The 64,573-nt window shown below is 38.2% G+C and overlaps 5 protein-coding genes across 13 annotated transcripts; 2 read left to right on the top strand and 3 right to left on the bottom strand.

Moving 5' to 3' along the window:
* Positions 1 to 5,372: 5,372 nt before the first annotated feature.
* LOC112196487 lies at positions 5,373 to 7,874 on the bottom strand. 2 transcript variants are annotated; one of them, XR_005810276.1, is made up of 5 exons: positions 7,752 to 7,874; positions 7,571 to 7,639; positions 7,076 to 7,445; positions 6,072 to 6,294; positions 5,373 to 5,591 (listed from the first exon to the last, which is right to left on the bottom strand). XR_005810276.1 is itself a non-coding variant. In XM_024336846.2 (4 exons), exons 1-3 carry the CDS (start codon positions 7,807 to 7,809, stop codon positions 7,081 to 7,083), a joined length of 492 nt encoding a protein of 163 aa, XP_024192614.1. In that variant the 5' UTR covers positions 7,810 to 7,874; the 3' UTR covers positions 5,373 to 5,591; positions 7,076 to 7,080. The 2 variants fall into 2 exon arrangements, 1 of the variants encoding a protein (XP_024192614.1); XM_024336846.2 differs by lacking the exon at positions 6,072 to 6,294.
* A 13,182-nt stretch (positions 7,875 to 21,056) lies between these two features.
* On the top strand, positions 21,057 to 22,256 carry LOC112197486. The gene is made up of 2 exons (XM_024338192.2): positions 21,057 to 21,666; positions 21,917 to 22,256. Exons 1-2 carry the CDS (start codon positions 21,192 to 21,194, stop codon positions 22,177 to 22,179), a joined length of 738 nt encoding a protein of 245 aa, XP_024193960.1. The 5' UTR covers positions 21,057 to 21,191; the 3' UTR covers positions 22,180 to 22,256.
* A 699-nt stretch (positions 22,257 to 22,955) lies between these two features.
* LOC112197485 lies at positions 22,956 to 33,542 on the bottom strand. 7 transcript variants are annotated; one of them, XM_024338189.2, is made up of 18 exons: positions 32,932 to 33,534; positions 32,602 to 32,660; positions 32,335 to 32,416; positions 32,095 to 32,162; positions 31,773 to 31,842; positions 31,346 to 31,427; positions 30,991 to 31,055; positions 29,223 to 30,227; positions 28,979 to 29,041; positions 28,826 to 28,872; positions 28,126 to 28,171; positions 27,955 to 28,034; positions 26,066 to 26,179; positions 25,694 to 25,775; positions 25,063 to 25,188; positions 24,233 to 24,313; positions 23,424 to 23,549; positions 22,956 to 23,234 (listed from the first exon to the last, which is right to left on the bottom strand). In XM_024338189.2, exons 1-18 carry the CDS (start codon positions 33,244 to 33,246, stop codon positions 23,163 to 23,165), a joined length of 2,583 nt encoding a protein of 860 aa, XP_024193957.1. In that variant the 5' UTR covers positions 33,247 to 33,534; the 3' UTR covers positions 22,956 to 23,162. The 7 variants fall into 7 exon arrangements, 6 of the variants coding, with proteins under 6 accessions (XP_024193957.1, XP_040374257.1, XP_024193959.1 ...); XM_040518323.1 differs by lacking the exon at positions 32,602 to 32,660 and having other exon boundaries at positions 32,250 to 32,416; positions 32,932 to 32,988; XM_024338191.2 differs by lacking the exon at positions 32,932 to 33,534 and having other exon boundaries at positions 32,250 to 32,416; positions 32,602 to 32,661.
* Positions 33,543 to 34,496: 954 nt separating this feature from the next.
* On the bottom strand, positions 34,497 to 38,007 carry LOC112196729 (beta-amylase 1, chloroplastic). Its single transcript, XM_024337136.2, has 4 exons — positions 37,165 to 38,007; positions 36,392 to 36,602; positions 35,730 to 35,840; positions 34,497 to 35,647 (listed from the first exon to the last, which is right to left on the bottom strand). The coding sequence occupies exons 1-4, from the start codon at positions 37,767 to 37,769 to the stop codon at positions 34,841 to 34,843; spliced, it is 1,734 nt and encodes a 577-aa protein (XP_024192904.1). The 5' UTR covers positions 37,770 to 38,007; the 3' UTR covers positions 34,497 to 34,840.
* Positions 38,008 to 45,297: 7,290 nt separating this feature from the next.
* Positions 45,298 to 53,515, top strand: LOC112197055. 2 transcript variants are annotated; one of them, XM_024337584.2, is made up of 15 exons: positions 45,299 to 45,873; positions 46,193 to 46,351; positions 46,479 to 46,595; positions 46,695 to 46,779; positions 47,843 to 47,951; positions 48,058 to 48,125; positions 48,205 to 48,330; positions 48,408 to 49,354; positions 49,835 to 50,038; positions 50,143 to 50,203; positions 50,737 to 50,850; positions 51,811 to 51,924; positions 52,016 to 52,102; positions 52,842 to 52,917; positions 53,210 to 53,515. In XM_024337584.2, exons 1-14 carry the CDS (start codon positions 45,782 to 45,784, stop codon positions 52,866 to 52,868), a joined length of 2,310 nt encoding a protein of 769 aa, XP_024193352.1. In that variant the 5' UTR covers positions 45,299 to 45,781; the 3' UTR covers positions 52,869 to 52,917; positions 53,210 to 53,515. The 2 variants fall into 2 exon arrangements, with proteins under 2 accessions (XP_024193353.1, XP_024193352.1); XM_024337585.2 differs by lacking the exon at positions 52,842 to 52,917 and having other exon boundaries at positions 45,298 to 45,873.
* The last annotated feature ends 11,058 nt before the right edge of the window (positions 53,516 to 64,573 follow it).

The following is a 64,573-nucleotide window of genomic DNA, read 5'->3' as shown; positions in this document are numbered from 1 at the left end:
ATCAGATGATGGTTCGATTCTCTAAAGGGCTTCACTGAAATTTTTTAAAAAACACATACCCCAGAATGTTTTAGGCTACCTCTATCTAGATTTAGCTCTAGAGTTCATGTGTTGTTTTTAGCTGTAAACCAAAACTCTTACCTTAGTTGGGTGCATAACTGGGTAGTACTGTGGGATCATGCAGAAAAAGCAAAAATATTAATGGTCCTGCTTTCCTATATTCTTCTAGGTCCTATGCTTAGGAATGGAATTGATGTATTGGCAATTGCTTTTTTCCTCTCTGTTACTAATGGAATTGTTGGTTTCTGTTTTTTTTTTTTTTTTTACTTGAATCTTATTTGATTATATTGTTGATAGGTGGGATCTGATTTTTGTATAGTTTGTGCTTTAGGTTTTTGGCTTGATTTGATGTGAATTTGGAGATTTTTAGCACTTCTAAAGGTAACTACTGTTCTGATTCTGTTGTTGTTTTGGACTTTTGGGTTTTGTTTTGTTTTGTTTTTTGTTTTGTTTTGGGATTATTGAGTGCTTGAATTTGCAACCAAAAAGGAAAAAGAACAAGGTTTATAAATAGTTCCTTCACTGTTTCATTAGTGGTGGTGATTTTGGGCGAGCAGGCTTTTGGGTGTAGAAAGAATTTGACTTTTTTGTCTCAATTTTCTGCGTTTCACTTTTGGTTCATGACATCTTAACTGTGCTCTGTGAAATACTTCTGCACATGTTTTGCAATGTAGTTTGTGATTGAACTGAATTAATTTGTATACCGATGGACTTGATTGCAGGATATTCATGGAAATGATGTAAACCTAAGTGAGCACAGTGGCAAGGTTCTTCTGATTGTGAATGTTGCTTCAAAATGGTAATTAACTTGCTCTGTTGTGTGGATGAGTTTCTGGATATTTTTCTCTCTTCTTCCATGTAAATCGTTACCGGTTTCATGTTTGTTTCAATTAAGTGCTACAAATTTGAGTTAACTGGATACAGGTGTGGAAATCTATGACACAAATCGTGCGTCTCAAAACATTTACAGATCTGTTTCCCTCTGGGTGTTTGGCGTCTCAAATTCTGATATGTGGGATCTAATTTTTGTATAGTTTGTGCTTTAGGTTTTTGGCCTGATTTGATGTGAATTTGGAGGTTCTGCATATGGAAGAAGTTGACAAAATAAAGAAAAGAGTTCGGGTTTGGTTGCTTTGAACTGTATGGAGCTTTGACGTTTCACTTGGTTTTTGAAGAAAGTCCAGCAACTACAGTTTAGGGTTTAGGGTATGTGAAAGTTTAGAAAGCATGTACTATAGTTCTTGTGTAGTACCCAGCTCCCAGAAAAGGTAAAACCTTTCCTCTCCACACTTATTGAGCTTAGTTGGCTTTCAGAATGCTTTGTCATGTTCATGAAGCATGTATGTTAAACTATACCAGCATAAGCAGCAAGAAAAGGGTCACGGCTAGAATCTCAAAAATGATGGATTAGCTCATGAGTGTCTGACTGTTTGTTGAAGTTTTCTGCAGCAATTTCCATAGCAGCTTCTTTTCTTTTCCGATACGGGAATTAACATCAATGATTGCTCCAATGTTGGTGACATTTTTTTTCATCTTCAGCTTCAGCTGCATAGGAAAGAAAGCCTTTGGTCTCTATTAGCTGTAGAGTGAGAAAACATGACTGCTTTTTGATTGTGTAGCGCAGATACAGAACCTTTACAAACATTACTTGCATATGTATGATTACTGTTTTTTTTTGGTAAACATATTCCAGGATAAACAGTGGAATTTTATGCTTGAATTGGTCTTCCATGAAAGATTGAAAGATTGAAATTGCTAACATGGTTGCAGAAGTCGTTGAGACGAAAGTACCTAGGGAGTCATATCAAAATACTTGGTCTGTTACGAATTTAGGAGAACAGCCCCCATTATTGAGCATTCCCTAACCCGCAGCAACGCGTGGGCGCAAATTCTAGTACTAACCAAACCCCAATAGAAGCACGATCTAGACAGCCGAAGTACACCGAAAGAGCTGACGGCCCCTTAGCATATCCATTCAGCCCGGTTGGCTCGATGAGCCCTCACCACCATCGTCGTTGTTGTTGTCAGGAAAAAGAAGAAAGACTTTCATTTTTGTGAAAGAAGCCAATATTAAGTTGAATTCTATATGGTACTTTGGTGTGCAGTCAATTATAATTGTCCACGAAAACCAGGATGCGTTAACATTGTTTTGTGCGGTGTGAAATGAGCCAAAAGATCTGTTTATCCAAGTTGGAGCTATGGGGGCAACATGGAAGAAACACGAGAAGGATGCAGCACACAGAGGATATAGCAGAGCAAAAGCCATGGTAAGATTTCTTTAGTCAATCAAGTTTATCAAAACTTGACTGAATCCTGTACACGAAGCAAGAGGAAACAACATGTACCATGTCATAGATTGATCAAATAAAATCATTTATCCCTAGTATATGATTGTCAATATAACCATTATTCTATTAGATGTTTCTTCAGGTCTATAAATTAATGCATCTCACAGCCTCTAAATAACTTTTCATCACCTGAATAAAAATAAGGGATTTTGTCCACTTACCCCATTTTTAGGGATTTTTTTCCCACTTACCCCATTAAGTTTTTTTAATTCTCTCTTACCCAATACACTCTAAGGGAGTCTTCCCTAATACCTTTTTTTTTGTTTTTATTTTTTTTTTAATACCATTTTACCCTCACCCCCTTGTTACTTAGAGAGAGAGAGAAAAAAAAAATAGAAGAGAGAGAAACCATGGGAGACTTCGCCGGAGCCGGTCACCGGCTGCCGGAATCCGGTCACCGGCCGCCGGATTCCGGCCAACTTCGCCGGATTCCGGCCAACTTCGCCGGATTCCGGCCAACCTCGCCGGATTCCGGCCAACTTTCGCCGGAATCCTGTCGCCGGATTTCGGTCACCCAATAGACGTCTATTGCCCCCCAATAGACGTCTATTGCCCCCCCAATAGACGTCTATTGCCCCCCAATAGACGACTATCAGCCATGTATTGCCCCCCAATAGACTACCATCAGCCATGTATTGCCCCCCAATAGACATCTATTACCCCCAATAGAAAGGCAATAGACGTCTATTGCCTCCCAATAGACGTATATTGCCCCAATAGTCTATTGTCCCCTAATAGACGTCTATTGTCCCTCAATAGATGTCTATCAGCCATGTATTGCCCTCCAATAGGCGTCTATTGCCCCCCAATAGATGTCTATCAGACATGTATTGCCCTCCAATAGGCGTCTATTGCCCCCCAATAGAACTGTCAGTAGCTGAAATGGGAACTAATATTCCTAAAATTAGACAAATAAAACTTTGATTAAAGAAAAAAACAAAGAGATTATATTAATTTAAAAATGCATATTGCCCCCCAATAGATGTCTACTGCCCCAATAGACATTCAAAAAAAATTTCCCCCGATAGCCCCCAATAGCCCTGTATTACCCTCGGATAAATTTTTTTTCCCTCTCTTTCTGGGCCTTCTGCCCCATTTTACCTTAAAAAAAAATCACAATGCTTGAATTGGATTCCAAATTATCTTTGAAAAGAAAATTTTCCTCAAAGAAACTAATCTTGAACCCTGATCAATACTCTTCGGCTTATCAAAGCAGATCAAAGCTTTGTTGGAAAAAGAAAAAAAAAAAAAGAAAAAAAAAAAAGAGCAGATCAGAGAAACATGAAACGGAAGCATTTGCAGCACCGGCGGTCAAGCCCAGTCCCAGTGCAACGACACCGACTATTCCTCCGCCCACCACCATCAAAACGTCGTCGTCAAGCGCCACGACGACCGCATCTACAACTCCAAGCCCGGCTGGATCAAAAAACGTCGGTCTTCTGTACGGGCGCGAAACTCCGATCCGATCTCTACAAGAACTCGCCGTTAAAGTGAATCCATGCCAGAGATCGAAGAGAGAGAGACGAATCGCCAAAAGGCTAACGGTTCTCGACGACGGCGCTGAAGGGAGAGATCGACGACCGGGCTGACGGGAGAGACAGGAGAAAGATAAAAAGAGAGAGGCGCGGAGGAGAGAGAGATAGAGGAGAGTCAGAGTAGCCGTAATTTTTTAATTAATTGGAGGTCAAAATTGTCATTTAGCACTTGAATTGGGTAGCTGGGAATTAAAAACTCTTGGTGGTGCAAGTGAGAAAACATTAGCCTGATTCTGTGCTTTTGGTCAAGGACCCTAAAAATAAAGCTGGGAAGGCACAACCAAGTCAACAAAGGTATTTAAGTGTACCACTACTAGGAAGCTGTTATCCTCGACTCCTCCAAGTTTCATTGATCCTTGGGTTGAAGAAATCGAGTGATGCTATCAACCTATCGTCACCTTCGTCACAAAAACCTACCCACCGAGGGAGGAAAAAAAAAAAAAAAAACATGAAAGCTTCACTCAACGTTTTGGTCCATTATTTTCCAAACAGACCTTAAAAGGGCAAAGAGTGCTAGATTTAGGCTTGTATTATGTTTCAAAATCAAACAAAGTTGACCACAGACAAGGGAAACAAGCGGAGACTTGGGCTCTTTGGGACTGACTGTTCACTGGATTTATTTGCCCCTCTTTTTCGTCTTGCCACTTTGGGCCTCATTATAACCAAAAGAATTGGGCCAAAATAATTTAAGAATTAAAGGCCTCATACAAAAGACGCGGGAAACTTTTCAAAACTTAAGAATTGCAAAATGCCGCCTTAAGCAATCAATTCTATTATACAGCACAACAAAGCACAACAAACAAAGCAATTATCATCCCAATTCACAATGGACCAACAAAATCCTCTTATTACCAAACCCCAACACTAAATCACCGCAACCCTGACCATTTAACCCAGAAATCGACCAAACGAACACAACCAGATGGCGACAAAGGTAAATGACCTGAATAAGCCACTATCACCGCAACCCTGAGTCCCTGACCATTTAGCCCAGAAATCGACCAAAGGACCGCAAGCAGATGGAGACAAAGGTAAATGAAAGCTGAATGGTGGTGTAAAAGAAACGTAGAAATTAGGGCTGGGCGTGGGACGGGACGGGACGGGACGAAATTCTGGTGATCCCGGTCCCGGACCCGGAAATAAAAATCAGGACGGGACGGGACGGTTATGGCACTTTTTGAGAATTGATCCCGACCATCCCGAACCCGAACGGGACCGGGCCGGGATCGGGACGGGACTGGGACATCCCGAAAGAAAGAAAGAAAGAAAAAAAAAAAAAAAAGGTCTCCTGCAATTTCTGCAATTTCCCTGTTTTGCATTTCTACATTTCCATTAAAGCAAGCTGCAACTAAAGCTAAACAAGAAGAAAAACATGATATAATAAGCTAAACAAAATGGACCAAAGTACCAAAGCAAGCTGCAACTCAAAGAACTGAAAGAAGACCAAATCTGCATAATTTTATAATCCATTACAGTTCACAATCTGACACTTCATTGAAAATGTGCACACAACAGTCACAACTAAATGAATTGAACAAAGTTCAAACATCTATCACATTACTAGCTGCCCCAAGCTTTCCCTTGCCTTTTGCTCTTGGATTTGGAGCTGGACATACATTGGTTTTGCTAGATGCAGTGCTTTCATGCTCTAAAAAAAAAAAGAGTTAGTAAATGCCAATGCATGTAATCAGTAATAATCAACTCCAAAACAGAAGTTTGGATTTTTATTTCAAAACAACACACACATGCTAGAATATTCACTTGTGGACATTAGACTTACAACTGAAATTATAGCTAGAATATTCTGTACAGAAGCAATTGAACGAACACCAGAAGCAACAATATATCTACAGCCTTAATTCAAAATCAAACCCAATTTCTGAATCGAATTCAATTACTCAAAGAACATATCTTTCAGTCTTTCACAATCCAAGGCCAGAAGTAACGATTTCCCCCAAAACAAACGCCATTTTCAACTTTCATTTAGGACCCAAGAAAACCCAAAACCCTCACTTATCAGTTATCACAGCCCAAAACCCAGTTTCCAATTTCGATTCTTTACAAAAACCCAGCTCGATTTCACAAAAAAGCAGACGAATAATAATCAAAGAAGCTGAAAGAGTGGTACCTGATCAGAGAGCAGAGCAGTCTTGCTTCAGATCCGATCGGAACAACAAAGCAAAAGGACGAATTGATGAATGATGAATTGGGGATCTAGGGTTCTAAGCTTGGAACAGTGAGTGTCTGAGTGATACTGTGAGAGACTGAGAGTGTGAGTATAGATCGCGTGAAGGAATGAAGGGATCAGAATTGAGATCGGCCTATCCGGTGTGCTCGAGTTCATGTTAGGACTATAGACTCGAAAATCAACCAATCAAATGCCATATAAATAGAAAAGTAAGAAAAATAGAATAAAATTGAAACGGGACGGGTCGGGACGGGACCAAATAGTTAATTTTCAGGATTTCAAACCGTCCCGTCCAGCCAGTTTTCGGTACGGGACCGGTTCGGGTTCGGGTTTTCGGTTTCAAGTGCCCACCCTACTAGAAATGTAAGTATGATTAAAAGTAAAATAACATGACTTGACATATCACATATGTTACCAACAAACATCAAGTTAAAATCTCACGGCTTAAACAAATCAAATATCTCAAACCACCAAAACAACTGAAAGGCACAAGAGGCTTAACTATAAAGGTTACAGAGACAGGGCATCATCAGAGCACTCAGTCCAAAATCAGGACAGAAGGAAGAAATTCCTCCCATCAAACTCCTCACTAGCATTGTAGCCTAAGAGGGTAAATTATTGATTCCAATTCCCCACTTAGAAAATTTCAGTTTCTACCCCATCCTACCTGAGGATTTCAGTTTCTACCCCATCCGACCTATATTTGTAAAGTAGATGGAGGAAAGGAAGTTACTTCTGGGAAGAAACAACACAGATATATGACGAGTCTGAAATCCTCAGGTTACCTCTAAGCTAAATGGGCAAAATATCCAGAGCTACTACATAATGAGCCGCACTTGACAACATTGACAACATCAGATACTACACATGAGTATAGCAGACATGAACTGCTTTAGCCAAATAAATCAGAAAACCAAATATTGACAAGCTGATAAAAATCTCACCAGTATCATGTAACAAGTGTAGTCCAAGCTTCAGAAACATCATGTATGGCCTCAGTGCCTGGTGGTTGGGCTCCACAAATCCTAGCACCAAGACGAGCCATAGCAAGGAGGAACTTAAGCAAATGAATAAGGAAAAAATAGGCGTGCCAAGCCCAAACCAGCCACCTAACAAGTCCCTTCCCAATCTCCGCCAAGCTGCAGCGCCGCACAAATCTTACAAACTTCCTACCATTCCTCTTCATTCTCTTTGTGTATGATAAAACCAGCCCAAAGGATAAAACCACAACTACACCTCCACGAATCTCAATCAAAATCAACTCACCAACAATGACGGTGTCAAAAAATGAAGCAGCAATCACCACGGTCATCACTGCAACATCATAATAATACTAAATTAAACATGAATGAAATCCAGTAGCAAATTCATATATCCATCACAAACAAACACAATCAGTAAACAGAAAGTTGAAGAGTAAATAAAAACTGAGTAATTACCGAAATTGATGCAAGCTGTGCTATTAAATCCCAAGCATCTCTGCACTTCCTCCATATATGCAGTCATACCTGCAAATTCCACCACGCAAATTCAAGCACCAGAAAAAGCACAAATCGGAGGGAATTCGAACGCCCAAATTCAAGGACCATAAAAGCAAGCACAAACTCAACTACTACTTACCTTTGAAAACCCTTAGCGCAAGAGCTACGACGGACGCAGACGCCGACGCCGACGCCATTAGCGCTTTGAGTTTCGCCGGTGTCGGTTCTGATCAGAAATGAATTGAAACGCAGAGAGAAGAGCTATTTATATACCGTGTGAAGAAAGACGACGCCGTATCGACTACTTGTTTTGTTAAAAGAAAAGAAAAGAAAAGAAAAGAAAAATATATTCTTTTTGCCAATGAGAAAATTGCTTTCTGATGATGTAATTTCTAAAATAAATTTAATCTATTTTTTTATTGAACAAATACTTTTTTTTTCTTTTTTTTTTTTTGAAAAAGGAGGTCAATCTTCATTAATAATAAAACACCCCTGCCATTTTGACAGTTGGCAAGTCTCTGATTTCTCCACCCTCTGTGATGCGTCTCCACTCTTCCCTGAGCTTGGTCTCAGTTTTAGATATGTCTATGTCTCTTTCTCTTTCTATCTTTCCTTGTTCTAGCCCAATTGTTCATCAAATTTCCAGATCTATTATCAAATCTCACATTCTCCTCAATCTCAAACACCTCACCCTCTCATCTTCATCCAAATTTTCTCTTTTTCCACAACCTAATCTTCACATTCAACCCTTGGTGTCTCGACAGAGACCTGTTCACTTAACTTCACACCTGAAGATTGACTAGTGGTGTTGTGATGCATGGTGGTCTCCACCTCCACCACTACTACCTTTACTAAGTTCTTTGTTTTGTTCTTGTTGTTCTTCTTGTGCTTGCAATTTCGGTGTGGAGAATGATGGTGGAGAGTTTACTTGGCCTCTGGATGTCAAGATTCTGTCAGGGTTCATTAGGTCGCAGTATTACCATTGCAGCTAGCCTCTGCGTTGTAGTGAAGAGTTTGGTATTAGGTCTAGTTCTTTTTGGCATTTTGGGCTTTTGGGCTTCGGTTTTAGTTTTAGGTATGAGTTGTCTATTGAGTTTTTGGGCCTAGGACTCCTATTTTCTCTGTATTACTTTTGTAATATGTGCTTCATCTAATGAAAGTTTTATTTCACCAAAAAAAAAATCTCTATTAATAATTAGGGGGATTACATATGACTTTGATCAGCTGCAGCCTGCAGTGGAGTTGAAAAGAAAAATAGTCCTGAGTTATTGAGTTAGCAAAGGCAGCTATCAAATGTGCGACTGTGTTTGCTCCTCTTCTAATACGATTGACTTTTAAGCTAGCATGAAAATTGAGAGTATCACCCAAATCTTCATAGAGACATCCAAGCAAAGACCAGTTGCTCCCATTGTGCCTACATAGCTGCTGTTGCACCAGCTGAGAATCTATTTCAACTATAGCTGGGATCAAATTTTGATCCAAAGCAAAAGCAAAGGCAAATTCACAAGCCAAAGCTTCAGCTTGTTCCGCCGAGTATAAACCAGAAAGATGCTTGCCCCTATTGCAATCATAGTACCAGTGTTATCTCTTACCACAAAGCCACAACCACCCTTCCTTGTGACATGTTTAAAGCTACCATCCACATTAATCTAATACAACCCAACATCAGGAACTTTCCAGCGAACAACCCGAACTCTGGCAATCCTTCGCACACTTGGTTTGTTGTAAAAACAAAAGTCTTACAGTCATGTAGTATTCATCAGAAGTACATCCCAAGGCTGGCAACTTTTGTCATTCCACACCTGTTGTTTCATTCTTTCCAAGTGCCCCAGAGCAAGTAAAGTAGTTCTCCCAACTGTTTCAAAGACAAATTTTGAACAACCATTCTCATCCAACCAAGTAAATCACAACTCAGTGCCTCCAGGCTAAAGCAAGTTTGAACCAACACACCATTTTTTTGCAACATTTGCTTTGTAAATGGACAATCACAAAATAGATGCAATGTAGACTCCACTGCACTCGTACAAAGCACACATACTTGAGTCTCCAAAGGTACTGTCTAAGACACCATTCTCTCTCTTGAAGGTAATATATTATGGCACACTCGCCATATATGAATCTTAGCTGAACTTGGTATGACTACCTTCCAAAGCTTTTTCCAAAAATCATCATTAAGAGAAAGCTCAAAAGGACTTCGTTCATTGGAATGAGAAAACGAAAAGCAATAAGCATATTTGACAGAAAACATACAATTCCTCTCCAACCTCCAGACCAATCTGTCTTCCACATTTCTTGAGCTCAAAGGAATACTTAAGACCGTTTCAGCCTCACTAGCAATAAAAATCTTATTAATCAAAGCATTATTCCATACTCTAACATCTAAGAAAAGATCAGATACACGAGTAGCCTCCACCAAAGCCGTACTATTCATAGTTGACCTCCCATTGTGTAAATTGGGAATCTAGCAATCATAATATATTGACATTGTAGCCATTCCCAATCTGCCAATACGTGCTCTGTTGAAGAAGATCCCAGTAGAGAAGGTACTTCTCCAAGAGTATGATGGAGTTAGATGTGAGGCTATCGTCCAAAAAGAATCAGTAGGGAAATATCTTGCCTTGGAAATACGAACAATAAGAGCACTAGGCCTTCTTAACCAGCATAGCGGAATTAAAATTGGACAAGCTTCGAAACCCAAGCCCTTCTTCTTCTTTTGGATTATATAACGCATTCCAAGTCTTCCAATGAAATTTTTTTTTATCATTTGTAGTACCCCACCAAAATCGGGCACACATCTGCTCAAGGTCCTCACAAAAAAAAATTGTCAACTGAAAAACACTTATAGCATATGTAGGCAAGGCTTGCGCTACAACACGAATCAAGATGTCTTTACCTACACCGCTTAACAACTTCCCTTGCTAGCACAAAAGTTTCTTGGCCAACTTCTCTTTAATGTATTGAAATGCGGATGTTTTCTTCCTTCCTATGTAAGTGGGGAGCCCTAGGTACCTTTCATGGGAATCCACCACCTTCATTCCCATCAGACTCGAAACCTAATCTTGCATAACACCTGAGACATTTTTAATGAACACAATCAAGCTCTTCTCAAAATTAACAAGTTGACCATAGGCTCGTCCATACGTTTCAATGACACCCTTTACCTGATAGCAATCCTCCAACGTAGCTTGGGCATATAACATACTGTCATCTACAAATAATAGATGGTTCACAGCAGGAGCATCAGTACATACCTCAATTCCTTGGAGAAGACCCAACTGATGTTTCTGTCTGAGAAGTGTCCAGAATCCTTCATCTCAAAGTAAAAACTAATAAGGGGATAAAGGATCCCCCTGTCTTAATCCTTTACTTGGTATCACATAACTCCGAGGTTGACCACGGACTAGAAAAGAGTAACGAACAAAACTAATACACTGCATTACCATCTCAATCCAAGAATGTGCAAAACCAAACCGGTCTAATACCTTCTTAAGAAAAGTCTATTCCATCTTATTAAGAAAAGTCTATTCCATCTTATCATAAGCCTTGCTTAAGTCAAGTTCCAATGCCATATAGGAATCACTTCCCTCTCTCTTGTTATGAACAAAATGAGCAATCTCATTGTCTACCAGAATGTTATTCGCAATCGATCTTCCTGGTACAAATGCACTCTAGAAAGGAGAAATCACCAAAGGAAGAATCCCCTTCAACCTGTTCGCAATCACTTTCGAACATATCTTGTATATAACATTACAAAGAGCTATTTGTCTCAAATCTAACATATCTTCTGGGTTACTTACCTTGGGAATCAAACAAATTTGTGTGAAGTTAATCTAACGGAGAAGTTGACCAGACTGCAAGAAGCCATGAACTGCCTATGTAACCTCTGTTCCGATGGTGTCATAATAATGTTGGAAAAAAAGAGGTGGGATTCCATCTGGGCCATGGAGACTTGGTTGGATACATTTGGAAAAGTGCATCCCTTACCTCTTCATAAGTATATGTTGTAGAGAGCTTCTGATTCATCTCTTATGTGACACAAGGCTGTATAGTCTCAAGAGTGGTCTCAACAGGCTCCAAATCAATATTAGAAGCCTGAAACATCTTGGTGAAGTAATCTGTGACAAACTTCTCTATTCCATCATCATCGTCACACCACTAACCTTGTTCATCATACAACCCATGAATCACGTTTTTTCCCTCTTTCTATTTAAAGCTTTTCGATGAAAAAAGCCAGTATTCCTGTCGCCTTCCTTCAACCAAGCAACCTTTGATCTTTGTCTCCAGAATGATTCCTCCTATGATAGGAATGTTTGTAAATGTTCCATTAAGTATTTCTTTTTGTTTTGAACAGCTAGTGAATTCGGTACCCTAAGCAATACCTTAAGTCTCTCCCGAATCCCTAACATTTGTTGTTGATTTGAAAGTCTGCGTCTGCCATACATCGAGATTCATGCGAGTATGTTCAATCTTCTTGGCAACACAGAACATAGGACCACCAACCACATATGTAGCCCAAGCATTCTTGACTACTGCATCGCACTCCCAATACTGGAGCCAAAACACTTCAAATTTGAAGCGCCTATGTCCAGGGCGATAAGGGAATGGGACTAGACTTACTTGCAAAAGAATGGGTACATGATCAGAATCGTTGGGAGGTAAATGACGAACCCTAGCATAGACAAATATGTCACACCAACAGGGTATAAAAACTGCCCTATCCAGCCTTAATCTTGTATCTGAATTCCACCAAGTAGACATCACACCCTGAAACCTAAATCAAGGAGATCACTATAGCCCAGAGCTTCTCTAAATCCACGCATCTGCCTCCCTGCTCTCAAGGGGCCATCAATCTTTTCACTGTTATTGAGGATTTCATTGAAATCCCCTAGGGCAGTGCGTCCAAATCAAGCAACTCCCTTAGAAGCTGCCAAGAACGATCTCTATTTGCCATACAAGAATAGCCATAAAACCCCGTTAATCTCCAACGCGGATCTCCAGGCCCTCCTCTAATTTCCAGATCAATATGGCAAGCAGAAGTAGTACGAACTTGCACACTATAATCATCATTCCAAAATATCGCCAAACCTCCTAACTGCCCTACACTCAACACCTCTTTCGAGTGAGGAAACCCTAGGGCATGATGAAGATCACGAAACCTAGATTGGGTGCTAATCTTTGTTTCACAAAGGAAGACAATCTGAGGATGGTTCTGAGCAATCAGATCTTTCAATGCTCTCGTTGTCATGTCATTGCAGATTCCCCGGCGATTCTAACTATGTCCATCATAAAGGCATATCGAACTTGCTTTCTAGAACCCTAGAAAGTAAACCCTAGCAGAGCACTAGGTCAGAATAATGCGGCAATCACAATCTAAAAAGGTAGAAAATTTTATTGAACAAATACTTTAAAACTAGCTAAAATAGAGAAAATTGACACAAATGTATTTTTAAAAATAGCTAACATTGTTAAAAATGCTCTAATGGGCTGAAGTCGAGAAACAAGAAAATAAATAATTATCTTTTTTTTTTTAATTCATCTCCATCTCATAGTATGAAGCAATACCTACCAAAGTTATTAATGGGTCTACTCATATCATAACGCCATATCAACTGGCATGAATCTGTCTTCCTATGTTTGAAAGGACATTAAAGAACCACACATTCTCCTTAAGGTTGGAAAAATGGTCAACACCACCATGGAGACTCAAAATCTGACAAAGTGTCAACATGATGGTAGAGGAACTTCCGCATAACCGATCCGACTACTAATCACCCAATCAAGTTCTTCTAGCACCAAATCGCCAAGTTCTCCTAAGGTATTATGGCCTCCAAAATCTCAACATCTACTACCTGATCATTCTGCTGGAAACCTCTCGATTTGGTTCTTGCTCATTTGACTCTCAATTTGAAGCTGTCAAAAGTGTATCTAGATGTCACTCAATTATTTCTTGCCCAGAAGTTTTTGATTCCTGCACATAAGATTGCACACTTAGAGTAAAAGAAGTAATTACATCTTCAAGAGAGTCACATGAATGTGTTTGTGACTGAAGATCATGGTATGGATATGGGGAAGCTTCAAATGCATTGAAGGATCCTTGATGCATGTCTAGATTGTCATTCCACTCAAAGTAGGGAGGATTATCCAATGTCAGATTGTACACATGTGCATAATAATTACTCTAAAACCCTTGTTTGTTTGAAATCTTCCAAACATGCAATTTTGATTGAAATATATTTGATATCTCATGCTTGGACATATTTCTGTTGAATGACTAGCTATGGAGCATATGGAACACATCTCGTAGAATTTTTTATTATTTTTTTTTATGCAATGAGTGATAGCAAAGGAGTAACCTCTCTAACACTCCGATTTTTGAAGCCAAAAAAATGCGAAAGACAATGGAAGGGGACCTAACCAAAACCTCCAGAATAAACTAGCAAAACAAACAAGTCAACGAAATCTAAACTGTGAAAGACCCAAAACATCACTCTCATAAAACAACAAGAGAAATGGAGGAGGCATATCCCACTATGCTTGCTCCGAAAAAGATGTTCCATGATTAGCTAGAGCATCTGCTACCTTATTCCCTTCTCTAAATATGTGTGAAGATTTGAAATTCATTTGTGAGATCCTATATAAGCAATTTAACCAACATACTTGAAGTTGCCAAGGCACAAGAAAAGGAGAGCGATTATAATCTAATACAGTAGATGAATCTACTTCTGCTGCAATAGAACTAGGAATATCCAGGTTAGAAGCAAAAGCACCAATAAATACATCTCGTAGAATTGATGCCACATTGAATAACAAAAAAAATTAATAATAATAACACTCATTAAGAGCACGTCTTTCAATACTATGTTGAAGTTGACTGATCTACATAGGCAGATTTGTCGATTTTGCCTTTAAATCTCCCTTTTGTTTCTTTTCTTCTTTGCTTCAAGATATATGCAAAACATATAAAACAAGGTAAATAACTTGAAAATAAAGAGAACTTTAATATTAAAAAAATTACTTTACATAATTTTAATAAACAAAAAGTAAAGCAACCCAACCAAACAAACGAGTCATTTATAAATAATTTCATTTTAAGCTCTCATTGCCTCGTTCAGGTCAAAATCTCCACTTAAATCACCTTGATAATATCAATTTAGGGAGGCGTACTTCAACTCCAACCTAACGGATACCCATGCCTAAATTCAAAAAAAAAAAAAAAATTCACCTTGAAGTTTATATATGTATAACTAAATACTTCTTTTAGGTTAAAACTAGTCCCTCTCTTTTATTAGTTTTTTATTTTGTTTCTGGTCAAGTCACACCTCATTAAGTCCTTGTAAGACCGGGTAAACCTATTTCAGTTTGAAATAGGAATTCGGGTCCTTTTAGGAATAGGAATAGGAATAGACTATAAAAGGACCCTTCCCGATTCTCAAACTTAAAGAAAAACAAAGTTGAGTATTTTGATTACCTCTGAATCGATCGAGAGAGAGATGGCTAATACTACATTGGCAGAGGCGGTTAGTTTCTCGTTTCTCATCTTGTTCGTCATCTCGGGCTTTATAGTGAATCTAGTTCAAGCGATTTGTTTCGTTCTGATTCGGCCTCTATCCAAGAATATACACAGACGGATCAACCAAGTGGTGACAAAATTGTTATGGCTGGAGGTGGTGTGGCTAGTCGATTGGTGGGCAGGTGTTAAGATCCAAGTACACACAGACGACCCAGAAGCGATGACCCGCTTCATGGGTAAAGAAAATGCTATTGTCATATCCAATTACATAACCCACATCGATCATACTCTTATGTCTGTTCTCGCTCACCGCTGTGGTTCCGTCGGCAAGGTGGTGAGCAGTAAATTGGTGAAATTCGTTCCTACCATTGGTTGGTGGATGTGGTTTTCTGATAATATATTCCTGGAGAGAATCAATGGTTTGGGTCCAGACCAAGATACATCGGCTCTTTGTGGCCTCAAGGACTTCCCTCTCCCCATTTGGTTGAATCTTTTTCCACGAGGAATAGGTAAGGAAAAGATGTCAACTGAGGTTTTTGTCTCTACCGTGAAACGCATGCGGCCTTTTACTCCAGCCGTATATGATGTAACAATAGCTTGTAATTCGGATCAACCACCCTCATTGGCAAGACAACTCCTGAGGAAACGACCATCTTATGTTGTGCATATGCACATTAAGCGGCACGACATAATCGATTTACCTAATGAAGATGATGCTGTTGGGCAATGGTGTGAGGATGTGTTTCTGGCCAAGCATGCCTTATTGGAACAACACAGAGCAGACCAAACTTTCGGCGACCACCAAACACAGCTAGAAAGCTGCTCTAAACCCCCGCCACTCGACTCCATTTGGGTTGTCACCTCCTGGGCACTCCTATTTACATTCTGTGCTCTCAAGTTCACCCTCTGGTCTTTGCTAGTGCTACTTATTTCATCCTCTGGCTTGTTTTGGTTTCTCAAGTTCCCCTTCCTGTCTTTACTACTACTTGAGGCATCCTCGCGCTTGTTTTTGCTTTGCAACTTCCCCCTCTTGTCTTCAGCAGCGACGCTTATTACATCCTCAGGCTGCTTGTACTTACTCTTGCATCTCAACTTCCCCATTTGGTCATTACGAGGATGGCTAATTTGTTTCTTAGGCTTGATTTGAATTCATTCCATCTGTAGTTTTCTTTTGTAACAATTCATTGTTCTTCTAGTTCCTTATAAATGTAGTGTACTTACTGTCCAAGCATTGGAATCATTGGTTATATACTCTCTTTCTTGTCCATTAGAATCTCCCACTTGACAACCTAAGTTTAAGAATCAAAACTGACAAGTTTGATTGTTAGATTTGTGTGTGATTGTCCATCTGTCAGAATGGAATTGTGACCCAAATGTGTTTCCAAAGCCAGCGGATTCAGGTGACATAACATCAGAAATAGCTTATCGATCTTGTCCCTACTGGTTATAGCTTTCTTAGAAATAGTTATGCATTTGAAAGTGCATGGTGTCCCTTACAACCGGAGGTTGTACTATTCATTTCGAGGGATTATAGATTGTAGTATTAGTTATTCATAATTTCCAGCCTATCTTTATCTCCAAACTTCGAGCATTCTGTTATAAAGTGCCACTGATTTTCATGGACTTCTTTAACATTGACATACTGTCAAAAAATTCTGGTTACTCTGTTGTTATTTGGGCTGTTTTGAGAAAGATGGTCAATTCACCCTTAACGTACTGAGAAGCTATTTATATCCTTTCTAAAACCTTAATTTCCTGTGATCCAAATGAAACTTAGAGAGAACAGCCTTTATAACACTCATTCTACTGTTACTAATTCTCTGCGTTTTGTACTCTTCATTTTTTTATGTTGCATTCTAACTTCAACATTTCGTCTTTTTCTCCTTTATAAACTTCATACTAGGTGATATACCTGGCATCTATGACAAAATCGGGTGCTTAACAGTGCATGATTTTGAAACTCTATAGCCAGACTAATGAACTGTTGCTACGTAAGTTCATTCACTACAAATTATCCTTTCTTTTGTCACACCTTTGTAAAGACAGTCCTATATAACGTCATTAGGCCTTGCTACATGTTCAGAGCCTAGCTATTACTAGGATGATGTGGATTTAGTCTGCTAAACATTGTACAACACAAAAACTAAGGTTTGCAATTTAAATGCATAACACGTGGATTTGTGTTTTGCTGGTTGTTCATTAACTTTCTCTAATTACTTGCTCAAACCAAACTTGAAGCTTACATATGTTGTTCAACAAAGGAAGGAAAACAGTACCATTTTGATTTGTGAAATAGAATGGTGCTTGGATTTCCTCTAATAGCGTATTTGGTTACCATTTCATTTCTGGTAGATGCAAATCCATATTGCATTTGCTTATTGAAACATCTTTAATATCTTCGTTTTGCCCTACATATCCTGTTAGGCTTGGAAGAAGATGAAGCAAAACATGTCCTGCACCTTTCTTTACATCAACAACTAGACTTTGTCAGGTGGAATCGTGCCAACAAGATCAGGTCTGCGTTCAATACAAGTTTTTCCGTTTGTTACAGATATAGTTGATGTAATAAGGGCTGCTGAAGTGTGCTTAATTATTGGCAATTGTGAAATGTACAGATATAAATCCCGGCTGAATATTCTTTTTTGCCACTCCTATTTCTATAATTTGTGTTCTCATGCTTAAGCATGCATAACTTTCATGCTATCAATTAACTTAATTAATGATCAATGGGGTTAACACCACTGTATATCTGTTTACATTCTTGATTGAAAAAAGCTATTTTGACCACAAAAGAGTGCTCTTGTAATTTTGTTTTCTTCTAGTTTAAATTGTAGAAACCCTTTAAAATCGTGTTGGTTAATTCAGTATTTTTAATATTAGTCTGTATATTTGGTTTAGCTCTCTTTTTATCTGATGTCTAACACCAATTTGTCTTATTTGTTTAAATTAGGTTGTTTGCACATCTATGAAAAGGAATGAAGTACTTATATTTGACATTAGTTATATTTCTTCTTCGAAGTAAGTTTCTCTTCTATTATCATGTGTGTTCTTTTAGTACTGTACGTTGCACTTTATTAAGATTTATGCAGTAATTACCTCCACTGGGCATTCATTAGGAAATTGAGTCAACTTTTCATTGTGTTGTTAGATGCTTTCTTAGGTATTCATTGTACTTACAGGAACTTGACTTCAGAGTTATACAAACCCACACATGCACTCCAGACACATGGGCCAACATACACAAATTATACAAGATTTGAATGAGGGAACCCAATTCCCGGATTTGCAGTTCTAGTCAAGTTAGAACCTTTCAAATTTATCTTACCATGTTTTGTCCTCTTTGACTAGTAAGTTTGCTACACATTGGGTCAATATTCTGTCATATAGTAGTTATATATTTGTGTGAATTCTCATTGTATATGTTGATAATTTTTCCTCACTTTTTGATTCAGGTTCTAAGAACAAAACCCCGTCCTGCTATCCTTGGGTCTAATACTCAGAAAGGTCTTTCTGATATTGCCTTTACCTCTAGTGAAAACTCAAGGTTGGTGAATATTCTATTATGTAATGGAATTATGAGAGAGTAGAAAATCCATATGTTTCATAGAGAAATGTACTTGGCCAATAGGCCATATATTGACTTGTTAACCAACTGGAAGCAAGTATAGTTTGGTTGAGATAACCTCCACTTATATTAGACTTCTAACAGCATATTAAATATGTTTCTATATAAAAGAAAGTATATTAGACAAAAATATTGATACGGATTTCAGTGGAAGAAATTGAAAGTCACGGTTATAATAACAATGTGCAAACAAAACACACGGCTACGGATGTAATTTATCAGTTTTATATATTCTTATTTTATTTACTATTATATTTTCTTAGATACATATTGATATTGTATCTAATAAGTCCCGATATTTGGATTTGTCACGGTGACATGTACCTATTAAAAAATGAAACAGAAAATAACAAAGGGTGTCATTTGCTCTATCAAACGATACTGTTACAAGTGTGTCTAATAAGAGGGTGGCTAGTAGCTAGCCAATTTTCTAGTAGTGTAGTCGTTTCTGTTTCTAAAGAATCAGTTTTAATCACTCTCCATGTATCACTAGCTAGCCAAGGTGAAGACTGCTGCTTTGGGAGGAAAATAGATTTTATGTTCATCATCCAAATAGTCTCGAGCATTGAAACCAAGGTTAACAAATTTGTATTCGATTCATTCAAATTTGGATCATATCCAAATCTCAAACCATGTCTGAAAGTGTATTTGAATTGCCACCAATTGAAACCTGGAGGGTAGGGAGAGGATAGGAAGAAGCTAACTTGAATTCCTTTATTGCTGGGTTGCATAAAATCACCACATGTGACTTGAGCTAGACAAAGGATCCAATGACAATGTCCTATAGTACCAAGTGATTCGACTCGAGTCTTTAGACCGGTAGCAAGAGGAATGTTGATGCTCTAAAACACTAGAAAGAAAGTTATGCTCATCCTCGTGCTCATGCACACCAACATCACCATTACGGCATTACCACTACCATCAACATCAGTATGGTAATTGGTAAAGGCACCCAATAGTGTACAAGGGCTCATAAATCCCACACAACTAGAATTCTGAAGTCCCTTTCTTGCAGGGAATCCAAAGAGAGGATAATAAATGTACTTTGTTTATATAGGGTGTGAGCATATTCACATATCAGCTATATTAACGTTTTGCTTGGTTGTAATAGTAACTCTCATATCTACAAACTGGGTACGTGAATTATTATCTGTTCTTTCGGAAACTTTTGGTCACAAAATGTCATGATTCATTGAGTAGATGCTTGGATGGAAAAAGCATTAGATTGATGAGTAATGATTACTATATAAATAGACAAAGTTCGGTAAAAATCACATTCCATGATGAAGTAACAATTAATTAATTGATAATAAATACGGTCTTTACAAAATTACTGAGTTGAATCATATATTTACAGTGTAAGATCGATCCAAAAACAAATTAAAAGACTTGACTTAAAAAATTTCACTGCATCTTGCAAATATGGTCTTTACAATCTTACATAATAAATTATCTGTTTGAATCATACATTTATAGTCTGGGATTCAAAAACAAAAATATAAATGATGGCAGAATTCTTCAATAAACATGCATTAGGTTATATACTTATATGTGAGTAATCCAAAAGGAGAACAAGTAATATAAATTATCAAGTGCATTATTTCAGAAAAAGTTAAAATAATTTAGGACTTGACACATTGAAGGGATAGGTGTACAGAAAAATTTACTGTTATATGTTCATACTCAACATTATGTGGTTACAATCATTTTCCCAAGGAATCAGCAGCAGTCCCATCTATTGATGTTTTTAAGTGCAGACTGTATTAGGACCCATTGCTAATACGGATATTGTCCAATAATAGAGTGCTTTTGGATTATCAAGTGTCTCGATAATTTCTCTGTCTCAATTTGTACCTCAGACTATGTGTTGGAATCAATAATTGAAATGCTTAAATCCCTTAAACTTACGATTAGATAAAGAGGCTGACACCACCTCATTCGTGATACAAATTTAGTAAAAGTAAAAAAAATTAAAATCTCTAGCGTTACTCATTTCATGTTTTTACCGTTTAGACGGTAAAAATGGCTACAACTATTGCCGATGTTTACAGGGTAATAATCTAATGTCATTGCATTAGAAGCAGGTCTGAAATTAAGTTGGTGATTGGAAACTCCCGACGCTCCTCCTAATTAAGAAAATTGCATGTGATATTGTGACTTGGAATAACACCAATTCTATAAGCACACAGGTCATGTGTGCTCAATAATATATATGCAAAACAAAAATCGTATAGACACTGGTCTTCTTCACGAGCCTCATTTATAGCTTCCATTAATTATTAATTTGGGGGCAGAGAAAGAGAGAGAGAGAGAGAGAGAGAGCCTAGCTACCAGGGCTCCTCTATAAAATAGACCATATATCACATCGGCTCTTCATTAAATCAGTGAAGAAGGTAGAATTTATGTCATATAGGCTCTTCATTTCAGGGTATTGAATTTCTAAGATGGGTGGAACTGAAAGCAAGAATAAGAAGAGGAGTAGTTCAAGAGAGAAAGATTGTGGAAGAGGGGTAGTATTGAGAAGCAAGGTTAGGCAAATCCAAGAGGAAATGAGTGAGATGGTGTGTGAGAGAAAGAAAGAGAGTGCAGCATATGAGAGGGACATGATGGTGTTTGCGTTCAAGGAGGCTGAATGGAAGCAAGAGAAGAAGAAGATGAGGGAGGAGGTGAAGATGCTGAGGAACATGGTGGAACAAAAAGAGGAGAGGATTAGGGTAATTGAAGGTAGTAAGAAGAGTAGTGGTCATGAGAATGCTGAAGACTGGGAAGTGGTGTTGGGGAGTAGTTGTGCTGCTAATTTGTTGGTTGAGCAAATGAAGGAGGAGAGAGCAAGGAGAGATGAGACTGTGGAGAAGTGGAAGCAGCTTTATCTGGCTATCAAGATGGAGCTTGATGATCTCATCCAGAGGACTCATTGTGGTAATAGCTCCCTCTCTCTCTCTCACTCACTCTCTAACATGCATTGTTATAATCCACACAAGTATATATTATCTTATCTACTATGATGCAATCTTTCATTCTCATTTAGTTCTGCATCTGAGGCATATCTCTCTGTTCTCAATTACTTGTTAAATGTTTGATCTGATCTGCTTTTCTTGCACGAAAGATTATGTTTTGAGTAAAATGTTCATGTAAATTCAATATAATTGAGCAATGGCAATTGCTACAGGAACTGGACTGTATTGGAGGGCAGAAGAAGAAGACATTATTGTGGAAGAGCTAAAGAGACAACTGAAAGCCAAAGAAGAGATCATTACAGGCCTAAACTCTAAGATAGTTGCAATGGAGAAAGAGCAATACAAGATGGAGCGAGAGATTGACATATTGAGGCAGAGCTTGAGAATCATGAGCTCCAAGAAGACAGTAGTGCAGGTCGCCAAGAATGTCTCCAAGGATTCACAGCTCGTGAAAAAGCACGCTAGGAAATTGTAATAGATATTTTCAGTACAATCAAACTTTAATCTTCTGATGTATCAAGCGCATTAATGTTACATATTAAGAAGTGCAAATAGTTTTGTGTGGAAATTAGCTCAACAAGAACAGAAATCTCGGGCGGAACAAAAAGCTTACGAAATACTCAAATTTGGAAAAAGGTTTTACTTTTAGGAGAACATCAACAGGAATAACATGTTCACTCTAATGCATGTGATATTCTGATGTATGATAGATACTAACTAGAAGCAATGACAGATAGCTGGACCACAACCTGGTTAAACTAAAATGTGATGCACAAATGATGAGGCACCTCAGAGAATATTGCTGTGATTTTTGTCCACAACCTTACCAGCATCTTATCGTCCTCGAGTCCCTTAACTATGGCCTAGAGGGATCTCAGTAACTAGCAACTTCTTCCTAGGCTCCAAATTATTAGCAACTTCTTACTAGGCTCCAAATTATGTCATCTACAAGACTACAACTGAACAGAGGGGTTATAGTTTTGTGGGGAGTGGGGACTTGTAACTAAAAGACAACCCTTTAAAGGGGTAGCATATTGGAGTCTTGCTCTCTTTAGAATTTCTCCAATGGGAACTGCGACTAGTCATTGGAATTTGCAACGACCGCAGCGATCACCTCAAGTTCAGAGCCCAATGAACTGTCCAAGACTGGCCGTTATCGCCATAGCCTTACGGCCAGTCGCTCCAAAGGATTGAAGTCGCTTTATAAAAAGCTAACAGTAATATATACAGAAATGATAAGGCAATAGAAAGTGAGAGTGACAACAGTAAAATGATGATTAATGAAGTGGCCAAACTGAGGCGTAGAGTTACTATTTATGAATATGAACTAGTAATATTCAAAGAAAACTAATACAAATTAGTTACATATGTACAATTTCTTAATGGTGACGTGTTGCAGGTACAATCCTCGAAAGAATTACTATTAACTAATTATGAATACATGTCTAGATGTCATTCTCAGCTGATTGTTTTGTTGGATTGTTCGTCGGATAACGACTTGGCAACAGGTTGGTAATTTGATCTCACATTCTGGAAAGGAAAAATGAGACCATCACAACGAGGCTAACAGTTATTATAACAAATAGTTATCTACATCCAATATTTTTATCATTTTTTATTAATAAAGCCCCTGTTTGCTACTAGACTTAAATATCGAACAAGACCACCAAATTTAAGAAGTCAACGAAAGTAGCGATGAATTCAACTAGATGTAAGTACCTCAAGCAACGTGATGTAGTAAAAATCTTCCATATGTTGCATAAGTGCAGTTCCATCTCTGATTGAACGGAATATATTTATTTCAGTCTGTAAAATTTTCTGTATAAGTTCCTTCTCACCCTTCATCTGCAGGAAAAACAACTTGGTTAAACTTACTCGCAAAAATTCAGAAAAGCTTCATCTGGACTCGCACCTCACTAAGCAGTAAGCAGTGCACAATCGTCATATCTGAATGCAAATAGTTATGCTGGATAAGTTACAAGACTGCACAATCGTCATATTTGACCCTTGAAGTTACTATAGAGATTCAAATCTTGGATAAGAAATATGGCCAACAAAGCAAAAGACTCCTGGTAAGATATGGTGAAAATGCATACAGCAGAACAATTTTCTGATTATTTAATTGATTTTATCTGGAACCAAGCGTTGCATCATGAACATAGCGAAGGGACCGAGCCCAGTTCATTTTAGTTGCTTGGGACTAAATGAAAGATTCTTTTCTGATCTTGTCAAACTATCTTTTATGAGTAGTAACTGTATAGCTTCAGTTTATAATTAGCCTCACTGCACTCAACAACAGTTACATCCCAAAATGATGATGCTACATTATAATTGGAAAAGGCACAAGAAGAACTGATGTTCCGTCAACTAGAAATATGCTGTATCTCCCTCCCAACTAAGTGAAACATATTAACATCCATACTGGAAAGTGAATGCCACTTGTATTGATATCAGCATATCTAAATATTATGTTTGACATCCATAAGTAAACACGCTGCCAAATGAAGAAGAATAAATGAAATACGTACGAATTCACTGACGAGAACATCCGGTGTGGACTCCCCGATCATATCAGCTTGGTAACCATCTCCAGAGAGCTCCATAGTTTCCTGGATAGATGGTACAGCATTCATTAGGTCAGCTGTATGTAAAGAGTACTATGTACTTTGCTTTAAATCATTCTCTGGAATATTCAGAATATTTAGCTTGAAATTACAATTTGTTACAAGTCGTATAAACCAATCTCTTTCCAGAAATGCATCTTAAGCACTGAAAATTTGGGTAGGATTCCAAATTGCTGACAGCTTGTTAAATAATTAATCAGTCAGTTCAATTAAGTAGACAAGGATTCAAACATATGGTTATCAAAGAGGTCAACTGAAATTGAATTTATTTGACAATTGATTGCAAACTCCTATAAATGACTCTTCCGCATAGCCCAAATGCTGAATACAGGGTATAGGTGAAGGAATTTTTCACAATGGATATTACTGAGGGAAGACGTTTACCGTCTACCTGCGAAGAGGGTGCCTTTTGACCATAAAAGAAGTACAGCAAAAGAAGTTTAAACAGCTTTCAAGATAAGTGATAATGGCAAGGAGGTTATAATTTCAAGCAAAGAAGACAATTCAACATCCAAAAATCTGGCCAATACCGATCATATTAATTAGCTGGGAAAATTTAGCTCTACTGACAGTGCAACTATAGATCTGGTGGGACACTATCTATCTCTTAAGAAAAAAGAAAAACAAATTTAAATAGTATATGGCATACAAATGACATGAATATAAATAAGTAAGCCATAAGTAAGTTCCTGCATGCTGAAATTAAAAAGATATTGGCCTAATGAACTACTCACCAAGGCATTCGCTAGGTCTCCTGTTGCTAGATAAACAGGTTGAGCTACATGGCAGTAACCCATCAAGCGGGGCACAGTTGGTATAATGTCTCTGTGATTTACAACTCTCCAACTATCTTTGACTTTCTGCAAAAATATTCCCAAGATATTTATGTAGCTTCCAACAAAGAAACTTTTCAAAAAGTTTGAATATCACAGTAATCTGACTCCATGACACCTCTAATGAGTCCAAACTTTTCAACAGGACACTATCACACCCATATCAGATGTGTGTGTATAATATACATGTGTGTGTGTGTGTGTCAAAAAAAAATTATATATATATATATACACAGAGAGAGAGAGAGAGAGAGAGAGAGAGAGAGGGAGAGTCCTCCAGATATTTTAAACTTATTTGTGTATTGTAGCACAATCCTAGACTTAGAAATTCTTTTCTGCAAGTGTCAAACAAGATGAACATGTAACAAAAATTGGCCTGTTGTATCAGGTTATTCATAAAGGACGAGTTGTTCCAAATCGAGATGACTAAAGCACATATAAATGGAGCCATAGAAAAAGTAAGTATTGATTAGCCAATGCTTCAACCACAAATTAGAAGCAGATTGAAGAGCAACAACTATAGAACTTTTACCTCATTATAAACATCAGCAAATCTTTTGTTCCCAACCCTAGGAGATCCGAAATTATACATGCTTATAGTGATCACTCCATGCCTAGTACAGAGAGAAACAGAATTTTCAATTGATATTATGAACACAGTTTTAAACCCTCAAGGACATTAGGTTTTCTGTTAGTGTGATGTTAAGATTTTCAAAAATATCTAGTCGACTAGTTGTTAATAGATAATGTCAGATTGAGCAACTGATTTTTACAGTTTTACCAACTTTCAAGGTAATTGATATTAAGAATGAGCATGTGTACTCAGAAAAATACATCTGAGTCCACATTTATTATAATCCAATAAAAAGAATAATAAGTTCATTGACAGTATACAAGAACTTACTTTGCTAATTGACTTGATGCAAGTTCGAGAGCTAGGAGAGTAGCCAATGCACCACCAAGACTATGACCAGTTACATAAACATGCCATCTGTGCACCGGCTCAGCAACATCATCACTGTCACAAAGAAACAATTTTCATCTTGAAGAAATGATTAATCAAATTCCATGATGCAAACACAATATTTGCACCAAAAGGTTAATCTACTCAAATGGAATGTCCTAGTTATGCAAAAAAATACTTCCTTTAATCCCAATAAGACTAGAGCTAATACTATGCTTGCACAAGAACCTTTTAGAGGGAGAAGACAACAAGAGTCCTACTGAGATAATGCAATTATTCTCAGTGTTATTGATCAATGAAAACCAATGATAGATACTTTACATAAAAATAATAAAATTGTAGGTGCTTTCAAATTATACACCCTACAAGATAACCCTTCTTCTGACCTTTTTCCCGCTACAAGGAAGATATAACTATAGATATAGGGATAATCATTAGCAACAAGATTCAACTGACAATCAAACTATGGGCAATGCTAGCCCTGCATCTGAACAAACTCAAACTCACTTCTCAACCTCTATCATGGCTTTGAACTTCAAGGAATCCAAATTTTTATTTTAAAATATTAATTTCCACATTTGCCCTTATCCCTTCTCAATGACACCACTAACAACATCCTCATGTTTTCTCTCTCATCTGCATACAATGCAGAGACTCTCATAGCTATAAACTCACAGTCTCTTTCTTTCCAGACCACTATGTCACTTCAATATGCGTTGCAAATTCTAACCCCACACCACCGTTGGACCCAATTTTATTTCTTACTTCATCCTCTTCCCTCTCTTTTCAACCCTTTCTCCCTAGAAAAAGATAGAATTAATTCCAAAATTAAGAGGAAGTTTAGACTTTTTCCCCCAATGTCATTGGATTAGTTGGTTCTGATACCATCCCTCCCTTGCTTCTTTTATCTGGTAAATTTGAGCTTTTATGAAGTTGCCTTCAAAAATAAAGAGAAACTAGAAGAATTCAGGAGAATATAAATGATGATGTTTGATTTAGAAATTTTCCTAGATGGTTAGTAGAAATTTTTTAATTGACAGAGGAATAAAGAGAGAAATGGCCTGGAGAGAGAGAGAGAGAGAGAGAGAGAGAGAGGAAATGTCTCTGCAATCAGTTTTTGCAGATGAAAGAGAAAATAATGTGAAGTGTTATCGGGTTATCGAGAAGGCACAGGGGGAATCAATATTTTAAGAAAATATTTTGATATTTCCATGAAACTCCAAACCACGTGTCAGATAAAGGAGTGAGTCTGAGTTTGTTCAGATGAAGGGTATGTCTGAAAATAGCATTGCCCTTAAACTAAAAGCCCTAATCTAATCAGATGTCAGACTGAATATTAACTGTTAAGACACTACTATGATATTATACATTAATCAATTGATAGCATATGCCATGCTTATGCCACTGAGGAACATAAAGTATATAATAACCAATTAAACTAAAAGGTCTTATATAACGGGATGTAATACCGAATATTTAACTGTTAAGACATGCATTTACTACTATGATATTATAAGTCGATCAAATGGTAGAATCAGCATGGCTTATGCCAATGAGGAACATAAAGCATATAGGAAAAACCCATGCCAATAAACCAACACGGAATTAGCATCTAACTTATTCAAAAAATTTCCAGGGCTATCGTCAAAATGACTTCGATGCCTATAAAACGGATCCAGGCTACGTAAATGAACAACAACCCACTTCAGCAAGATTCTTTTAGATTCAGTATTGCCGTCCTATGACAGTTGTCACTCATCACATTTGTAATCCAGACACTGGTATACACTAGAAGTAAGATAAAAATTGTAAGAATAAGCAAAACTTACATATAACCGATTGCTAATTTAATTAGAGAGATGATCCTTATTCTGACAGAATCATATGCACCTAAGAAGCCACTATGAACCTGAAATAATTAGTCACCGTCATTACATATAAAAGTGAGATTGGCTTTTATCATATAATCTCTCCATCTGATCCATAAATAAGTTACTTACTTGAATTTCTTGCTTAAAGTCTCCTCCAATCCTTTCTGGATTCAGCCTAAAGGTACAAAAATTAACATTAATATAATATTTAATGTATGGACTTTTAATAGATATTACATGTCTCAATATGAGGGAGATTAGCTGAGATGAATTAATCAAACACTGCTCACAAACTCATCGCATAGAAAATTATTTAAAACCTGAAATTTTTGGCTATCTAGAAAAGTGTCTAGGCCATAGGCATAATTGGTTGGACCATAACATGATTGCAATTAAACATTTAACTACTAGTAACACAAGATTGTTTTGAAGTTTAACTGTTAAGGCTATTATAAAAGAAACAGAAAGAGTTGCAAGCCAAACCATTAATTCATTGTTCTTTAATCTTAAGAACTGTACTTCAAATCCAGGATTTAACTTTTAAAACATACTTTTTTCTTAGTTCACAAGTAAACCATTTTCCTCATACATGACCAGTTAAAAGGTTCGCTGCTCAAACCAGCAGGTTGAAAGTTAATCGTAAAAATGGTTTCCTGACTAATCCGGACAGGAAACCTGATAATTCATGGTCCATCTGGGTCATCCAGTTTGGTTTAGAACACTGGGATGTTGCATTATGATTGAAAGCTAAATTAGGAAAATGATCACACCACTATGACCACTTTATAGGCTATAACTTAATAATTAATAATATGTAAATAGCTATTACCCAGCAGGAGCTAGCATCAAATCCGTTCGCAAGTCCTTCCATCTTGCCTGCAAAAGTGTAAATTTTTTATCCAAAAGTTACAGAACCCAATCCTCCATAGAGAAAAAAAAAACAATATTTATGTGTGTGTGTATTAATTACTATATACAATACCTGCTCTGTTCCCCTGAAAGCGATCACTAATCTTTTCCGTGCAGAATCACGCCAAATTGCAACCTGCAGCTCCATTTTAGGCCAACTACTATATAAATCTCAGTATTAAACTATTAATTGACATCATTTTGTGATACATAGGTTTTTTTTTTTTTTATTATTATTTTTATTTTATCTTGGAGATGGTTCCTAACTGGAAAATGGAAATGAAGCTCCTTAGTCCTCTGAAAGGAGAACTAATTACCTGTGTGTCTGTTGTCTCATTATCTAAGAAACATAGTTTCTCAAATTCAGACTTTATAAAACTTGGATGTCCTAAAGAAGTAGCGAGCATCGCCCAAGCCTCCATGGCAGTTTCTGCAGTTAAGAACAGTGCTTTCATCTCCTCGGCTCCCTGTGAGTTAGCAAGCTTCTCAGTTACGACATCATCCTCTTCCTTAGTTGCACTCCCTCCTACAATATTTTCTTCCTTCTTTGCTTGAGATACTGTTGCAGTTAGAACCATTAATATTCCTAAAACAGAATCAGTTTGCTTTAATAGTTCCCTTGTTGCTTCCTTTATATCTGGAAATGAAGACTGCATAATGCTAATGGGAAGTGGGGCTGTTGTTTTATCGTTATCAACATCTAACACTTCTGGAGTTGCAAGCCCTGATTCAACATAAGTTGCTTCTGCTATCTTTTGTGACTGCAAACCAACTCTGTCTAATAAATCAAACCCATCCCACTTTAATTTTCCTGGCACTGGCAATCCAAATTTCTCTACAACATTTTGATTGATCTCATTAGCAAAGTTCTTCCAAAAGTTCTTATCTGACTGCATTTCATCATCGAGTTTTTTCACTGGCTGAGAGGCATTTCCATTCTCCACATCACCATTATCTCTGTTAGACTCATCTAAATTGCTCACTTCATTGCAGTCTGCATTATCTAAAGAACCCTCTGCGATACCGTCCATCTGGGAAGGCACGCCTGACACAACAGCAGAATTATTAGGTTTCCCAGGGCCCTTCCTATCACTTTCATCATTACTTGAAATCAGATTCTTCCAAAGGTAAGCATTATTATTGAATGACTTTAACTGCCCAAAAGCATATTCTGCAAACTGACGTGCTTGCACAGTGTCAGAGCCAACAAACTTTTTCAGAGCAGGTTCAAAACCCTTATTACGGAGAAATTCAGAAACAATGGGGACCCTCATCCACCACTTTTTCCCCTCATCAATTTCTTCAAAAGTTTCATATCTGACCTGAAAGTTCAACACCAGCAATTATAACTCAAATGGAACACTAAGCCAAAAGAAAAAATCTCGGTGAAAATATAGAATAGAAAGACCACAACGGTAGATATGTAAAGACTAAAATGTTTAAACAATAGATCAGTAGTTAAAACAACAAAATTTTCATATCAAAGAAGTTTCCCAGTGAACTAAACATAAATAAATGTACAAAGATTTGCATCACAAGTAGGGCAGCATAAGCAGTTAAACAAAAAAGAACCATACAGCATAAAAGAATGGGGAGAGTATAAAAACCTACAAATTGTGGCAACTGCATTGAATAGGGAGAGTATAACAGACCAAATCTATGGAGATTTTTTATTTCTTTCAACTTTTCATTTGCTCTCTGAAAAGAGAAGAGGTTACTTAAGCTTATATTTCGCGAGAGTCAAAATAAGACAAGGAATAAAGGGACTAGGTTCCAAATGAAGGTATTTCAAGATGAGGAACAATTTTTTTTTTTTTTAAGGAACAAACTTTTTCCTTCCCGGAAACCCCAGTACACATCTAAGATGATTCGGCGATAAAATTTTAGGGGTGTCAATGGCACTTAGTCATGTTTTAGACTTGTATTGGCATGTGGCGCATATATCGAAATATCATCAACTACATTATTTTTCTACGAGATCTTAAATCTGAAAAGGTTCATGGTTACCAGAGGAACAATTTCAAGCTTTACTTCTCTGGAGCACCGTCCACCTTAATCAAAATTTCATTTCACTAGGAAACTCACCTCTATAAGTAATTTCCCACCACCTCCCATTCCTTCCAATTCCACCAGTATTTCATGCAAATTCCCTATAAAAGCACATATATGTTATTAGCTGGAAAAGAAAATTTTGAAAAGCATCACTCCAAGACTAGATCTGCTAAAATTACTAATATTGTTGCTACTGCAGATCCTACAACCATGACTTTTACAACTAGTGGCAACTAGTCAGTAACAACAAAATCACATAAAGGATTTATTCTAGTAGTATAACAAGCATAATTTACTAATAAAATCAACCCACTTCAACAAGTCTGGCAAGGTAATGATCTATTATTTCAAAACATGCAGAGATACAAGTAAGTGACTCAATTTTTACCATCACAAAGGCATTCTAGATTGATGCCTGCATTCCCCATGCGCTTATGTGGAGTTACAAGGTTTGCATCCCAAGCAGCAACCTAAAATGTGAAGCCAGATATTAGCAAATTAGGAGCTGTGTGACCAGTTAAAAATTACTCCAACGACTATGGAATAACACATCATTTTACAAAATTTGAAGTTGAAATCTAAAGTACGTTTTCATTCATAGAATCCTAGAAATGATAATAATACTCTTTACTGTAACAAAATATCCATATGCCTTCAAACTTGTGATGTGCGGTGAACAAAGCAATTTTCAGGAAGGCGTCTTTTCACACATAAACATGGTCCTCAACTTTCAAGATTACAAACAGAAAAACGAATATAGTATGCAAGAGCATTTTGTAAGGAAATAAACTAGTATACATTTAGTACATGTTAACCTGAAGATTTTTGGTTGGAGGCTGCTTGATATTAAAATTGAAGTCCTCGTTCCAAGTTGGTTCTTTTGTCCTGCCAGCAATTAACTATTTGTAAATAAAAAATTACTTATGGTTGAATTGATGAACATGTCCATGAATTTATGGATTCATAGAATTTGTGACCAATGATGTTTATGCAGCAAAACATGAAATACAACTGATAAGTCTCACATTTCCAAGATTCTATGATACTTTTCCCAAATAAAGTAGCATCCAAAAACTTAAATTTTCACAATCAGCAAAGAGTATGTGAAGTTATATCGTCATATCTTAGAAAGCTTACCCCCATTTAATCTTGCTTTTATTAACTTGACCATCTAATTGCATGATCACATATGGATCACTTGTTCCCTAAAAGCACATCAAAATTTTAAAACAGATCAGCAAAAGCTAAAAGGAAAGGAAAAAGATATTAGAAACCATACAGTATAGGCATCCAAGAATAAGTACGCATAGAACAACTCATGACAGTAATTAATCCTTGTAATCCCTAATGCAGCAGGGGTTGAAAAAGACAACCAACCCATGGATCCATGGCAGGAAGATTGACGCCTTTTTTCAATTTCACGGATAGTTGGCCATCGTATATCTCACGCACAAATGACCTGCATTCACCGAAAGCACACTGTAAGCAAGTCATACAAGGCGTAACTCTATCACCTATTTCGGGCACGAAATACCATATTCACATTAAACTTAAAAAGTGTGTGATTAGAGTTGGATACATCAATGTGTACAACTGATAGAACAATGTAGGAATAAGTCTTTAGATAAGGGAATGATTGCATACTCTGAAAGGTACACTGTCTTACAATCTGCAGCATCAATTTCACGCCTTCCAACATTAGCCTGAAAACATTAAATTCAGTCACTTCTCACTTGTTGTCCCTATGCTTTCACTACTGCAAAGTAACTAAGCAAAGCTTCAGCCTTGGTTAAGCTTGCCTAACTAACACCGTGGAGGTCACGAGTTCAAATCACCAGCAATGGTTTACTCCAACCAAAAAAAAATAGAATAACTTTCACTAATGCAAAGTAACAAAAGCAAAGCTGTATCCTTGGTTAGCGTGCCTAACAAACACTCCCACCAGCACGGGTCTAAAAAGGAGGAAAGACTTACAGGTGGGCTAGAATAGGCCTCGAAAGCGAAACCGGCGAGAATGACGGCCAAATTGATATCAAAAGCAGGCCTTTCACTTCCTTCATCATCAGGCGAGACCTTATCAATCTCCAAACCAGCTCTGCACACCCAGCAGAACGAGTCAGTTGTTCCATCTCTACCACCCTTGCGGTTGTTCTGTCCACGAGTAAGTGCCCTTTGTTTTCCGGTCGGGAAACGCCGTGAGAATATGGGGGCTTGATGGGTGTGGAGTTTGGAGGGGGTAGAGCGGCGGAGATGAAGATGGTAGTGGTGGGTGTGGAGAGAAGCCATCATATGGGTGGAGTTGGAGAGTGGCAGTTTGTGTAATTTTTGTGGTGGACAGGAAAGGAAAGCAGAAAGCTGGAGAGTTCCACAAAGAAGTAGTAAGGCTTAGCCGTTTGTGTCGTTAGTCTGTCCTGTCATGCCGTCACGGACTAACCAACAATACCAAGGATTCTACTTCGATATTCTAGAAATACTGCTCACCCTTCCGCCAGTCTTCTCATTTTTTTTTTTTTTCCCACGCTATTTGTGAATTGATTTTTTCATCTTTTGTATATGGAAGAAACGTACAATAGCCCCTTTTGCTTTTTCCTTTTCAGAGAAGACACCTGCATTAATTACAAATAGTTAAAAGTACTAAAAGGTCCGGATTAAAAAGAAGAAAACGTACTAAAAGATTCCAACTCCGAAGCTCTGTAATTTAGTTCTCCTTGAGCCTCCGACTTCTTTGAATCGGCTCTGTGCATCATAATGACTTTGACCAGTAAAGAGGAAGGGGGCACTTAGAGACCATTTTCCTACTGACCTACCGGTGAATTCCAGTCGTTATTTGCTAATAACCTACTTTAGCGATGGGATTCGTGAAATCAAAAATCGAAAAAAATGGAGCCAAAAGCCGAACTAAAAAAAAAATATTGAATAGAACTGATTTGGTTTGGTGTTTGATTTTGGTGTGAAAAAAATCAAGGTGAACCGAACAGAATCAGAATTCAAGTTCGGTTCAATTCTCAGTTTAGGCTAAAAAATCAAATCAAAAAAGGGGAATCCGCCCCTACTCCACCATGTTAAATTGAGTAGAAGGTATTTTTCATTGAAAGTGAACCAAGCTGACCCAACCTTGAGAAGCGAAGAACAATTCGCAGGTGTGTGTACTATGTGTGTCTCATTTTCAATTTTAGCTACAAATACATGAGATTTGTCACTTGCAATGCCAGAAAATATAGGGTCTGTCTTTTCCAGACAACGCAAGGCAACACTACCACCAAAGGCTGCAACTTGAATAGCTGGGGAGACATTTATGTCATCTTCCGGTCAGGATCAGAAGCTAGAGAGGGATCCCCATGTTCGAACGACATTTGTGTTAATTCTAGTCCTCATTGCTCGGTCAATAAAAATCTACAAATGGGTAAGGATCAATACAAGAGGAAAAGAAACAGAACTATGCTACAAGAAAAGAACTGTGCTACCAAATGTTTTGTCACATGAACCCATTCAATGAGCCTGGATTACTACATGTCATTTAACCAAGACAACACAAATACTAACTGAACAAATTATTTCATTGATGGCATTGTACAGGAGCTTACATGTGAAGATCACAATCATGTATCTTATCAAGAGAAATGAAATGACAATCAAGTATTTTGAGTCTATTGACACAACCCTCCCTGGATTCGTATCCGCCCATCTTATGGAACACACTACTACACTCCATTACCCGATTTCCACAGCCTCCGAATAAATAAAAGGGCCGTAGAGAAAGGACCAGGGCATGGAGCCACTGTCACTGTCATTATGTGACCTTGTATACGAATATGCAATATAAGACACTAGTTTTGAAGTGGTGGAACCGTACAAACAAACTAGCTAGCCTAATCCTGCATTTTCAGTGCGTCAGAGCAACAGCAGCCTCCTGCACCAAAGGTGTTGTAACGTGCACAAAATGCTCGGCTTCCCTCTCCACCTGTTCCCTACACTTTTGAGTGTTCTTTCCTTCCTTCATTTTCTTCACAAATGACACAAAACGCCTCCAGTTGTCGGCCTGGAATAGTTGCGGGTTCATCCTCAAGTATGTGAACGCACACATCTGCTTGCCTTCAGTGTTGCCCTCAATGTTCAACGCTGATGCTTGCAAGATCTGCTCGTGTGCATAGTCATCATACCTTGGCAATGCATTTTCACCTGCAAGTGGTACTCCTGCCTTCTGAGTGGCCAAGGCCACTTGCCTAACAAGCTTCTCAGGGGAACATTGGGCGTCCTGTGGCTGCTCGTGGTCGTGCATCTCGATGCAAGTGAAATTGAAAACAGCACCATGGCGGGCTAACATCTGAGCAATGGGTAGGTAACCATCCCGGAATCGTGTGTTGTAGTACCCTGCTGTGAGCTCGGGGGCGTGGGACCGGGTTCCATAATGCCAATGGATGCCTGCAATCTTTACTGAGATTTTCACACCCTCATTCTCATAGATAGACTTGGCTGAGGAAAGGATCCTCTCACCATGGTCCATGAGCAACTGGGAGTACCAGCCGAGGAAGAATTCACCGTAACTACTATTCCAGCCTCCACCTTCTCTTCTGAAGAAGGGGGTATCTTCCGGCCAGTTATTGTAGTGACCGGCATCAGTGGGGCCTGTGCTACCCCATTCTGGCTTACCCTCAGATTCACAATAAGCTTTTAAGCTACTCAGCATATACTGCATGATTTTACATAATATATTAGTCAAATTCAAGAAAATAAAACCTGCTGGCAGGGAAAGAGAGGGAGTAGATGGATACCTTGTCAAAACATTGGAAGGCACCAATTCCAGGAAATGACCATCTCCCATCCCCCTCTGGATATGAAGGGTAACGGAGCTCACCTGCTGGACCCATTCCAACTTGGATTTCCTGATGGAAAATGGAACGATTAGCTCAAAGTCAGTGATATATTAGTTATAATCTGCGATTGCAGAAAACATGCTATAATCATATTGATAGAACAGGCACTCATCAACCACAAAAAATCCTAAATTATCGATGTTTTTAGCATTATTTTTTAGGGTGGATCATGTAAGGAGTAACGAGTCAGGCTGCTCAATAATGAGTAGACCATGTTACCAACAAAATAGTAGGTACCATCTTCTAGAAAGAAACAAATTATTCAGGCATTTGAAATTAAATGACCTCAAAAAAGAAATTGTTAATGCAAAACCTCATCCATAACGAGCTCTTCAGAGTTCAAATTGCAACAAAGCCAATAAGGACAAAGAGAAATACTTCAAAATCTAGTCAGTTTCTATCAACAACATCGTTCGAGTGAATTCAGTTCAAGGACCAAGATTTATCCACTAACGTTGCACCGATCAAGACTTTTAATCACAAAGAAGACCCTTTCTGAGAAAATAGCAACAAGTACCAATGCAAAATTCAATTACTAAGGTAAAAAACTGAAGCATTACCACAATGGTGTCACCAAGAAGGTGTTTGAAGTTATCTCGGAAGGCACGCATGAAGTCAGCGTAACATTGCACTGGCGTGCGGCCTTTGAGGACCGGAAGTGTATCAGCGCCAAGTGAAAGATACTCGTAGTTCCTATTTCCCCATTGATCAGTGTACGCAAGGTCTGGATCGTTGTTAACCTCCTCCACAACCCAACTGGGTAAAGGAATACTGCATTCAAGAACCAAAAAAAAAATTAAAATTAAAATACCGTATCAACACCCAATTAATGCATTACAATTCATCGGCAACTAAAACTATCAATTCCTAGCATCAATTCAAATCAAAAACTACCCAAATTTGTTTCTTTTCTTTTCCAGAATTAGTACCTAATCATGAGAATATCTGAAAGTGACCGGTACTGGTAGGCAGAATTTAATATGCAAAGACCACACTACAAGCAATGATGCAAATCACTTACATCGCTTTTTTTTTTCAAAGATGTACTGCTACAACATGAAGGCCTAGTTTGAAATTGCTTTGCTTCAGGTTTTAAAGATGTTCGGTAAAAAAATAAAATATAAAAAAAACAGCTTTAATTAAATTAATTAAATATGGGTAACTGTCAGTCCCAGCTCCCAGCGACCCAGCAGAAGCAGTTTGTTTTCAAAAGTCATAGGGAGCGGGAGCGTGGCTGACGCGCTCCAATATCGCGCGTGAGAGTCGCAAATAGAGAAACAAAACGTGAAGATCATAAATAGTGGAGATAAAAATATGAGAAAACAAGACTCACGTGCAAGAGTCCCCGACGTTACCGCCGCACTGGTGGAACGACATGACGGCCTGAACTTTGAGGCCGTGTTTCTTGGCCATCTCCAAGAGCTCGGCGTAACCGCCCCAATTGTACGCGCCGGGCGCGTCCCTCTCCACCAACCCCCACCACACGTCCATCATGATCCCCTCCACCCCTGCGCTCTTCAACGCCTGAAGACTCGCGTTCATCGCCTTCTTCCGATTCACCGTGTGGTTCATCGTCACGCTGTCCAACGGCATCATTACAAAAACCGGCACGCCGTTTACCCTCTCCCCGGCGGCCCTCGCCTCGTGCTCCAAAACCGGAGCCTCCGCCTCCGCCGCGTACGCCTGGCACGCCACGGACAGATCCGGCCGGGTCGCCCCGAGAACCGGCGACCGGCACGGGCTCAACGGCGGGGTTAGCCTCCCGTCCTTCGCCTCCGGCCTCTGAATTTTGCACGTCAGGCTCGTCCCCGGTGACTTCCTCACCGCGGACGGGCTCACGCTCGCCGCCGTCGATTCGCCGGAGGTCGTGGTCGGCTCCGTCACCGATATCGGCGTCCCGGCCAGTGCTCCGATCTGGTGTGTGATGCTGAACGCCATTTTCCGAATTCCGAAATCAAGAACAAACTGAAGAGAGAAAACTCGAAAATGAGAGAAACAAAAAAAAAAGTTCTGGTAGCCTCCTGCCTTTTCCTCTAGTCTCTTTCGCCCTTTCTAGAGATTCTCAGATTGACAGTTGAGTATAGAGCTTTGAAGATTGTGTGTGGGAAAAGAGAGGCTTGTGAAGCTCCTGGATTTATAGAGAGAACAATACGAAGCTTGGGTTTGAACCTGGGTCCGCGATAAGATTAAATAATCCTTTTCACACCGTTACTTTCACGACACGTGTCCATCCACGTGGCGTCTCTCAATGCGGACGATCATGCGACGGCTACGATTGCTCGACGCTCGTGACCGGCGGACGGTGGGATGTGGAAGTCCCGGGACAGCGCGGTTGGCCGGCACGTGGCGGGGAGGGACTGGTTTGTAGTCCTGTCTTTCGGCTTAAGAAATGTAAAAGGTGGGGGAGGAGGTACAGTTTGTGATGGTTTTTGTTTGTTTGCTTTCTGAGGCAGCTTCGGCGTACACGGAGGGAAGTGACACGTAAGATTTCCGGTAAGTGTCGGCCGTGGGATAAGGCTGGATTAGGGTGGTGGGCCATGCATTCCGTCCATGAAAATTTGAGAATGGATTTCAGATTTCAGATAGCCAATAATGGAGGAATATAATGATGGCCAGGTGGTGAAGTGGTAGAATGGGAACTTGGCTGGGAAGGTCGGCGGGCTGGGAAGGTGGCACATGGTGGCGTATGGATATGTGTTTGCCTGTTTGGGATTGTTTATTGGACTGTGATTTCTTTCGACATAACAGATTGCAGTCTATACAGTAATACAGGACAGCATCTGATGTGGTTAGGATTTAGGACTGGGACAAATCAAATCCGAACGGGAGGTTATTCTCAAAAAAAAAAACGAAAGGAAAATCCGAACGGGGGGCCTACTTGGGGATAAGTTGGGTCTAAGTTTCATTTAAGGCACAAATTTTCCGATTACGACCTACGACATATATCGATAGTAATTTGCACATTCTCAATTGAAATCGAAACGTTTGACGTGTCATTAGCTCTAACGACAACAAAATTGGATAATTATCTGTCAACTAAAATAGTCATAATAATTAGAACAGATTACCATAATAGAAAATTATTGGATGTGTCATCTCAAGTTCTCTCAATCACAAATTTTTTTTTTTTATTAAAAGAGAACTTCATTAAAGAAATTTTATATACACATCCCTAACTGTTTAATATACACATCCCTAACTGTTCAAATCAAATTTCATAGGTAGATAAAATGATTAAAAGAGACACCTTGTGTGCCTTTATTGCCCTAGTTCGGCAGCGAGTTCCTTAATTTGTCAAATTGTCGCAACCTCCTAGTGACATGATGAAACAGAGTGTCGCCGGATAAAACAGAATGCCGCCGGATTAGATTCCGTGTGGCAACATAGTAGAAAAGCTGCCTTATTTGTTATGATATGCTTCTCCTTTGTAGACTTATCTTTCCGTTATGTCATCGCTTTGTCAAAGTAAATAGAGCTGTCATATGTGCACTCTTTACTAATTGGTGCATGTTAGAATATATTACATTTTGTAATATGAGGTTCACGCTCTATGTCCCCCCCTTATATTCTATGGTTTCATTAATCAAGACTTGAGGACAGTTGCACCGGCCCTCTTTTAAAAATAAAAATAAAATGATTAAAAGAGACATCTATGTTAGAAAGTTAGGAAAAAAAAAAAAGTTCAATTGAATTACATTATCTTTTTTTTATGTATATCTTTGCGTTTATCTTCCCAACATTAACTTTGCAACACATGAACCTCACCGTCATAAACCTTATGCTATATTTGTCTATGCCTAAAGAAAAGATCAACATGAAATGATTATTTTTATTCAATTCATAAAGCTACAATCATGAATTAGAAAAGTTAAATGATTTACATATTCAAAATGTGAAGATGAAATAATTATTCAATTCCTAAATTATTATTCACATCTACCATGTAAATAATCTATCTCCTCCAATCTAATCCTACTTTTCCACCAATCTCCAAGTCTCCAACCATGAAAGTCAACAAACCATATAAATGTTATAAACCTTTTACCTAAATTCATAAAATGCATCTAAATCAAAGAGTTAATTTGGGTCATGTGTTGCTATCTTAAATCTTCGATCATGCAGTAAATCACATACCTTAGTTAGATCTACAACATTCACTTCATGCTTACCATCAAGTAAAGAAGGAATCCAATTATTAGACCAAACATTAACATGTGTTTCATTAGCAACCTGCCAATATGTATTTTGCAATAAAAAAAATTCCTTGTAGAAAAAATACCACTCCAAGAATATGAAGGAAAATCATGAGCTTCTACAGTGCAAAACGACCCATAGAGAAATATTTGGCTTTGAAAATTCGGGCATTGAAAAAATGAGTAGTGATCACATGCTAAGCCTGTTTAGCAAGCATAGTCAATTCAAAGTATGACAAACTGTGAAAGCCAAGACCTTATTTCTCCTTTAGATTACATAAAGCATTCAAAGTTTTTCAATGTATTTTTCTTTTATCAAGCATACTCCATCACCAAAAGCGTGCACACATTTGTTGCAAGCCTCACAAAACATTATTTGTCAACTAAAACACACTCAAGGCATAAGTAGGTAAAATTTGAGCAACAACTCTAATAAAAATGTCCTTCCATGAACCTCTGAGTAGTGTAAGTCAGCTTCTTGGTTAAATTTTTTTGAGATTGATAAGCGTTTGCCTGTTTGGGATTGTTTATTGGACTGTGATTTCTTTCGACATAACGGATTGCAGTCTATACAGTAATACAGGACAGCATCTGATGTGGTTAGGACTTAGGACTTAGGACTGCGACAAATCAAATCCGAACGGGAGGTTATTCTCCCAAAAAGAAAAAAAAATCCAACGGGGTGGGGGCCTTCTTGGGGATAAGTTGGGTCTAAGTTTCATTTAAGGCTCAAAATTTCCGATTACGACCTACGACATATATCGATAGAAATTTGCATATTCTCAATTGAAATCGAAACGTTTGACGTGTCATTAGATCTAACGACAACAAAATTGGATAATTATCCGTCAACTAAAATAGTCATAATAATTAGAACAGATTACCATAATAGAAAATTATTGGATGTGTCATCTCAAGTTCTCTCAATCACAAATATATATTTTTTTTATTAAAAGAGAACTTCATTAAAGAAATTTTATATATCCATCCATAACTGTTTAATATACATCCTTCTTTTTAACAGTTCAAATCAAATTTCATGGGTAGATAAAATGATAAATGATTAAAAGAGACACCTTGTGTGCCTTGACTGCCCTAGTTCGGGGGCGAGTTCCTTGATTTGTCAAATTGTCGCAACCTCTTAGTGGCAGAATAAAACAAAGTATCGCCGGATTAGATTCCGTGCGGCAACATAGTAGAAAAGCTGCCCTATTTGTTATGACATGCTTCTCCTTTGTAGACTTATTTTTCCGTTATGTCACCGCTTTGTCAAAACAAATAGAGTTGTCATATGTGCACTCTTTACTAATTGGTGCATGTTAGAATATATTACATTTTGTAATATGAGGTTCACGCTCTATGTCCCCCCCCCCCCCTTATATTCTATGGTTTCATTAATCAAGGCTTGAGTACAGCTACACCGGCCCTCTTTTAAAAATAAAAATAAATGATTAAAAGAGACACCTATGTTAGAAAGTTAGAAAAAAAGAAGTTCAATTGAATTACGTTATCTTTTTTTTATGTATATCTTTGCATTTGTCTTCCCAACATTAACTTTGCAACACATAAACCTCATGCTATATTTGTCTATGCCTAAAGAAAAGATCAACATGAAATGATTATTTTTATTCAATTCATAAAGCTGCAATCATGAATTAGAAAAGTTAAATAATTTACATATTCAAAATGTGAAGATGAAATAATTATTCAATTCCTAAATTATTATTCACATCTACCATGTAAACAATCTATCTCCTCCAATCTAATCCTACTTTTCCTCCAATCTCCAAGTCTCCAACGATGAAAGTCAACAAACCATATAAATGTTATAAACCTTTTACCTAAATTCCTAAAATGCATCTAAATCAAAGAGTTAATTTGGGTCATGTGTTGCTATCTTAAATCTTCGATCATGCAGTAAATCACATACCTCAGTTAGATCTACAACATTCACTTCATGCTTACCATCAAGTAAAGAAGGAATCCAATTATTAGACCAAACATTGACATGTGTTTCATTACCAACCTGCCAATATGTATTTTGTAATAAAAAAATTCCTTGTTGAAAAAATACCGCTCCAAGAATATGAAGGAGAATCATGAGCTTCTACAGTGCAAAAAGACCAATAGAGAAATATTGGGCTTTGAAAATTCGGGCATTGAAAAAATGAGTAGTGATCACATGCTAAGCCTGTTTGGCAAGCATAGTCAAGTTAAAGTATGACAAACTGCGAAAGCTAAGACCTTATTTCTCCTTTAGATTACATCAAGCATTCAAAGTTTTTCAATGTATTTTTCTTTTATCAAGCATACTCCATCACCAAAACGTGCACACATTTGTTGCAAGTCCTCAAAAAAATTATTTGTCAACTAAAACACACTCAAGGCATAAGTAGGTAAAATTTGAGCAACAACTCTAATAAAAATATCCTTCCATGAACCTCTGAGGAGTGTAAGTCAGCTTCTTGGTTAAATTTTTTTGTTTTACTATACTGAAAGGTGACTGTTTTCTTCCTCCCCACATAACTTAGTAGCCCTACGTAGCACTCATGGATTCAACTGTCTCAACTCCCAACAAGCTAGACACCTCATCTTGCATAAGAATTGAAGCATTTTTGCTATAAAAAAAAAACTTAGCTCTTATTAAAATGGACCAATTGTCCAAAAGGTTTCCCATAAGTCTCAATTACATTATGAATTTGGTAACATTCTTCCAATAAGGCATTAGCATAGAGCATGCTATCATCTGCAAATAAGAGATGGTTCACAGAAGGGGCTCCATAACATACCTCAATGCCAGGGAGAAATCTAAATTCTTGTTTTTGATGCAGCAAGGCATGGAAACCTACACCTCCAAGCAAGAACAGATAGGGGGACAAAGAGTCCCCTTGTCTCAAACCTCTACAAGGCACAACAAAACCCTGAGGTTTACCACATACGAGAAATGAGCACCTCACTAAACTCATACACTACATCACCATATCACTCCAAACACATGTATAACTAAATCTGTCTAGAACTTTCCTAAGAAAAAGCCACTTCGTACAGTCATATGCTTTACTGAGGTCAAGTTTTAGCGCCATCAAACCTTTACCCCCGTCTGTTTTGTTGTGAGCAATCTCATTAGCAACAAGGAAACTATCAATAATCAATCGTTTTGGCACGAGAGCACTTTGGAAAGGGGAAATCAATGAAGGCAATAGAAGCTTCAATCTATTGGCAATAACTTTGCAAAAAATCTTGTAAATCACATTAAATAACTCAATAGATCGTAATTTAGACATACGTTATGGATTACTCACCTTAAGGATGATAAGAGAAATGTGAGTAAAGTTGATTTGTCGAATAGTGCAAAAAATCTTGTAAATCACATTAAATAACTCAATAGATCGTAATTCAGACATACGTTATGGATTACTCACCTTAAGGATGATAAGAGAAATGTGAGTAAAGTTGATTTGTCGAATAGCTGACCTGAATGCAAAAAGTTATGTACTACCTTTGTAACATCTACTCGAATAGTTTCTCAATAATGTTGGAAAAAAAGTGGAGGCATGTCATCAGACGCAAGTTATTTCGTAGGATACATCTGAAACAACCAATCCGAACTTCTTCCTGAAATATTGTGCACAAAACTGTTCATTCATATCTTGCACTACACTAGGTTGTATGGCTACAAGAGCGGTCTCCACTGCCTCAGAGTCAATGTCAGAAGTTGTAAACATGTTGTTAAATTAAGAAGAGACAACCTTTTCCAATTCCTTGTCCTCCTCACACGGCTCCAAACCCCATCATAAAGACCCTGAGTCAAATTCTTCCTCTTCCCGTTTGCTACCTATTTAAAGAAAATACCTGTATTTTTGTCTCTCTTCTTCAACATAGTATTTGGACCATTATCTCCAAAATGACTCATCTTGAGATGAGAGTGATTGAAGCCGGTCCATCAAGCTTTTCTTCTCAATTTGAACTGACTCTTAAATAGGAGAATCTAGGAGCTCTTCAAGATGAGTTTTGACTCTCATCATATGCTGCTGCCTAACTTTGAAAGTCTATTTCTGCTAGTTATCTAGTTTCAGTATAACAAGTTCAATTTTTTAGCAACACAATACATAGTTTTAGTATAACAAGTTCAATTTTTTAGCAACACAATACATAGGTTGTCCTGTAACATTAGTAGCTCATGCCTCTTTCATTATATTGTCACATTCCTCATGTTGTAGCCAGAAGGCTTCGAATTTGAAGCGATGGTGGTGCGACCTCTTTGGCTGGGTAACAGAGCTAGCATGCAGTAATATCGGAACATGATCCAAAGATGTCAAACTAAGAAAGGTGTACAAACTATCCTATGGCTTCACGAAAATCACGCATTTGTCTCTTTGCCTTGACATGACCATTGATATTTTCTCCATTATTAAAGATTTCGTTAAAATGCCCGATAATGATCCATGGCAGCACATCAAGATCATGTACTTCTCTCAACAATTGCCAAGAATGATCTCTACCAGGGGTACGAGCATACCCGTAAAAACCTTTTAGTCTCTAGCATGGATCTCTTGGCACACCTCCTATCTCCAAATCAATATGGTGTGTAAAAAAGATTCATACCTACATATCAATTTCCTCAATTCAGACAATACCAATCCTCCAGATCAATATTGTTTTTTCAAGTTTAACCACTGCGCATTGTTGTTAAAACATATACTGATGTAGGACCAGAATGGATCCAGTTTAGCCGAAAAAGTCCAAAACCAAATCTTCTTTAATATTCCAGCAGCTAGTAACCTGATTACCCGTGAGTTACCTATTTTCCAATCACTCTTCTTGATTCTACACTGCTTCTTTACTTTTATGGTTTTTCGGCTAAACTGGGTCCATTCTCGTCCTACATCATATACTATTGGAGTAGTACACTTTTTAAAAAAAAAAAATTATTTTATTTTTGAAAACGAGTTGGTGCACAATACACATTTTAATTTACCTTATTTAGTGTTCGTTTTAAACCATACTAAACTTGTATTTGTTTCTAGAACAGTTCAACATGTCATTTTAAATGAATGTTATTGTTATTGATTAACTAAACTCTTTTTAGAAAAAGAAATTACAATTCAAACAATTTAATGTGTGATCACAAATTTAACAACTAGATAATAGTTATCTCTAGATCCAAAAACAAATCTCAAGAGATTTCTCAAACGTGTATGTGTCTGAGAATGACATTTATAAACCTAGAGCATGGATGAACACCCCAAAGTGGTCTGCCTACTCAAAAAGAGTATCACATCTTGAAATTCAAAACAACTCGGAGAACAAATAGCATTTTTCCTCTTCGTACAAGGGCGACTAGTTGGACAACAAACCCACACAAAGCCTCCTTTCCCCAACCCAAAGGTCAAGGGCATTATAGTCAACCTCCCTCCACAGGGGCCCTAGACGCTTAGGTCCCTCCCTGCAACGCCCATCACTGAAACCCAAGAAGGCAGAAGAATTTCCCAAACCTCGGCCAACCCTTCTTTCCAAATCCAAATTCCAACGGCCACCCAATTTTCCATTCTCGTCAACGAAGATCTCCGATTCTCCAACCGCAATCAAATATACTCGCGCTCACAGAATCACCGCCCTCCCCCTCTTCAATTTTCACTCGATCCCGCGACCTTTTGATTTTGCATGCGTAGTTCATCGCTCTGTGTCGTAAAGCATTCCGAATTTTCCGATAGAATGCCGGAAAGCCTGAGATTATGACATTTTTCCGGGGAAATTATGAGGGCAGGTTCGTTGTGGGCCGACGAGCCCAATCCTCCTTCTACCTCCGTGCCCCGCGTTCCCCAGCCCAATCCCTCCTCCAAGCACAGGTCAGAATCGGACTTTTGTTTTTGACTTTGATCGTTTTGTATAATTCAATTGCAGAATTAGGTGAAAGAGATTGTCGAGGACATCTCAATTCTAGTTATTAAATGTGCTCCAATCTAAATTGTGTATTTCAATTAATTAGTTTTTGATGCCAAATTAGTTAGTGAAGCCAAAATTGTTCGAAATTGAGGCACTGTTTGTCGAAGTAGGTTTGGTGCTGGTTTTGGTGGATATGGTGGTTGGAATATTAAATAGGTAGTGATGCTTTTAAGGCAATCTGGAGTATGAACTGATTTGCAGTGTCTTTGATGTTACTGGCAGTGTTAGCAATGTGTTTAGCTTGTTAGCACGGAGAGAGGTCTCTCCTCAAACAAAACATTCGGCAAAGAAGTTATGGGGGAAAGCTTCCAAGAGTCAATCTGATAACATTGGCCCAAGGTGTGAAGCAGCTAGAGATGCTAGAAATGGCCTTGTGTCATGGTAATGCCTCAATCTTGTAGTTTCTCTGTGTAGCTTTCATAAGCATACTTTCTTTTTGTTGTCTGGTTGTTTTGCACTAGTTTAATCTTTTCTGTTGTCGGTTTGTCTTGAAACTGGACTGATTCAGGGTGGAGGCAGAGTCGCTCCAGCATTTATCTGCAAAATATTGCCCGCTTGTGCCTCCTCCACGGTCAACTATTGCAGCAGCCTTCAGCCCAGATGGAAAGACACTTGCTTCCACTCAGTAAGTTCTGTTTTTGTATGATATATATCTCTTGGCATTTGGCCAATGCTTAGTGTCGAGTCAATTTATTCTAATTTGTGTATGCTACTGTAACTGCAGTGGAGATCATACTGTAAAGATCATTGATTGCCGAACTGGAAGGTGCTTAAAGGTGTTGAGTGGTCACCGCAGGACACCTTGGGTGGTAAGCCTAAAACTCTTCACACTTTGATTTGTTGTTAGCTCCTGCAAGATGTGTGCACTATTGTTTTGATTAGGTGGAGATTGAATAATTGCTAACTCTTTACTTGATTGCAGGGAGTAATTTCACTGTAAAACATAGTAAAGCACTTTCTTGTTATGCATAATTCCGGATCTTATGACTTGTAACCTGTAAATAAGGCTTGATGTGAGCGGTTGCCAGATTCTACTTTGTTTTTAAAGTGGGCTGGGTATTTGGAAATTCTGCTTTATTGGTAGTAACAAAGTCCTGAACATTTTATGCCAGACATGACTAATGATCAGAGCAGGAAGTCAAGTGGGAAGTTAGTGTAATTCATGCTTCTGTTAAAATCTTTTATTTTATTTTCTTAAAGTGCTTCTAAGCTGAGATGCATCATGCATGACAAAGCCAGTTTTAATATCAAAATAAGTAGATGACATACGTACTCATTGTAGAGGATGAAGAAGAATACTTCATCATTACTATCGTGTATTTATTTTAACTTGTGCATTCCAAATTTCCAATATCTACATATAAATACTTCTAGTTATAAATTGCCTCAAATAGGGCTCTGTTCAGGATAACAAAGGGGACAAGGTTTGGAATAAGATATCCTCAGTCTACCCTATTTTTATTGATTGCACTTTCCCCTAAATACTTTCTTTAGATCACAGCCTGACACAAGTGACACTTAATAGACCAGAAAAGTGTTACCTATTTCAACCTGAGACTCCAGATTTCCCCTAAAGTGTTACCTGCTTCCTTACACCTGGTCATGTTCTTCTTGATCTCTGACCCATCATTTGGATCTAACAAGACCTCACTAGGTCACAAGTATCTAAGAGGCATGCTATAGTTCTCTATCACGAGGCTCTAGAAAATTGAATCTTTTTGAGCGGGTTATCTCAATGTGCTATTGTTGGAATCGGTTTTGAGTGTGTAGACTTAAATGTAGTCGTTTAATTTGTTAACCAATTTAGTAGTTGGCAAATCTGACACTGCATAGCTACTGGATTCATCTCATTAGCTGATTGTGCTTTTGCAGGTCAGGTTTCATCCTTTGCATCCAGACATACTGGCTAGTGGAAGTCTGGATCATGAAGTGAGGTTGTGGGATTCAAACACAGCAGAGTGTATAGGATCGCGTGATTTCTGTAATCATTTGTGGATTATCATACATAATCTTTGCAAGCAATTAATTCTTAGAAGATGAAATTTTTGTAGTGCATGTGATTTATAGTGTTCTTTTCCTCCAAACAGTACGCCCCATTGCTTCCATAGCTTTCCATGCCCAAGGCGAGCTTCTTGCTGTTGCATCAGGTCACAAGGTACTATATTATAGTTGGGTATTTACACAATCAGTTTGCATTCTTCATTAGCAGCTTTAACCTTGAATTTTTCTGTCAGTTATACATATGGCACTACAATAGAAGAGGAGAGTCATCCTCACCAACAATAGTACTGAAGACACGACGTTCGCTTCGGGCTGTGCATTTTCATCCTCATGCTGCTCCTTTCCTTTTAACTGCTGAGGTGAATATCTGTGTAGTCCCATTATCATGCTTCATTGATAAATTGTCTTTTAATTCTAGCATTTTGCTGTTTTATAGGTCAATGACCTTGACTCGTCAGATTCCTCGATGACACTCGCAACTTCTCCGGGTTACTTGCGCTATCCCCCACCTACTGTGTATTTGGCAGATGCTCATTCCAGTGATCGTACTAGTTTGGCAGATGGACTACCTCTTATGTCTTTACCATTCCTGATATGGCCTTCATTTGCTAGAGATAGTGGGAGAATATCTATGCAGCGTAGTGATGTGGATACTGGTTCAAGTAGTGCACAACAGAGAGTTGATCCTTCTGCTTCTGTGCGGCTTCTAACATATTCAACTCCATCAGGGCAGTATGAACTTCTGTTGTCCCCTATTGAACCAAATAGCTCTTCTCCAGCGCCAGAAGACACGGGAAATAGTCCCTTTTTGAGTGAAATGGAAACTGAAGTTTCTCAATCTGCTATGGGTACTTTAGAGCCTATGGAAGTGCAACCAGAAAGCAGAAGTAATCATATTTTCCCTTTTGGTGACTCAACATATTGGGAACTTCCTTTCTTGCAAGGGTGGCTAATTGGTCAGACCCAAGCTAGCCAACGGAATATGCGGCTGGTAAGTGATTCTGCCCATGACAATCCATCTACAAATGGTGAGATGGACAGCCCAGCTCCTATCACTTCCTCAGTAATATCGACCGGTGTAAACCAACCTAGGGTTACTGGAAGATCTAGTTCCCGGCACCGTACTTCACGTTCTCATATGTTGTCCGCAATTGGGTCTAATGAGGGTGCTGGATTCAATAATATTGCTCATGGTGAAAGTGAGCCTCAACCTGTTGTCAGCAGAATCCAATCTGAGCTTGCTAACTCCCTTGCTGCAGCAGCGGCGGCAGAGTTACCTTGTACTGTGAAGCTCAGAGTTTGGCCACATGATGTGAAAAATCCGTGTGCTCCCCTTGATGCTGAAAGATGTTACTTAACTATTCCGCATGCCGTACTTTGTAGGTAATTTCCTGTGATTGACCTGGACACTGCTTTTATCTTATTCTCAGTTCCTTTAAATAAAATAATAAATACCATTTTATGAAATCAGTTGTGAGTTGGTTGCTTGTTGTGCTGGATTTATATCTTTATGCCAACATATATAGCAGTTTGATTAGTTGATCCGTATGAGGTATCTGAATACCTTTTTCAGCAAGTGGTTAGTAAGAACCGTCAGGCCCATGGTTTGCTCCCATGTGGTCTGAGGTTTGATCATTCTCAAGGTGTCTACCTAGATATGTGCTGGAGTTTCCGGTCTCCTAAAAACTGTAGGGTTAGACAGGTGGCTTAGTTTCTATTGCAAATTGATTTTGGGGGATTTCTGGGTATTAAAGAAAATAAAGGTATATGGCTATTTTTTTTTCAGCATTACATGATAGTTTAGAATTCAATATTATTAATGGCTATATACTTTCTGGATCTTCACTTGAGAATTTGTTGCAGTGAAATGGGAGCCCATTTTTCACCTTGTGGAAGGTTTTTAGCAGCCTGTGTTGCATGTATGTTGCCTCATTTGGAAGGTGATCCTGGATTACAGGGCCAGGGCAACCATGATATCACAGGGGCAGCAACCTCCCCAACTCGTCACCCAATTTCAGCTCACCATGTCGTGTATGAGCTCCGGATATATTCCCTCGAGGAGGCAACGTAAGGCATAAGCTCCCTATAACTATGTGTTCTTACTTTCTTACTTCGTTAGTCCAGTGTGAAGTTTTTCTTTATACGGTTTGATGTTATTTTAATCTATCTAGGTTTGGCATGGTTCTTGCATCCCGGGCAATACGAGCTGCCCATTGCTTGACATCTATTCAGGTCAGCTACATTTGAAGATGCTGTTTTGGTTCCCTCCCTCTTAACTATCTTGCGTGTAGTATACATAAGATTTAATTTAAAAATTATTACTGCATTTCTTTCGAACAAACGATAATGACATTATAGCCGATCTTTAAATTTCTTATATGGACATTATACCAAGTTATCGATGTAGTTTGGTACCCATTGTTAATCTGGCATCAGCTCCCTTCTCTATATAACTTTGCTATAAGTCATGACTCGCATCATTTTGATCGTGAATGATGAGCATGAACTCTCAATTAAAATTTGCCTCTGTTGCATAAGTCTGCAAAATAGTCTCATTTCATATTCTGTAGGCTTTGAATGACCTGCCATCAATCTCCTATTTTCCCACAAAAATTTTTCATACGTCATTTCTATAGAGCCTATATGTTGGGCTCAACATACGATGGAACTCTAAGAGTTGTCTCATGTATATTTAAAAGATTCATGAACTCTGTAACAATAAATCTTTTGTTAATCGAACAAAGTGTTGTACTTTACCATGGCAGTTCTCTCCTACGTCAGAACACATATTACTTGCGTATGGTCGGCGTCACAGTTCACTTCTTAAGAGTGTTGTCATTGATGGAGAGACAACAGTGCCTATTTACACCATTCTGGAGGTAAGATGTTGTTGTACTTCTTTTAATATAGATCAATATAATTTTAATCATCTTTGCTCTTGGATTTACTACACTTCAGATGATCAATATTTGCTGGAAATTGACTATATTCAGGTTGCTTCTATCAATATGGAATCAGGACATGTAGAAACTCTTGTGAATTTGAAATAATCTACAATTATTAAATAATGAGTAATGACAGGGAGATGGGAGATGGGATAATCATTGAATATGTTTGAGGTTAATTTTATGTAAGGGTGGTTCTATTCATACCTCCTAATTTTGGAATTGGACCTCCTCAAATTAATGCACACTTTTAAACCCTGTTATACCCTCCCAGCAAAAAAAAAAAAAAAAATCCAGTAACTCATCTCAATTTCATACGTTTCTCTGTTCGTCTTTTTCTTCATTCTCACTTACGACCCCCATTACTCTCTTCCTTTAATTTTTTTTATCTTTCTTGGTGGTAAGTTCATGTTACAAAAAAAATAAAAAATAAAATAAATATGAGACTAGAACTGGGAAAACATGAAGGTGAGCCCAGCACTTTCTGCTGAAAGCTCATACTATGGAGATGGGAAATGGAGGAGCCTAGGAAAGAATGAAAGAGAAAAACAGGTGTAAATGGATGATTAAGGGATAAAATAGGAAGTTTACGGAAAAAACTTGTGATTAGAGGTCTAAATACTATATTAGGAGGTATGAATGGAACCACTCTATATGTAACCTAAGAACATTAGTTATAAAGTGAAATAATTTTATGAAAGTAGATGAAAGTAGAAGTCATTCGGACTCGAATAATTTTATGTGTACTAAATGGGATTTATATATGGTATACACTAGTTAGATACTAATAATGTGTTAGTTGTTGCTATTTACCTCTACTGTGGTTGAACAGCTGTATAAGTAGGTACCAGGTGAATTTTGGTATAAATTTATTGACTTATAGTTATTATTCAGGTATATAGAGTTTCTGATATGGAACTTGTGAGAATTCTCCCTAGTGCAGAAGATGAGGTCAATGTAGCTTGTTTTCATCCTTCTGTCGGAGGTGGCCTTGTTTATGGAACTAAGGTAAGCAACTGGATTTGGTATCCTCCTCTTTTGGTTTTCTGTTCCTCAGCCAGTCTTCTGAACTTACAATGGTTCCTGTTATGTGATGTAGGAAGGGAAGTTAAGGATCCTCCAATATGATAGTTCTCATGCCGTGGGTGATACAACTTCCAGTTTTCTTGATGAAAACATGCTAGAGGTACAACAAGGCCCTAGTAGTTCATTTGTTTGTTTCTGTTAATGTGATAAAATTATGGCTTCACTCTTATTTTCTCTGCAAAATTTGCTCAACACACATCAAAGTAAAGTATTTCCTTTTTACACCTTCAATTAGTTTGCTTAACAGTCTCCTGATTTTTGAAGGGTGGTTCTGTATTTTATCATTTCAATTTTAATGCTTGCTGTCTATTCTTGTAATTTTTTGGTAGATATCTGTATACGGGATAATCTCTTGGTGTTTACCTTTATATTTGGAAGCAAAAACTTTCAAAGTACCTGATCTGTTTTTCAAAATCGGTTGTCTCCATTATATTCTGCAAGTCCAAGTAGTAACAAATTGAAATATAGGAAACATTTGTTTCTGAAGTCTTTTCCGAGGAGAATGTATACGCGGAAAATACTACCTGGAAAACATAATATTTTCAATGAAGCAAATGCAAACTAAGGCCCAGTTGTTTGAATAAACAATGTCTTTGGATCATTTCAAAAAACAAAAGGAGAAAGAAAATCAAAGTGAATTTGAATGCTACATTTGCATGGTATGCATTTGTTGCATCAAATAAGTTTTGTCTGATGTGTCAAAATAAGTGGATGCTTGTCATTGTTACGTCTCTTGTGCATTTCTAAATAACTTGGGGACAGTGTTTGTGTTTTGAAATGTGATAATTTAATTTTGTAGTAATGCTTTGGTTACGATTGTACTGATCTTTTTATTGTAGGTTCCGACTTATGCTTTAGAATGCTAGGGACTGGCTGCCGTTATCCACTTGAGGGATGTACCGCTCAGCTCAGCTGGTTTGTTTCTCTTTTTAAATACCTATTATTTTAGATTTTGTTAATGCTTCAGCTTTCTACAATTCTCTCCATTTCAAACTTGGTTAGCTTGGCTTAAGTATTCATGTTGTGGAGGACAACAGATGGTGGCATCCAGAAATTATGCTTACCTGTACTGCATTCTGCCTTTTGATAGAATAAAGAATGTACAGAAACATAAAAGATAATTCGAATTCATCTAAGTTTACATTTTCATGGCTCTGTTCTTGGGTTAGGTAGAAAAACTTATGTTGCTCCATCTATTATATTTCAGGATCAAATCATGGTGTACTCATGAAGCTTGTCGCAGAATTACACCATATTTATACCTATAGAAGTTAACCCCTGTACTGTTTGAAGTCCCCAATTCGGCATCAAAATACAACTGTAATTTTTCTTTATTGTTTCTTTTTTTCTTTTAGAGTATATTGTTGTCTACACACTAGGGTATTTAATTTGACGAGTAAACTGATAAGTTAGATGAAAGCTAAACACGTCAAGGACGATGTTTGTATATGCTGGTTCATGTTCCATTGAACATTATTGTTAGAAATGTAATTGATTTTTTCTATCTTGAACATTATGTGTTTTCCTGGCCCAATGCCTTCATTGTAAAGATGTTTGCTCTTTCATGTTTCCTGTTACTCTCTCCTTAACTTGTTACTAACTACAGCGCCACAACATATCAAATGAGAAGATTACCAATTTGTATTTCTGCTTTAGAGAAATGATATGATTAACAGTTTTACTTTGGACTTGTCAATTATAGTTGTTCGAGCTAAACTGCAACTTTGATTGTGGCCATGGGGCAATGTTTCGATTTTCCAGTCTTTCGCTTTATTTCAGCTTAACAATCAGTCACAAAATGCCCGTTCGTCAAGAACTAAAGATTGGTAGAAATTGCTCGGGTTTTAAATATCAATGATATAATTATATACAGATATGTTCTTTCTTTTGGAAAGGATGTGGGGTGTCATACCATGAGTAGTGTTCACCTGGTCAGCTGCTGACCAAATAATTTATACTCAATAACCCTTAGATTTACATCCAAGGGTGGAAAACAACACATCTAAACTTGATAATAATTCTCTCTGCCATTGGATTTACATCCAAGGGTGGTTGAGCATTATTTTCTTGGTCAATAACTGACCAGGTGAACATTTTTGGTCATACCATTAAGAAGTGTAGATGACGTTACACAATGACTCACCTACAAGCGGGCTACGATAAGATTGAGCCATAACTAGAAATCTGTAGGGTGATATAACATAACCTTACCATAAGTTGGAGCTCAAAGTAACTAGTAATTTGACACTATTATGGAAGGCTCTGAGCAAACTCCAAAACTAACATTTATTTATTTATGTTGCTATAGGAACCCTTACGAAGAGGGAGTGTCCCTAAGATTACAAACCAACGCACAATCCATACAATAAATCCCACCAAAGCAACCATATATCTAGTCTTCCGATCCTGTTTAAATAGAGCCACTATAATTGCTAATTAAACATGATTGACATGGATTCATTGATAAATTGTGGTCAATTGGTTATAAGAAATAACTGATACCGTGGAGATGGGGCTTAAATTTCATTGGGATAATGGGTAGGCCGATTTAAGATGGAATGAGTAGGGTTGGAGATACAAAAGGAATGAAACTAATGAAGTTTTTCTTTTTTCTTTTTTATTAATATTATTATATTGGCATGAATTTTGGTAGTGGGCGATTCGTCCTAACAGGCCGTTAATGCTTGATTGGGCCAGGTCGGCTCGGTCCAGTTGCAAAACTCAAAACCGGCCATTGAATGCTTCTCCCGCTATTTCCCGCCAACTCACGTCTCTGTTTTCAGGAAGTGCTTCAACCGACCATTGATGACAATCTGCTTCTCCTCAAACTTTAATCACAACGCTCCGAAAACCACAGATGATGTAGCAGGAGGCAGGAGCTATCACCTAGTGGCTTCTACAACAGTAGCTATATATCTATAGGCTTCAAGGGAAACTCACACCTAGAACTTGGGCTTAAATTTCCATATGCGCTCTGAGGTCTACTAAAATCAGTTGTATCAAAGCCCCTATAGTACTGTTCTGAATCGAAAATTACCGTCATCCCGTGAGCTATTGTAATCATAATACGACAATTAACAGAATCAAATAGTATTGCTCACGCTATTTTCTGCGACAGTGATGTCTCTGTTTTAAAACCACAAATCCCAAATCAAAATTAATGTACTACAAACTCAATCCAGCAGATTAAGCATGAAAATTTGTCAAAATTATTACAACAACAGCCTTCAATGGCAGAATAAGATGTCCAATTTCCTTTTTCTGTATCAAGAGAACGTGGCAGCTATAGAAATTAAACAGGTAGCCGTAGCTCAGTGGTGTGGTTCTGGTTCTGGTTCTGGTTCTGGGCTTCATGCCCTGTCATGCGCCCGTCATTCCTGATGATCAGGTCCTTCAATGTCTGATAGTCTTGAACAAGATGTGCAACTGCACTTTGGTAGAGTGTGTTCAGAGACCGGCAACGGCAAGACTTACTCAGGAAGCATAAGAGGCAGATGCTCCAGAAGAAAAGTGCGATCCATCCGAAAGGTGGAATAAGGACGAGCAACTCTAAAATCAGGGACAGACTTCCAAGTAAGAGGCTAATTTTGTTCATCAGATCTTCGAAATCTGTATTATTGCGAGCGGCCATGATTCCCATCACAACTAAAGAGGCGCTATAAAAGCATGTGTCAATAATGAAGAGGTCCATCATCACAGTGCCGTAGGCGCTGGCAAATGGAGACACATCTGGAGACTTGAGTTGGAGGCAGAAGCCAAGGACTCCGATGAGAGCCAAAATGAATGTATGCGGTGACAGCAATGTCACTATAGAATATCCCGGAGGAGCACTCTCCCTCGTTGTGCTGGTTTTATGAAAGAGAACTTAATTAAGTTAGAATTTTATTTATTACTATATCAATTAAACTAGTTAAAGACTGGGTATCAGTAAGTTGAAGATGATAAAAAGAAATTTAGAAAGTTGTAAGAATAATGTTAGAAACAGAGGCCCCCTGTCCCAACTAGATGGGACTTCCCATGGTCTTCAATATCATTAAGAGATGAAAAATCAAGCATGACGGTTAGATTATGAGACATCAAGAAGAGAATATTGGATTTTACGATCTTTGCTTCCAAAAATATAATATAATACCAAAAACAGTTGATAAAAAGATTTTCTTCCCTATCTCTTAAGCTTTAGCAAAAAATATAAGTGACTACAATAACAAAAACTAGATCCTTATTAGTATGTGACCAGGCTGTCTATATGAGTATTTGATGAATTTAACTTGATGAAAGTTTAACAAGACACTAATGAATTGAACTTGGACTACAGAAAATTGAAAACGTTCGAATTAAAGATTAATTTGTACCGACCTCCGTAGTCTTGCATTGGCATTCTGGAGGCCAGCTCTCTCCATATTTATGCTGTGGTTATCTATGGTGACGAGAAGATTAATCAGGTTGAATTGAAGCTTATATAAAAAAATACTAAGCAGTTAGGCGCAAAAATCTTTCCAAATCATCCTAGACAAAAAGATAAAGAAAATGATGTCGGAAGCTCAAGTTGCCTGCAGTGAACTCTCCAGGTCAAGAGAGGAGAAAGCTGGGCAGAAGAGGGAATTTGCTGCTGTCCCAGATGAAATCAAACCCACCGGTTTGCTCCGTTTTTGGTTTTAAGAGAACACTATGCGGTAAAAATTATGTTGTGAATAAGTGTACTCAATTCATTTGTTAAAATTTGGAGTTTGATGTCCAAAAGATTATCACCACTAATTCCAACAATTTTGTGGGATTGAAGCAAGTGACGGTATTTAAGATCTAAATACAGCAGCCTGAGTAATCAGGCACGGAACTTGAGGGGGGCCTGGGTTGTGCTGCAGCCCACCCCAATTATTTTGAAAAGAATTTCAAGCTAGACAAGAAATAATGAGACTAGAAATTTTCGGCAGTGACCATTCCTTCTTCAAATGCTCACAACCCGAGATAAAAAAGTCTGAATGGAGTGATTGCACTTAAGCTAGATAGTACACTGATAGAGCTTTCCATCCATAAAAAGTAGGTTACCCAATTTCCACTTAAGTGAAAATGGTAGCCTGTCAAATTTGATAAACTGTTCTGCAAACTGCTGCAGACCTATAGTCACTCAAACTGCTATTTCTCCAAATCCAGAAGATTGAAAAAAATGAAACCACCTGGAACAGAAACTAGACATATTTCCCCTTCTTCCCATAAAATTTAATTGGAGTGTGAAATCTGAGTAGAAAATGCAAATTTACCGTTCTATTATACAGATTCTGCTGCAAGCTGATTCTGATATAGGTGTACTTGGTTGGCTATTGTGTAAGCTAAAGGACAAAAAATTTAAAACTATTTCTCAGGTATATGTGAGACATGCAGGTCTAAGTTCCTGCAAATTTTAAGCTCCATATTCCCGCTGGTTTAGGAACTATAGCCTTCCAAAATCAATCTACACTACGTCTACAGTAATTTTTTTCTGTTCTGACTCAGAGTAATCAGTATGGTTTGGGGAATTTTCACACAGTCCACAACGACTCATCACTTGCTTATCATGAAGAAAGAACTATAAGGGATAAGTAAGTTTCTAAGGAGATTCCAAGAATAACAACAATGATGATGCCTTTCTTCGTTAGAAGAAAAGAAAACGAAAACTAGCAGTACAGGAGCAGATAAACAAAATTGAACAATAGAAAACAGAAAGACTAGTAGATGTGTATAGATATGCTCACATGTGTAGACGCTGAGAGGTAATAGAAGTGATGTCCGGCGTTACAGCTTTCTCCAGAGCTCTTTCTCTTGCTGTATTCCTCTGCTTCAAGCCTTCAAGTCTGGTCTGTATCTACGGCTCAGAAATATAATAGTAGAGATTTGCAAGACTAAATGACGAAACTGACCACATGTTTTCATTTCGAAATAAAAATTCGAATGGAACTGAAAGTTCGTGTAGGGACATTTTCGTCAAGGCACCAAATATTACCAACCCCAGTTTGTAGTAGGTAGTTGTGTAGCAGCGATTTCCCAACCTTGTCGAAATAAAAAACCGCGGTTAGTTGATAATCGCAAAAGAATCCTAATGCTGGAAGAGGAATCTCTAATGGGGCCCACTGTCGTCATTTCATGGCATTGCACCAGTATTCTCTCAATTGGAGAACTAAAGGCGCGGGCCCCCCGCAACCCGTAACCCGCAACCCGCACTATACCCGTAAATTAAACCCGTAACCCTCAAACCCGTAAATTGCGGGGCAGCGGGGGTTAGGTTTTTGGGTTTAGGGCACTGTCATTATTTCATGTTCCTACACGAAATGAAGGGTTTAGGTTTTATCGGAGCTGCTTCTTTGCTAAATGAAGGGTGATGACTGGACTTTTCCCCGGAACTGCTAGTTTCGTCAATGCAAGAAAATGATCCTTATTAACCCTTTTAAAAAAAGAAAAGGATCCTTCTTTAGTGAACTCGCCTGAAACGCCAGGGCACATTCGTCATTCCACTCTTCCCATTTGATGGGTGCTGCATTTCGGTGTAAAACCAAGGGCAACCAACGCTTGGACATTTTGAAAATTTGCCCGCAAACATGGAAACTATTACGGAACCAAATCATACCCGGCCAATGTTTGAAAATTAACAAAGTATAGCAACAGCCCTTTTACACTCTTCATTTCAACAAATCCTCCTATAAACTTAATTACTAATCATACAAGTCCACTCAAGAGAGGTCTGACATTCCCTGCTTATTTTCGAGAAACAGGATAACTATTAATCAGATATATATCTCTGCCGCGGTGGACGCCTTGTCCTCTTACCCCAACCAATCATTGCTACACTTGTTTCCTCCAGTTCTTGTGGCTGCTGATCCATCCGGGGCTGACTAACTGCACAGTACCAGTAGTAGATAGCGATGGAGAAGATACTCAGTCACCTCATTTCTTGACAAACAAGCAACACCAGGGAGAACATCCCTCTGGAAGTTCTTCCGTTGCCTCCTCTCCTCGTCTGACCCCTTTGTGGCCGTTTTTACAACGGCACTTCTTCGTTTTGGGTTGTCTGAAGGCACATTGCAGCTGTGCTTTAACTTTGTTTTCGCCAGAGAGGACTCTTCATCACAGGCAGTACTACTTGCTCCTTTTTTTTTGGCTGAATAGAGGGTTAAGAAAGGCAATGAACCTCCTTAACGCCTCAAAATTAATTTAAAGAAGTTAAAAGAGATACAAGGAGAGGAGGACTAAGCCAAAACCTCTCTAGTAAATATCAAACACACAAGAAACAAACTAGCGAATGCGGAACTGTGGAAGACCTAAACGCTTACCTCCATTACAAAAAATAATAACATCATCTGCAAACAACACATGGAAAGGAGCCTGAATATTGCGAGGAGCAGAAATAAGACATAACCGTCCCATATGGACAAGCTCTGAGAGACCACGACTTAGAACCTCTTCAGCAAGACAGAAAAGCAAAGGAGAGAGTGGGCCACCCTGTCGTACACCTCTACCACAAGAAAAGAAACCTACAGGCCTTCCATTAATTAAAAGAGAGAGCTTTGCTGAATGTAGAAGTGCCCTCACCCAAAGCACAAACTTCTGATAAAAACCGAAAGCTTCAAGAACATGAAGAAGGAAACCCCATGAGAGTGTATCAAAAGCCTTGGTAATGTCAGCCTTAAGTGCAATGTTGCCACCATAACACTTTGAGTACGTCTAGCATATTGAAGCACTCTGATGTAGTCATATATGATACAATCAGTAATGCTGCGTCCTGGAACACAAGCATGTTGCTGTGGAGAAACAATACGAGAGGCAATAGAAGCAAGCCTGAGAGCAAGAATCTTTGGAATTATCTTGAACACAAAATTGGTAAGAGCAATAGGACGAAACTGCTTGATAGAGTCTGCATTATTTTCCTTTGGGATAAGAATAATGAGGCCTGAATTAAAGGAATTTGTTAACTCACCATGAGTAAAAAAATACTGCACTGCACAAATCACATCCGCTCCTACTATATCCCAACATCTGGACCCGGTGCACTATCCAAATCCATAGTTTTAACAGCTGCAAAAATTTCCTCCAGTGAAGGGATAGCAGTAAGGGAAGAATTCTCTTCACCAGCGACCAATGAGGGCATCATCCGTCCCACAAGACCAGAGTACTACTTGCTCCCTTAACGCTTACCACATTGTAGGTCTGTTCAAGATTTCCATCGTGTAAAGAAACTATTTCTGCAAACCAAAGAAGGGAGTTCTCAATTACTGTTGCATCGCCTTTACGACAAGCAGAAATTTCTTGATCAAGACTAGATATTTTGGTAGTGTCGGCCCATTGATCTAACCCGTTCTAACGGCCTTTTTATATGCCAGATTGGGTCAGGTCCATCCGGTCCAGTAGCAACACTCAACAATAGTGCTAGCTTCCTGCTCTTTTCCGCGAAACTAATTAATTTCTCTGTTTAAGCCCTCAATTCCCCAATTAATGTATACATGAAGAAAGCTTTGAGACTTGGTCTTGCTATTACAAAACATAGCAAAGGCATGTATTTGCCAAATCACACATCTAAATTCGTTGCAATAGCTGCTTCATTTTTACGTGGTAGCTACAGAAATAGAAATTACAGTGTTACACCGGTAGCTCCTTGCTCTGTTCCTTGGTTTCATGCTTTGTCGAATAGCGGCTCCTCTTGATCAGATCCCTCAATTTCTCATAAGCACGACCGAGTCCGGCAACTGCACTACTTCCCATCAAGCGGCCATTCATTACGAACAGCTTCACTTGGAATTCACCCAAGGTTACAACAAGAGCTGCAACTGCACTTTCACATACTGTTTTCGAGTACTGGTATGACTTAATCGCAAAGGTAATGAAACAGATGCTCCAGAAGAAGAGTGCGAGCCATCCAAGGAAATAGGATGAGCAACTCTAAAATAGAAGCTGCAGTTCCAACCTAATCATGAATTCACCAAAGACTGTGTCACTGTTTGATTAGTTTGGAGTATCATGACACCAAATGATCCACAGTAAGCAGATAGATATGTCAATAATAAATAGCCTCATCAGAATAGTATTTCTGTAGCCAGCACAAATGGAAACACGTTTGCGAATTTCAGTTGGAGGCAAAAGCCTAAAATGGTGATGAGAGAGAAAATGCATTTGTGCAATGCCATTACGTACAGAACTTCACCAATTTGCAAACTCCTCCATTCTGTTGCTGTGATGATCATGAGAACATTAATTGGGGTGGAATGTCATTGAAATTTTATGTATGATGTTAGTCTACCAAGAAAGTATTATCAAATATTATTGAGCTATATAGATCATTAAAACTATGAAGAAAAAATATAAATAATATTCAACAAGGTCCCCTGTTCTGTTTTCGTCAATATCAGTGACAGATCTTTGAGTTTTCTTAACTAACAAATTATTCGATCCCCTGGAATTTTGGGATTTTAAGAAAAGCGTATAATCTCAGAAAAGAAAAACTATATGCATGATACTAACTAATGAATATCATAATATAAAAGAGAACTCATGCCAGAGTTCATATGTGAGAAAGTCGAGTCATAATTTTCAGGCGAATATCCATTTCTGAAGAAATACAAACACTAGAAATATATTTCAGGACACTACACGAGTTCCAGAGAGAATCCTGAACACTTGAATGCTGTTTCATCGAAAAACTTTGTTCTTTGTTTATTTCTGTAAGGAGAGGGGTTTGCTGTGTATCAATTTATTTGAATTACATCATAATTTTATAACCCCTTTCTTTTTATACAATCTGGGCCCGTTTTCATTTCAGTATTTGAGACTTTGATGTTATGCCCCTGTTATTTTTCAGTGAAAAATGCAACAGAGTAGCACCGTTTGAATGAGCTTAATTATTTTCTATTTTTAGTTTAGGTCTTGGTACTAGTCCATCCTTTACCCTCTATAAAAACAGGCACGAGTCTTCAGTTCTGGTGGGTTGGTGTTTTTCGAGGTTTAAGAACAGTTCGGCTTATTGGGGGTTTATCAAGGACCGACCGACCGAGGCAGAGGCCATGGGGTAGTTGGGTGGCGGAAATTTGTCATCAAAGTTCAAAGATTCTAAATAAGCTCCTACGGTGTTCTTCATGGAACACCTAAAGTAATGTGTTTCTAGAAGAAAAAGAAGAACCAGCAAGAAATATGTATTGACTCAGAAGAACATGTACGAAAATAACTAAATATGAGAAACACATTGAGAAACACATTGTCAATACATATTTCTTGCTGGTTCTTCTTTTTCTTCTAGAAACACATTACTTTAGGTGTTCCATGAAGAACACCGTAGGAGCTTATTTAGAATCTTTGAACTTTGATGACAAATTTCCGCCACCCCTCTCCTAAACCCTAAACCCTAAATATGACTCAGAAGAACATGTACGAAAATAACTTTTTATGACGGCCAAAATTATACATGCATGGGAAATTTGGAATTTGATCAAAATATTATCACCACTAATTCCAACATTAATTTTTGTGGGATTGAAGCAAGTGAGGGTATTCAAAATCGAAATACAGCAGCCTAGCTCAGTAATTAGTATGGTTTGAAGAAAGAGCTATAAGGGCTAATAAGTTACTAGCCTAGGAAGGAGGTGGAGTTTGAACAACCGTGGATTGCTATGGTCGACTTCGTTGTCGGAGTGAAACTAGATGAAATGCCAGACTGGACGGATTGAGCGCGAATGGGAACCCAATGTTTCTGAACCCAAAAAACCTAAAAGGACATCTAATATGACAGAAAGAAAATATATAGAATAAAAATATACGATGGCACCTATTTACGATAGCTAAAAGAAGAGAATTCTGGCAACGGAAAGTATATGTTGTAGCCACTGAGGCATACTTCTGCGAAGGCGAACTCATGCCGTTGCCAATATGTTTTCTCTTCCCGACGACGCATTTGCGGTAGCAAATTTCAGATCAATGGCGACGGCATTCTTAAGCCGACGCTAACTGCTGAAGCCAAAGGAATTCCTTTTTGTAGTGCTAGTAGTATATTGAACAAAAACATGAAAAATTTCACTTACCATATCTACATAAATGTTTGCAACGTCGATTTAAAGTTTTTGTTATTTTCGTTTTAAGAAGCATTTATTAATAAATGTGAGATACAAAATTATATCGTAACAAAAGTTACATTTAAGTAAAAATAAGAAGTTAACTTACTTGTCATGCATGAAAATTGACAGGACCCGCCCCGAATTTCACCCTGAAATCCGAGGTGGCCCTGTGGGGTCCACCTTAGGGATAACTCTACCAAAAATTCGGCAGAGTCACATCTAAAATGGACTACCCAAAAACCTGTAAAACACACAAAAACACTTCAAGCAAACCAACCTTATACTCCTGGAGCCACCCTGCTCCCAATTACCAACAACTCCACTTTCGCAAAACACAAAACTTAAAAATACTAATCCCAAAGGTTATCAGAGCAATACTACTATACACAGGGATATAAAAAGAAGAGTAAAGGATCAAGGGATCCTACACTGCGGAAGTAGTGACAACTATGCCTCAAATGTCATGTACGCCTGACCTCCACTAATTCGCCTGCAAACTGGGCATTAGAAACCGAAAGGCCCAGGGGAAAGTAGACGAAAAACGTTAGTGTGAGTGGACAAAAATAAACAATTTAAAAGAAGAAGGATTTCATAGTTTCCCACATTTATTTCATTAAAAACCGATGCATGCACAAATCGTAAAACACATTTAGCTTTAAATCCAAGGATTTCAAAATGGTAAACAAACTAGCCTCGCTAGTCACAACATTCGAAAAATACATCGTAAAACCGAAATCTCATTTCTCAAGAAGAATAAGACCAGCCCCGCTGGCTACAGTGAAAATTGGACTAGCCCCGCTAGTTAAGCAACGATAAAATATGGGGAAGAAGTTTCACCATATGAAAGAAGGGAGCCTCCCAGGCTCGGGTCGGAGTGTCCCACACTCTGGAGCATCCCATGCTCTGCTCTTACTCACCCACGAACACATAGTAAGCAGGGAGGAGTACTAATAGGCTAGCTAGCAATAAATATGACAACCCAGGTATGGTGGGTTAAAATCATAAGAAAATCGAAAATCAGTAAGGCTTCCCCATAAGTCCCGCGAATAAAGAAAACACGGGTACGATTCCCAACCGTACCCGGAAATTCTCGTAGAAAGTCACATAAATCGATAGCGTGTCCCAGACGCTAAAAGAATAATTAGATCATCATCAAGGCATTCCCAATGCCAAAACCGAAAGTCGATAAATAAGTATGAAAACTAACTCCATCGAAATCTCATTTCGAAAATCTCTTATAAAATCTCAAATCGACGAATATAAATATAATATAATAGTATACTTCCAGAAATCACCTCGGAAAATAATTCATTGAAAATCACATAATCATAATTTCAAATAATAATCAATCTCTGAAATTAATTCATAATCTAAAAAATAAATCCAAATCCGACTCCGAGCATAATAAGTTCATATCCGAAACTCATGAAAAGTCAATGTCAAACTATAATCCAAGACAAAATATTATGCTCAATAAATAAAATGATAATTAAATAAATCAATAA

This window comes from Rosa chinensis, chromosome 4 (genome assembly GCF_002994745.2).
Source record: "Rosa chinensis cultivar Old Blush chromosome 4, RchiOBHm-V2, whole genome shotgun sequence".
In the NCBI taxonomy this organism is placed as follows: domain Eukaryota; kingdom Viridiplantae; phylum Streptophyta; class Magnoliopsida; order Rosales; family Rosaceae; genus Rosa; species Rosa chinensis.
This window is presented reverse-complemented; position numbering and strand designations above follow the sequence as displayed.

What these genes read in the sequence shown, in the direction of transcription:
- LOC112196729 (XM_024337136.2), bottom strand. Translation starts at nt 37,769, where the DNA reads ATGGCGTTCAGCATCACACACCAGATCGGAGCACTGGCCGGGACGCCG. An exon ending in AACGTCGGGGACTCTTGCAC is followed by an intron (nt 36,603 to 37,164) that starts GTGAGTCTTGTT and finishes TCTTGAATGCAG; the next exon opens with TATTCCTTTACCCAGTTGGG. An exon ending in TTCTTGGTGACACCATTGTG is followed by an intron (nt 35,841 to 36,391) that starts GTAATGCTTCAG and finishes ATTTTCCATCAG; the next exon opens with GAAATCCAAGTTGGAATGGG.
- LOC112197055 (XM_024337584.2), top strand. Translation starts at nt 45,782, where the DNA reads ATGAGGGCAGGTTCGTTGTGGGCCGACGAGCCCAATCCTCCTTCTACC. An exon ending in ACCGCAGGACACCTTGGGTG is followed by an intron (nt 46,780 to 47,842) that starts GTAAGCCTAAAA and finishes GTGCTTTTGCAG; the next exon opens with GTCAGGTTTCATCCTTTGCA. An exon ending in GCCTTGTTTATGGAACTAAG is followed by an intron (nt 51,925 to 52,015) that starts GTAAGCAACTGG and finishes TATGTGATGTAG; the next exon opens with GAAGGGAAGTTAAGGATCCT.
- LOC112196487 (XM_024336846.2), bottom strand. Translation starts at nt 7,809, where the DNA reads ATGGCGTCGGCGTCGGCGTCTGCGTCCGTCGTAGCTCTTGCGCTAAGG. An exon ending in TGCGCTAAGGGTTTTCAAAG is followed by an intron (nt 7,640 to 7,751) that starts GTAAGTAGTAGT and finishes TGGAATTTGCAG; the next exon opens with GTATGACTGCATATATGGAG. An exon ending in CACAGCTTGCATCAATTTCG is followed by an intron (nt 7,446 to 7,570) that starts GTAATTACTCAG and finishes ATGATGTTGCAG; the next exon opens with TGATGACCGTGGTGATTGCT.
- LOC112197485 (XM_024338189.2), bottom strand. Translation starts at nt 33,246, where the DNA reads ATGATGGCTTCTCTCCACACCCACCACTACCATCTTCATCTCCGCCGC. An exon ending in AAGACAGTGTACCTTTCAGA is followed by an intron (nt 32,417 to 32,601) that starts GTATGCAATCAT and finishes CGGTGAATGCAG; the next exon opens with GTCATTTGTGCGTGAGATAT. An exon ending in GAGACCTAGCGAATGCCTTG is followed by an intron (nt 24,314 to 25,062) that starts GTGAGTAGTTCA and finishes CCATCTATCCAG; the next exon opens with GAAACTATGGAGCTCTCTGG.
- LOC112197486 (XM_024338192.2), top strand. Translation starts at nt 21,192, where the DNA reads ATGGGTGGAACTGAAAGCAAGAATAAGAAGAGGAGTAGTTCAAGAGAG. An exon ending in CATCCAGAGGACTCATTGTG is followed by an intron (nt 21,667 to 21,916) that starts GTAATAGCTCCC and finishes CAATTGCTACAG; the next exon opens with GAACTGGACTGTATTGGAGG.